The following is a 72089-nucleotide window of genomic DNA, read 5'->3' as shown; positions in this document are numbered from 1 at the left end:
ACTTTCGGTCGTATATTTCCTTCCCGCGTTTTGTCTACAGGATGCTGGAAGAGAATCCCTATCCCTGCGGTCTAGAAGGAACTCGAGTACTCCTATGTCCTATGTACCATTTGATTCCATGTTATGCGTTTTCTTCATGTGATCCTTTTTAGGTGCCTATGGTTTACTAGTTTTCAAATCTTGTATTTTTTGCTGAACAACTACAAGTAATCACTGTGTATTTTTTTCAGAAAAGGGAAAGACACAACTTCTGCAGACAGCTTGCTTTACTGCATAGTTTAGAACTTAATTAATCACCGTGTACATAGGTTGCTGCAAATTATGACAAATACCTCTTTGTACTACAAAACAAGCCAGCTCGTACATGTGACAATTAATTCATCAAGGCTTGAGTTCTACTACTCATGGCGGATAATGCTACATGCAAACTGCATCAACACCAGACTTCTTTGTACGCTAGCTCGTACATGCTCTCTCCCCTCCTAGCTTCCTCGTTACCAGCATCTTGTGTGGCCATGTAAAAGTGATTTCAGCTCACAACTGTTCGCAAGCTAAATGAATTTTTCTAGTGAAATAATCATCATACATCAGGCCAGCTAGTGCAACTATTCACAAAGGCTTAAGTTGTACGTCAGAACCAACTTTGCCAAAACACACGCAATCCATCGGTGTGTGTCCTCCTCCAAGAGCAGCAGCACAAAAAAGAAGAGTTCACTTTAAACTGAATCCACCATCAGCAGCACATAGCAAGCAAGTCACCGACATACTGCCTACCAGCACAGCCTACCAGCGTCTGGCAGCTTCAACATGCCTTCTCCCGCCACAGCTTACAGCATCTTGCAGGTTCAGTTCACTTCTTTCAAGTCCTCTTCCCACCAGGGGCATCACCGAGCTGATCTCGTGCAGCGGCGGTGGCAGTAGGATCAGCAAAGTCTGGTTCAGCAGGCACCTATCAAACATTCAGCCGCTTCTGCTTCTATCGGTATGTAGCTGATCATCTTCAAATATTTAGAAAACAGCAGGTCATACATAAGTGAAAGTCCTCCAGGAGCAGCACTAGCCAAATATGCACCCAAAAGCTCCCTATTGCGGTGCATAAGTGAACTGGATGTCATGTTGCCATGCCCCTCTCATCACCAACCACCTATAGGCTGCAGAAACATGAAACTTTAGCTATATCATATATAAAATGAACAATAACTTGTTTCACTTTCACAAGAACAACAACTTCATTTGGACCTGACATGACCCTGTTCATTCGTTCCCACATGTAAATATAAATAAATCAACTTCGGATTCTACCAGTTACGAATTTGCCGACATAAGGGATTAACAGAGGATTTTTGCACAACATACATTGTTTTCATCAGCAAGAGAAGTATTGTTACACATTCACAGGGAAAAAGAAACGAATTTTTGCAATAATACAAGCAATAGAATGGATATTATTGTCCAATTCCAGTGAGCAAACTGCGATGGAAAAGAACTCACCTAACAAAACAAAAGAAAAATAACTAACTCAAATTACATGTAGACTTGCCTCTAATGGCTCTAGTTCTAGCATCATTTTATTTTATTTGAAAAAATAGCACGGCACAGTAGGATAGCTGCACTTATGAACATACACGGTGACAGCTACAAGTCTAAGAGACTAGCATTATTCCAGCTCGATAGGAAAGCACAGCTAGATGCATTCCAGTTCCACCACCCAACACCTAAACGCGCATGTTTATTAACCACAAATTTAACATCTCCATTTTTTAAATACATAACAAGAGCATAACTATGACTAAAATATCACAGTTATGGGGAATTTCCACCATACCTTCGCAGTGCTCTCGCAAACTCGTTGTAGTATTTGAGCGGTCATGTGTACTTGGTTGACGCAATGCCCAACTCACCCTACCTCTCCAGTTCACACTCAACCATTTCAATTCTGGAACTGGCGGCACTGCTCCCTTCTCCCAACTCCAGCCGCTCTATGTTGCCGACAGGTAGAGATTCCCTGCCACCACAAGAACAATGATGATTAATACTTAGTTCCAAGCAGTTTCAAGGAAAACCAATTCAAGTCTATCATATGGCCAAAATAAAGGTATTGTAATCGACCAATTTCTCATAGCACACTCTTCTGGCAACTGCAAAAATATATATGGTCAAGATACTCTTAGTGAATGCAGATTTGTATTCTTAAAAGTACTAGATTCCCTCAACAAGCACACATACAGAATAAAGCAACTGCAGCTACGCAAATTTATAAAGGCACATTCTGGTTACTCAAATATATATCAACATTTTACTCCCTATATCATTATAGAATGAATACTTCTCATGACCATGGATTATGCAGTCATGTTGGATCTAGTCTAAAGAACGAATCTATAAGATCACGAGATATCCTGAACGCAAGAGGCAACACCCCAATTTACCAAAAGAGAAAGAAGGCTCAAACAACAGGGTACCAAAACCAAATACTCAGCCGCAAGTCGAAAAATGGCATGCAGTTCGAGGCACACATGTTATACAAACTATGAACTTGCACATTTCAGTTTAACTACTCAACTCCAATGTTTTCAGTCATCTTAACTTGTAACACATACAGTAGACAATACCAAACCAAAGGTGAAGCCGATCGACCTTCTCTATCGCTCGAGCCAGCTAATCGCTCGACCTTCTCTACTGCTGGACACGGCGCGGATTTGGAGACCCGGTGCCCTGCAGCGCGCGTTCTACAGCGGCGGTGCTGTATGACGCGAATCTGGAGGCTCGGCGTGCCGGTCAACGAGGTGCTTCTAGGCTCCACAACGACAGAGAACGGGGAGGAGCGGGTGACCTGGGTAGCGCGAGCTAGACCGCTCACGTCCAAGCCTGTTATCGCTAAGTACTGGCTTATGGTGTTTAGAACATGTGGGGGTTGGTAATGACTAATGAGGTTTGACAGAAACTGCATGTGTCAGATGGGGAAGGGGTGCGTACCTACCCCTATGGGTAGCGATCTTCTTCCGGACAGACTAATCTCAGCCAAAATCCCTCAGCTGCAACAACTTGATGCTCCAATCGACGAGGCGACTTGGCGGATGCGGAGCTGCTACTGCCGGCATTCATCCTAGCCATTCCCCTAACCTGATCCTGGACCAGCGGCACAAGCGCTGGACAGCCAAACAGCGGAAACCGCATCTACGACCACTGGGCAATAAGGAAAACCATCTACTACCTTCAGAATCGGTTCATGTAGCAACTCAAATGTAACATGAAAAACTCAATATAGATTGTGATAAACATTTTTGAATGAGTATATATGCAGCGGGAAGATTGCAACCACAGAGTTACAGCAGCAACAGAATCCGCAAAAGCTACCTTAATCATCATGGAAGTATCCATAAATTAATTCACATTCATTTGCAAGTTTATTTAGTTCATATAACTATGCTTGGTGATTGCACTTTTGCTTTTACCATCAAACGATGATTACTGATCAATTAACAATCATCACATGTCTCATAATGTAGCTTACTTCATCTGTTAGGGATTATAAGGCATACACGCTTTTTTAAAACTTGTTAGAGATTATAAGGCCTTTCTCATTTATTGTCATATGTCTGAATGCACGTTTTCTTTTTTCTCCTCTTCTCTAATGCATGTGAAAAAAATTGGTGCATGCGGCAATTAATAAGGGGGGTCTATGAACTTTCTTGGTCCTAGCAAATTGGCCATGAGAGTACAGTTCAACACAGATCCCCTAATAAGGTTTTAATTATATAATTGAACATGAAGACACGTTGACCTTACCCTAAGAAAAGATAATCATGTTTTTATGCATCCACCCCAATATGAGACCGAAATCATCAGCAAAATCTTAGAACCCCAAGCTTCTCCAGATTTTACCCAAAACAAGAGTTCAGCAAACATCAACTTCCTAGTAGACCGTAACACATGTATCTCCTAGATATATAAGAAACCTGAAAAAGAAAATGAAAAAAAAAACACTAGAGGAAATACATGTGAGGTGCCAGATACATAAAGAAAAAACATTGAGTTGGCAGAGACACTAACGGTCCATCTTTGTCTGTTTAGAAGGTTTGAGGAAATAAAAGGTGATTTATCATCTGTAATAACATGTCTGTTTCTATCCATGTTAATATCAAAGCAGATTATTAAATCATGATAACTTCTTAAGAAATATCAAACTTCATTTTGAAGCTTGATCTGTTGGGGGATAATATTGCAGGAAAGGAAATACAATGGTCATCATCATTCTCTTATCAAGCAGTCATCAACTCATCCTGATGAATAAAGCTATGCATCATTTGGTTCCAACCATATGACTTTCCCCAGTTTGTAGTTCATGGACAATCATGCCAGCTAGTTTAGAAAACACTAATACAACTTAATCAACGGTTCAAGCTAGGACACCAACTGGTGCTATTTAGCAGCCTATCAAGTTAAAACAATTCGAGAGAACTAAAAGAGCAATTCAAGAGAACATCATGCTTTAACAAGAGTTATCTCTCTATAGTACGTGGACGAAAAAACAAAGCAGGCCACACAAGAGAATAACTATACACATTCTGATGAACATATTTGAGAAAAAAAGGACCTTTGGGTGACGATGTCAACGATCTTCTGAATGGCAGCTTCGAGGCCGCCTCGATGGTCTTTGGGGGCAACCATCTTGACTTCCTGCTCGGCCAGGCCCATGGCCTCCCCACCGATGGTTTCTCACTAAACACAAATGTTGAAGGCAGCCAGTATCAACTAGAAATCATGATGTTAGAACATAACTAGCTCAATGGTTAGTCTATGCATTCGTCATATTACAAAATTATATGGATCATGACTCAGGAAGAAAGTGCTTCAAGAAACAAATTGTTGTTACCTCAGACAACATGATGGCAGCACTGTGATGTGTTTGCGCCAAGGAGGGGAGCAGTCACTGGCCTCCCAACTATTTCCCAATAGTGATCTTCCAGTCAAGGTCCCAACAGTGCAGGTCGCGTCAGATGTCCTCGATGATGAGCTACATGAAAATTCAAACCAAATAATCAGATAAGATTTCTTCAATATCTTCAGTGACCAGCCGCGCAAAATCAATCATTAACCAATCATTGACAGAGTAACATAAAATAGGTACTGGCTGGCATGTACTACCTTTGTTCATGCCTAATGGTTCATCATGGAAATCCTCGGTCCAGGGATCTCTTCCTTGGACCAAACGTAGACAGTGGCTGATGATGAGAACACTAGCTGCGGAGATCAAATGAGAAGAGTTTAGCATCCTGACCAGATAATGATACAAATTTGTTGTGTCAAAAATACATAACCTTGCAAACAGCAACCTTTATTGTAAAGACTAAAGAGAGATACGTGAGAAGAATACTATATGCTTTGGCAACAGGATGATACGCTAACAAGGAAGTAAAGACAACAGTCTGAAGTTGTGAAAATCAAAGACACATACTGCAGTTGGTCTCGATATGATCGAGCCAAAAGCTACAAACATATCCAGATTCACTAAGAAGCTTTTGCCCAGCTCTCACAGTAAATTTCTGTACAAATCGTTCAACCCTCACAGAAGTTGTTGCAGGTTTCTGACATGGTGGCAGTGCAAGACCAAAACAAAGAAAAACAATTAGCTTGCAATATTTGATGAACTGATTCAGCATAAAGACTTGGTAATTAAAGGACCAGTGAAAAATAAAGACTCACCAATCCACTCCTTTGGAGAATCTACCCTTTCTGTTGAATCAGAGCTGCCAAAAGAACGGCTTCACGTAGACATTTAATTGGCTCAGTGTTTGCAATATGTTCTTCAGCTGCGAGATCAACAGGGAGTTAACAAAAACTCAGAGACGCTATAAAATGCAGAATGAATAATCAATCTTAGGCTCATTACTTCACTAGCATTAACAGATATTTGGTATCCAAATATTAGTAACACATTGACCAAGGATCCATTAAGTAGAAGAAGATTAACACCGCTTGCGAGCAATACAACTTTACGAGAATATCTAACATCAAAGGGTTTATGTTCAAACTTAGCAGTTAACAATAATAGTAGAGAGCACATGTGCCTGCCCCAGCTAAACTAAATTGCACACTCACAAGTACAAACATGATTATTTGTTATATAAAACAAGACATGCTAACACAAATAAGTTTTAACACAGAAGAGATTTTTCCAGGCCTCCTCCTCTGGAGGCTCAACAAAGAAGAGATTTTTTCAATCAGATTGGGGGCAGAAGATTAAATCATAGTTGCTTGATAGCATATAATTAACCTTTCTCCACAACTATGGTTACAACACAATAAAGAAAAAGTGCATAATAAGTACATGCCTCACAACAAAACTTTCCTATATGAATCAACGCTTGGCTGAAAAATGATCCAAACATATGGCGAGCTTCATAATATAATTCTTGATAGTATACATCAACGAAACAATCTCGTGTCACTAGAAAGTGAACTTCAGAATTATCTCGTGTTAAAGACGTCAAAATCTTTACAAAGCAAGAAAATACTATTGTTCTTGTGTTACCGTTAGGTTAGGAAACATAAATTTTTACACATTGGACCAGACCTGGGAACTAGTATCATTTTCCTAGGGGATACCTTCTTTGAGCTCTTCTTGGATGATGACAGTAACCAAGCTGCCCCCCCCCCACCACCCCACCTCCCCCCCCAGACATCGCAGGACCCTGCGGCACACAACAAAGCCTCACTGGACAACTGTGGCTCCCTGCATAATTTTGGACAAAGTAAAATAAATATGTAGAACAATTTGTGAGGCAAAATATAACATAGACAAAATTCAGACGATGCATAATTAATCAAGCAACTTGTCACCTTCCCATGAGTATGCATGCCATTCATTCACTACTGGTTGATGTTAGGACTGAGCCATTTATGTATGCAACCAAAGTAACAATATACAGGTCAACTACGAGCTGATCCTAAGTAGTTCTTCTTGATTTACGAATAGAACCTCAAAAGCTTGTAGCAATAACAGCCAGATCCATGTGCACCCAAACAGCAAAATATAACAAGGCCGCTTTGACTTGCTACAACATACTAGTAATTAACATAGACATAAAGTGCAGAAAATGGATTGTTGCTAATGCTTCTGCTATATACCTTACCAGGCAAATCAAGAAATACAAGACTAACTCAAGGTTACAGCAAAACAAAGTTAAAAGCACCATTCTACAGACCAAACTATGGTAAACTATCCAGTCTCGAGTTGCAGCACACCCTCAATCAGCATTCAACATTCAGAATTATTAATTAAAAAGAAGTTTGTTTTTTTAGAAATGGGGCATCCCCAGCCTCCGCATCAATCGATGCATACAACTTTATTTTATTAAAAAAAGTTTGTTTGTTCTTTTCAAGAAAAGAATTCAGATTGAGGAGCCAGCGTCAGCTAGTCAACATATTCAGAACGCCATCCGACCGGACATCCTACTTGCCGGCAACCAAACACAACAATCAATATTGGATGAAGGCTGCGACCTGAGCACCTCGCTACCATCTTGCTGCTACACACGGACAAGGGAGGGCGTCTGCTGCTCCGCATCGATGCTACCCACTGGACCCTGCTCAAAATTGCCAGCCACCTGGCCACCTTGATGCATGCCATGCAGATTGTGCAGCAAACATGGACCTTCATATACGAACGAGAGCTTTGATTTAGTGAAATGGATTTCCATCTACCAATACATGCACACTCCTCTACTGCCTATGCAAAAGGAAACTTTTTTTGCAAGAATAGGATAGAGGAGGAAAAAGAGAGCTCACGGGAGCATGAGCCCGAGAATGTGGCCATCGGCAACATCAGCTCCAGGAGGAACAAGACCTTCACAATGACAGCGGTGGCGGCGGAGAAAGAGGTGCGGGACCAGCAGGTGTACTGCTCCGAGAACTTGCATATTACCTTCATCAATTTGACCGACCGTCCATTTCGTCCTGATGCACAGGAAAGAATTCAATAGAATCAATACAAATATTCAGTTTAATGATTTCTTGTGCATTTCATAGAAAATTCAGAGTTTGGTCTGCTAAATAGTAGCTGAACTTTGTATTCCGTACCCCAACAGAGTTAGGCGCAATATATACAAAGAAACTGAGAATACATGGATCAACAACCAACATAATTTTAGTTCGGTCATTCATTTATTATGTTAAAGAAAATATAGCCACAGAATGTTAGCAATATTAGCATAATAACGTTTGATGATTTATTTATAGCATAGTGAACCAACTAGTGTGTTCAAAAGTTTCAGCTATTATTCCTCATTTGGATATTAGGAGTTCCTGGATGTATGCACATGACGAGAACAACTAGAGCTGCAATTATGCTCCCATGAAACATGACAAAAAAAGGAAGGATCTGGGCGTACACCTGAATGTCAAGATGTAATCTTTTCAGCAGAAGAATCGATACAGGCAGTCCAACCAGTAGCAAAAATTTCATTGAGAGATAACTACTTAACAGGATCCTAAATATACATGAAGCATGGCTAGTAACCAATTCTTGCCCAAGTCTATGGGAGATTGGGAGGCATGGCTAGTAGACAGATAACAAGGCTGAGATTTCCAGCAATTAAGCTAGCATTAACCTATCTGCACTCCAAATATCTAAAACCAGTGGAGAAAACAAGTACCAGTTACATAAACGGATAATACAACAACTAAGAGGCAAACGAAGTCGTTATAAACACATATTTAAATGCCAGAAAGAACTAAAACAGCAAAGGCCACTTGATTGACCTGCAGTCCATGTCTTGATTCATACATTAGATTTTTTTAAATATTTTCAATCATGTTCCTCTTGAATCCAAAAAAGTAAGTGTCAGCAAGAAACGATTATGTCGAAATAGAGATGGATTTTTTCCCAAATCCTACAATTTCGATCAAATGAAATACCTTTCGCCATTCAACTAGGAAGTGCACTTATAACGCGGGGAAAAGTACCCCTAGAGATCCAACAAGTTGCACAATACTGATGGAAAGGGGTATGTGCGTCTTTAGTTTCAAAGATAGCATCTCTTTAAAGATAATTCAAGGTAACAATGGTGCGACAAGATTAGACCTCAGATGCTTCACTGATGTAAAAAGTAAATTATGAGATACATGAATGGTAAATTGTTCCAGAATAAGAAAACATATGCCAACAAAAAAATAGTAATCAGTTGAGCATATGCTCAAGTCTATTGGGAGGAACACCAACTGAACAGATGAAAAAACTAAAAGCTACAAATCAAAATGCACTGAACCAAAAAAAATGATGAACTGTGCAACATACAAGGAGTGAAAGAGGTGTAGAAAATGCCCTCGAAGCTGATTGGACAAGATAAAACACGAAGAGAAACATAGAATAGAAACACCGAGCACTGCTCTAAATTCGTCCATACATGTCAGTCTTGTAACTGACGAAGATTTCATTTAAAACTATGCATTCAGGCCACCCCGTACTTTCCCTTGAGACAAAGCAATATTTGTTTGATCAAATTAAAGAAAACCGATACAAACACAAATCCATATCTTACCATCTAAGATGTTTCGTGGAAAATATAAAGTATGGGCCTGCCTATGCACACATCACATTTTATTTACTAAAAAGGGATTTCCATCTATTGCATAGGTGCACACGCAAGCTACTGCCTACACAATCAACCGAACAGGAAAATCCATTTTTTAGCAAGAAGAATAGATTGGAGGGGAAGATGGAGCTCACTATTAATAGCTTGTTGGGGAGGTGGACGGCACCAGCTTGTCAGGGACGTCACCGACTGCAGGTGCTCTGGGACCGCGGCGGCAACGGCGCAGGGAGGTGGTCGGCGGAAGTCACCGTCTTTTTCTCAATGGTTTCTGCACTGCAGCCTATGCATAACAAGAAGTAAAGAATCAAAATAGTGATCACATTTATTTCATACACGTCTACTGCCTATGCATATGACAAATTTTGAATGAGTGAAGTGGATTTCCATCTTCCATAGAAGCTTTCTTTACTTCCTAGACTGAGCATGTCTGCGAGTTCCAAAATCATATACTATATTACTATACCAACTTTGAGTAGCCATGTTCCAGGAATAGAAGTAGCAGCCACGTACAGAAACTAGCTTCAGCTGGCTGGTGTAGTTAACCAATCGATTGAACTTGTTAGTACATATAAACAGAGTCAAACTACTGCCGACACAATACTTTTTGATTGACTGAAAGGGATTTCGATCTACTGCATACGTGCATGCTTAATTTAATGGCTACACAATCAACCGAACAAGAAAAAAAGAAATGATTTTTAGCAATAAAACTAGATGGAGGAGGGGAAAAGGTAGCTCACCCAGCAGTAGCTTGTTGGGATGACGCCGGCAGCGGCAGGTCAGAGCGGTGGTGATACGTCGCCGCCGGCAGTATCTCGGGGAGGTGGCCTGGGAAGTCGCCGGGAGGAGCTCCCAATGTACGCCGGGAGGAGCTCCCAATGAGCGCTAGCAGGCCCGGCTCCTACCGCCGGTCAGGTCGCCACGCTCGTTACCACCGCAGGTGGGGATGCGGAGGAGGGGAACCATGGCGGCGTCCCTCCCGGAGTGCGGGGAGGTCCGTTCTCCGGGGCGGCGGGGCTGCATTGGGAGTTGAGTAGGCAGAATTGAGTGCCTGAGCTAGGGTTCGTCGGGGAGGGTGCAGATCGAAGGTTTCACACCGTGTAGTCGGTGGAGAAGGAGGAGGGCCTCGCCGTAGCGGGCACGGTGGCTGCGTTAGGATGGGATTGGTGGCGCCGCGTTGGTAGGGGCGAGGACGGACGCGAGCGAGCTGGGAGATGGAGACGAATGGGCACTCAATTTTCAGGATCTAATTTGATGATGGAGACGAATGGGCATGTATTGGAAAATGGAAAGGAAATAAATGGTGAGTAATTATTATGGCGATTTAATTTGGACCAGTGCATGACCGACTACTTTTTCGGTGAACATAGCCCGATTTCCCGCATTGGCTAATTAATGGCCACAATGAGTGTGAGGAAATGAGTACTTCTATTTCTGTCGCCACAATGCCTTTCTCACACTAATCTTTGTCGTGGACTCGTGGTTGTTTCCTTGGTGGAATTTTCTCCGATCGGCCGATACTTGTCACAGTCAAAAGTTATGATATAGAAGTACTACCTCCGTTAGGCTGGTGCCAATGCATCGCCCCACTATCGCCTCGTCACGTCAGTTTTTACCCTCACTCTCACCCCACTCTCACCCCACGGTGCCGCGCGCGCGGGGCCCATAGTGTCGACTCTCACTTCTCTCTCCTTCCTACCGCCTCCCTACCGCCTCCCTACCGCCCCCGCTTGCACCGCTATCGCCCCTCTCTCGCCTCGCTCGTCGCCCCCAACGCGGGCGGTGGCCGGCGGCGCAGCGGCGGTACCGCCCGGCGCCAGCCCCAGCGCCTCCCGCTCTCGTCTCGCCTCGCTCCCGCCCGCCTCCCGCCCGGCAGCGGGCGGTACCGCCCGTGCTCACGCCTCCACTAGCACCAGCCTTATAGAGATTATAAGGCTGGCACGGATTTTTAGGTTGCCAATTTGACCAACATAACATGAATTTTACACCACAAAAATTATGTCACTAGAAAGTAGAACATCTAAACTTTCTAATAAGTATATGTTTTGTAACATATATCTTTTATTAGGTTAGTTAAATTTACAACCTAGAGATACATGAAGGCCTTATAATCCCTAACTGGAGGTAGCTAGTAACTCGTTGCATTAGAGCAATAATATATAACTCCTTGCAAAAAAAATTGGGAAATTAATTAAAATCGCCACATAGCAATCGGTCTTTTTATTTCATTTTTTCTCTCTATGTTACCAATTACTAGTACTAGTTCACCGCCGCCACGTCGCATGATACCCGACGCCGCCCCTACCTCACTAGCCCCCAGCCTCTCTATTGCGTTGCGGGTGTGGCTACGTCAGCACCGGTTGGAGAGGACCCACGAGGTGGCCAACACAAAGGACATCGATGTGGTGGATGAGCCGGTCAGCGCGGAGTCTGTTGAGGCCGAGGTCGAGCCAATCATTGCGGAGCTGGACGAGGTCTGGGACGTGCGTTGTCGACAGACCAACAAATGAGAGGTGCGAGCTCCTCGGCGACATGCAGAAGGGCGAGCTCCTCGATGTGCTCTACCGGTGACTGGGAAGGAAAGGAAGGAGAGGCGGCGACCGGCGATGGAGGACAGGCGCGCCGGTCGGCTCTCGGAGGAGAAAGGGATTGGGGAGAGCCGTCGGCCATTATATGTTGGAAAGAGAAAGAACCGAGAGAGAGGAGAGATGACCCTTTTCTCGGGTCACTTATTCGTGGGCCAGTATGGACACCCAGCGGACACTAACACTATACACGCCTATCCGCGGAGACCCAATCTTGACCTACATTTGATCCGACTTTGGGTCACATACGAACAATGACCGAATAGTTTATTAAAATGGGTGGTAGCGTTGGGGACAAACTTTTGTCCGCATAGACCCAAACAGACTAATGGATGGAGTTTCCCTAACTTAACGAACTAACAAGGCTAAGAACTTGTCCTATTTTGGGTTGGTCATGTTTCTCTGATCTGTGTTAACATGAACGGAGATTAAGGTCATGGAATCAATATTTTTTAAGGAAAGCTAATAGGTAGTCATCATGGGGCCACAAAAGAGAGTTTCTCTTGAAATCGCATGAGAAGGGGTCGAAAACCTTACTCTCTTGCATGATATCCTAATATGGACACATGAGGTTTTTGTTTTCAAAGTGGTTATTGATTATCAAAGAGGTCTATCTTGTAGGAAGATACAGAACTTATAGTGCAAATCTCCCCCATTCGAGGCCACCGATCCAACTCTTATAAGTATTTGAAAACTTTTAGTTCGGTCATGTTCATATGACCTATTCTAACGTAAAAAGAGAGTAAAGTGACATGAAATAACCAATTTGAACGAAATGCTACACATTGACAGGCTCACTTGAAGTGCACGCATAAATTCGCGTGATAAGGGTCGGAAATCCTTGCATTGCACGCACGCAAAAAAAAATAAACTCCAAGCGACACTTGTCACAAAGAGGTCGATCTACCGCATAGGACGTTCTTGTATTTATAGTGCAAATTTGGAAACTCTTGTAAGAATGTTGAAACTCTTTTGGTTTGGTCATGTCCATATGATCTATTCTAACACAAAAATAGAGCAAAGTCACATGAGATCACCAATTCTAACAAAAATCTTGGGTATAATGTTATAGGGTTCGTCGGGTGGGGGCAGCACATGTTTAGGCGAGCGTCGGAAACCCTTGCACTTTTGGTCCATCGTCGCGGCCCTACGAACCGAGACACCTTGACTCAAACCCTTAAATGAATATGACAACCTCGACACCGAGATTTCCATTCATGCGATCAATCGGGTGAGTCATCAATTCACAACTCCGTGATATGTACATCTAGTGAAGCTCGATTAGAAACTTGTTTGCTCCAGTTCACCGCGCTTATTGTGAATTGATGATTTCGATTCTCGTAACCTAGCTCCTCCTCTATATCTCAGTTTGATTGCGAATACAAGAGAGATACATTCTTTTTGATCGAAGAGAGACATGTACGCATGCACGTCCTGACATATGTATTAATATTTTTTTAATTAATCAAACAAGTCGTCGGCAAGCAAAACAAGAAGTTCCCGGGCAGGATTTTGGCTCATGCGCCAATCGAATTTAGTCTTGGGGAGACGAAAATCCCGATCGGCAGGCAGGGCCACTTCAGACCCGTCACCAGTACTAATCTAAATCGTGCATCAATCAAATGAAACAAATCTTTGCCCATGAAATTCGCGCGCTCCAGATGATCATCGCCTAGAATCAGAAACGCGTAGACGAATTAGCACTCAGGCAAACCATTCGAATCATTGAGGCAGGAACGGAAGCGACAAGGCGAGCGGTGGGGCACAGATGCAATGCGTACGACACGAACCATTCGAATCGAGGAGTACGAAAGTCGTGGCGGCACCAACAGTAATGGACCGGCGCGGCCGTAGTTAGTGGCGTTGGACTGGTTGCGACTACAGCTGGTATAGTAGTGCGTAGTGACAGTTCACCGTTGGCTGTTCCCCCACCCCCAGACCAGAATTTGAGCCCGTCATCCGGGAGACGAAATGTCGAGCCCAGCCCGAAATGTGGAGCTTCCCCCAGCGCCGCCTCCCTCCTCTCCTCTCGATCGCCGCCAGCCACTCAGACTCAACCTGTCCGCCGACCCAGCCTTGAGCCTTGCCTCCCAACTCCGGCCAACACCTCAGCCAGCCAGCCCCTCTCTCCCTCGCCCGCTGCGCACGACCCGATCCAGATCGAGCCGGAGCTCCGGGGCCCTCCTCGCCAGCGGCCAGGCTTCCACTGTCGCCCGGGCCGCGGCCTGGTGCCCATCCTTCCTCTTCGCCGCCGGCCTCTTCCACCCCATCCCCTCTGCCGCTCCTCCCCGACGAAGCAGCCTCGATGGGCGGCAGTGCCGCGGTGGAGCTCGCCGGCGCCTAGGTCTGCAGCCCCTACCTACACGAGATGCTGCTCGTAGCTGCTACCGGCGACCACGTTCTCGAGCTCCTGCTGCCGGCCACAACTCCGTGCTGCTGATGCCAACCATCTCCAGCTCAAGCTGCTGCTGGTGAGGCCCCTCTCCTCCTCCCTGTGTATTCTTGCAAAAGATCTGATTTTTTTATATCATGTCAAATATGCTAGCATTTGAGAAACCATGCATTCATTGTTGTGTGCCATGCTTCTCTTGCCGTGGTGATTAGGATTGGTTAAGACTTCGTGTTTGGCAATTTTTTGGTATCCAAACTGTTACCAGTACAGAAAAGCAATGACCACCTTTTAATCCCAAGTTGTGGATATCGAGTTGCTATGGTGTTATGTGAGTGTATTAATCATGCAATCTTTGGTGTTAGAGAGCTGTACTTGTCTGCACCCAATTACTTGACTGAAGTCGCTGATCTGAAATGTTCAATACTGTTGTAGTTTCTTGCTCAAACCTTAGATATGTGAAAAATGATTAAAATTTTGTTTTAGATAGGATAGGAGGATATCGGCCATTAGTGTTCTAGCTTTCGCATGGCAGGAGCTAGCTTTAGTTGCTAGTTAAATTTAGTATGTTTCAGAAAATTTAGAGTTCACTTATTCCATTTGCTATTGATTCTTTCTTGAGCAGCCGGAGAAGTGGATGGTTCGGACAGTTTGGTGGGAAACTTCTCAAGCGCCGGTCCAGGAGCACCTTCTTCTGTTCTGTGAACCGACTTCATCGTAAGGTCATGTTCCTGTTCTGATGCCCTTTTTGTGCACCTAGGATTCTGGTCTCGTGTACATTTGTAGCTGCATCTTTTATTAGGTACAAGAAGTCAATTTGATCTCATTTTATGTGGCAGGGCAGATGGTCTCGGAAATGGCTGCGGCTGAGCATGTGAAGTTGGAGCCAAGGAGATTGTAGGCGTAGCTGTAAGTTGTTGATATGCTGCTGCTGCTGTCGGCGTCCAGCACGCCCTGCTGCCCCTGCCTTCTTCGATTGGGATGTCTCCTACAGTACTGGGTCACCCTGAAGGTCTTGCTCTCTCTCTCTCTCTCTCTCTCTCTCTCTCTCTCTCTCTCTCTCTCTCTCCCTATTTTCCTTGGACTGCACTGTGTATGTTTGCGGCTATTGATTCTCCAAGATTTTATTTTGTTTACTACCTTGCTGTGCTGTAAAGGTGTTGGGCATCATTGATTATTTGTTATGCTTGATTTCGTATGCTGAAACCGATTGAAACATATGCCGTAGAATTGGTGTCTTGTGTTGGCCATCTATCTATCCTATAACTTGGTTGATCCCATGGCACTGCACACACATAATTTGGTAGCAGATTAACTTGCTTAGAAATTCTGGCGTTTATGTGTATTGGTCTCCTTTTAAGTGTTGATGGGAACCAGTGTTGATTTCCATGATCTGACGCTGTACTAGAATAACCCATTGTGTAATGTGTTGTGGTGTCGAATTGAAAAGAGATGGGTTTGTAGAGTTTTCCATTTGGATGCATGTGGCCGGTGATGTTTATCTCGAAAGATCGATCTGTAGCTGACATGCGGTTCTTTTGCCATCTGTTACATGTCGAATATAGCATTGGTTATCAGCGTTTGCTTTTGCTGACCATGCTTTGTTCTTGTTCGTTTGCAACGAGGAAGGATGAAGTCGATCTGTGGTGTTCATGCGCTGGTGCTAGTCTCTGTTGTTGGCTTGCGTTTTTTTGTTTGACGAATGAATGCGTTTGTTCTTCTGCAGTGGAGTGTGCCGCCTGGATGCACTGGGAGGGGCAGATCTGCAGCCTATATATGCCTTGTGGCATGATTCTTGTATCCAAAGTAGGAAAAGGCTTTAAAAGTTGCTCAATTTGCTGCTGTAATATACCTGTTTACAGGGGAATTACGCATTTCGAGAAAGAAGTTTGACTACAAATTTGATCAACAAGATATAAGATATATATCACCAAAATTCACGTAAAAAAAAAAGATATATATCACCAAAATTATACCATTGGTTTCGTATTCAAAAGAAGTTTCCAATAGTGTGTGCCTTCACCAATGAGAAAACATGGCCTTGTTGACCACAAAGTATCTAGAACTAAAGACCAAAAAACTTATGTTAACAACACAATTTAATTAGTAGCATGAAATGAGTTTTAGGAGCAATTAGATATAAAGGTACGCAACACGTGGATATGCCAGTTTGAGTCCACTAGCCACACCACCCGTCCCCGCCGTCTGCCTCGAGACCGTGAATCAGCGGCTCAACGCAACCGCACCGGGCGTCTCTGCGTGAGGAATCGGCCCGAGCCTCGCCTTCGTCTCCATCTTCCCCTGTTCCCCGCCTCCGCCTGATCGCCGCCGCCGTGGGCCAAGGCTTTACCACCGCGTCTCCACCAGCCTATCCACCTGATCGTCTCCAAAGTGAGTTTCTGTTAGTTCTGGACACTTTCCCGCATCTCCACTGGCTCTATGGAGAGCTGCCGCCGTTCGGGAGCTCAGAATCGCCGTCTCCATTGACCCTAGGCACCCCGTGGCACCACCAATCTCTTCCCCACGTCTTTGTGCTCTAGGGATCCGCGCCCTAGAGATCTCCCAGCCATGGTTCTTCGCTGTTCTTGAATCCCGACGCTTGCCGGCGTGCCTCGCCACACCATCACGCTGGTGAGTCGCCGATGTTTTGCATTGCTCGGCAGATTTGCATTACCATCTTTTCAGAGCAATTTACATGAACGATCCACCATTCCGAGTTTAACATATGTGTCTGATTGTGACAGCGAAAACAGTGGCATGGACCTAGCTAGGAAGCTTCATCTGGAGTTACCATTGCTTAACACTTCTGAAATTCTATAGATTCAGTTTGACGCCATACACTGATTTGATGGGACTCCATATTTCAGTTGCAAATTGACATTACAAAAATGTGTGATCCACTGGCTCCTCTTGCGACAGAAACAACAATTGTGATCCGCAGGGATTGAACGCTTTTGGAGCTAAACATTAGGCAGGCAGTCATGGGCATATGTCATTGTAATTTTGTTGAATTTTATCTAGGGGCATTCTAACGCTAGATAGATTGAGAAACTAACTTAATGTGGAGAATTCTAGTGTATATAGTTTGCTCATTTCTTATGTTGTGTGAAATGTTCTGCTCGGTGCCCCAGCTATGAGGTGTGGTTGATGCATATTTGGCTTCCACTGCTGGATGTGCTCTCCGGGTGGAACCCACAATGCAAACATTTTCAGATCAACAGCGTCAGGATCGAACTTCCGAAGATAAGCACAAGCTTGCACTGAGAGATGCATCTTGGATGTAATCTGTACACTTGTTTATGCTTATTACAACTGATATATGGGTGCTAGTTTTTGTTGAAAGAATGTGGGTGCAAATGGTTAAAACTTGGACGAGTAGTTGACCTGCCAGATTGTTTTCTTAACATATACTTCTGGCATATATTTTCGGTTCTCTTATTTGGAAGGTGTCTCCAATGCATTGGCCTCTTTCATCAGAACTCTGGAACTCAACCACATACATGTCACACTTAGAATTAAAGAGTACCTTTATACAAGATTTAGAGAGTACAACTATTACTCCTAGTTGCTACCTCGTATGCACCCTGTGGCCTTTAGACTGACCTGCACAGTTGGAGCCATCCCTCCGGCAACCTGAAAAAGAGAAGGAATCTTTGCATGTTAAATCTCAGGAAAAACAGCATTTCCTCTTGCCAATTTGTTTGTTGTTCATCATCACCTTGGTTAGTTGTCTAGCTAGCCATGACCCATGACCATCCAAAGAGTCTGTTGATTTTCAAGGTCCATGACAAAGACATGCATGAACAAAATATATTTGGTTGCAAAGATTCAGTTAACTATTTATGTTGATGCAAGTGCACTATGTATTTTGTACTAAAAATTTACACATGGATAGAACGAATCCTTTGAGTACCTCAAAAGAAATCATTGACTACATTCTAGTATTTTTTCTAAGAAAAAGTGAAGCTTTGGATTTGAACATCTCCAAGTTTTCAAAAACGTGCTCCATTGGACTACGAGTAAGGCATTTAGCCAATTTAGTCTATGGTGCAAAATTCAAAATTTTCAAGCACAATTTACTCCAAAACACGCATTAGCATTTACGGTAAAAAAGTGCCAACAGTTTCCAATGTTAACCAACAAGCTCTGGACTCAGCAAAATTTAAAAATAGAACACTAGCCACAACATCTCCACTGTTCGTACAAGGGTTCAGTCGAACCCTGCCACTTCCCCTGGCATTGGAGCAAGCTCATTCCGCCCGAACCTCTCCTCGTCGAAGAAGGTCGCGTGCACCACCCGCCCGCCGAAGAAGCGCCAGGAGAAAACCAAAGACGTGAGAAGAAGTCACCTACGAGATGATAGGAAGGAGACCCCTCCTCTGCTCAATCGCCTTGATCCAGCCGGCCAGTGATAGACGGTGCCCGTCTTGCCTCCTCCAAAGCTCCATGGCCAAGTCCTCTCCTCTCCTCGCCTCCTCCAGAGTGCCATGGCTGAGCATGGCAGAGCCTCCTCTCCTCTCCTCGGCGAGCATGGCAGAGCCTTCCCTCCTCTCCTCTCCTCCTCCACAGTGCCATGGCCCGAGCATGGCAAAGCCTCCTCTCCTCTCCTCGGCGAGCATGGCAGAGCCTTCCCTCCTCTCCTCTCCTCCTCCACAGTGCCATGGCCCGAGCATGGCAAAGCCTCCTCTCCTCTCCTGTCCTCTCCGAGCAAGAGTCAAAGTCTAAGTCACTCGTCACGCGCTAGCCGACACGCGGCAAAGTGATCATGGCCTCATACTTATAGAGGCACTCACTGTTGGAGGGGATAGAGGAGGCGGGAATAATTTGATTCTCCAAACATTTTCTGCTTGTTGGGAGATGGCGATGGACGATTTGGATGCAAATCAACACTTACTGGCAACCCCCTGTATGGCCCGGCGGTGCTTTATCTCGGTGTTAAATGACTCCTCGCTCTAGGCGTCACGTAACATTTAAACAATGCAGCTGGCGTTGATATTTATAGAAGCGGGATTGGAGGGAAGAAGACGATACTTGCTGGGATCAAGAGAGGACGCACGGTCCAGATTCACCACCCTCCCACGGATTGGTGACGTGGAAGTGGTTTCCAGTAAATTAGCCAGGTTATAATTACGTCTCTTAATTGGGGGCGCTCCTCAATTTGCTTGGAGCAATGATGAACAGGCGGCTCAATCCAATGAAATTTTATGCGCGTAATGGTGGACGTCAGGCGGCTCAATCCACTGGCAACTTTCGGTCATATATTTCCTTCCCGCGTTTTGTCTACAGGATGCTGGAAGAGAATCACTATCCCTGCGGTCCAGAAGGAACTCGAGTACTCCTATGTACCATTTGATGCAGTTTGTAGTAAAGGTACCTATGGTTTACTACTAGTTTTCAAGTCTTGTATTTTTTGCTTAAAAACCTACAATTAATCACGGTGTATTTTTTTCAAGAAAGGGAAAGACACAACTTCTGCAGACATCTTGCTTTACTGCATAATTAATCACTGTGTACATAGGTTGCTGCAAATTACGACAAATACCTCTTTGTACAAAACAAGCCATCTCGTACATGTGACAATTAATTCATCAAGGCTTGAGTTCTACTACTCCTGGCGGATAACGCTACATGCAAACTGCATCAACAACAGACCTCTTCGTACGCTAGCTCGCACATGCTCTCTCCTCTTCTAGCTTCCTCGTTACCAGCATCTTGTGTGGCCATGTAAAAGTGATTTCAGCTCACAACTGTTCGCAAGCTAAATGAATTTTTCTAGTGAAATAATCATCATACATCAGGCCAGCTAGTGCAACTATTCACAAAGGCTTAAGTTGTAGTGAAATAATCCTAGCTTCCTCGTTACCAGCATCTTGTGTGGCCATGTAAAAGTGAATTCAACTCACAACTGTTCGCAAGCTAAATGAATTTTTGTAGTGAAATAATCATCATACATCAGGCCAGCTAGTGCAACTATTCACAAAGGCTTACGTTGTAGTACGTCAGAACCAAATTTGCCGAAACATACTCCAAGAGCAGCAACAGCCAAAAGAAGAGTTAACTTTAAACTGAATCCACCATCAGCAGCACATAGCAAGCAAGTCACTGACATACAGCCTACCAGCACAGTCTACCAGCGTCTGGCAGCTTTAACATGCCTGCTCCCGCCACAGCCTAACAGCAGCTTGCAGGTTCACTTCTTTCAACTCCTCTTCCCACTAGGGGCATCACCGAGATGATCCCGTGCAGCAGCGGTGGCAGTAGCAGCAGCAAGGTCTGGTTCAGCAGGCACCTATCAAACATTCAGCTGCTTCTGCTTCTATCGGTATGTAGCTGATCATCTTCAAATATTCAGAAAACAGCAGGTCATACATAAGTGAGAGTCCTCCAGGAGCAGCACTAGCCAAATATGCACCCAAAAGCTCCCTATTGCGGTGCATAAGTGAACTGGATGTCATGTTGCCATGCCCCTCTCATCACCAACCACCTACAGGCCGCAGTAACATGAAACTTTAGCTATATCATATATAAAATGAACAATAACTTGTTTCACTTTCACAAGAACAACAACTTCATTTGGACCTGACATGACCCTGTTCATTCGTTCCCACATGTAAATATAAATAAATCAACTTAGGATTCTACCAGTTACGGATTTGCCGACATAAGGGATTAACAGAGGATTATTGCACAACATACATTGTTTTCATCAGCAAGAGAAGTACAGGGAAAAGGAAACGAATTTTTGCAAGAATACAAGCAATAGAATGGATATTATTGTCTAATTCCAGTGAGCAAATTGCGATGGAAAAGAACTCGCCTAACAAAACAAAAGAAAAATAACTAACCCAAATTACATGTAGACTTGCCTCTAATGGCTCTAGTTCTAGCATCATTTTATTTATTTGAAAAAATTAGCACGACACAGTAGGATAGCTGCACTTATGAACATACACGGTGACAGCTACTAGTCTAAGAGACTAGCATTATTCCAGCTCGATAGGAAAGCATAGCTATATGCATTCCAGTTCCACCACCCAACACCTAAACGCGCATGTTTATTAACCACAAATTTAACATCCCCATTTTTGAAATACATAACAAGAGCATAACTATGACTAAAATACCACAAGTATGGGGGAAATTCCACCGTACCTTTGCAGTACTCTCGCAAACTCGTTGTAGTATTTGAGCGGTCATGTGTACTTGGTTGACGCTCAACCATTTCAATTCTGGAACTGACGGCACTGCTCCCTTCTCCCAACTCCATCCGCTCTATGTTGTCGACAGGTAGAGATTCCCTGGCACCACAAGAACAATGATGACTAATACTTAGTTCCAAGCAGTTTCAAGGAAAACCAATTAAAGTTTGTCATATGGCCAAAATAAAGGTATTGTGATCGACCAATTTCTCATAGCACATTCTTCGGGCTACTGCAAAAATATATATGGTCAAGATACTCTTAGTGAATGCAGATTTGTATTCTTAAAGTACTAGATTCCCTCAACAAGCACACATCCAGAATAAAGCAACTGCAGCTACACAAATTATAAAGGCACATTCTGGTTACTCAAATATATATCAGCATTTTACTCCCTACATCATTATAGAATAAATACTTCTCATGGCCATGGATTACGCAGTCATGTTGGATCTAGTCTAAAGAACGGATCTATGAGATCACGAGATATCCTCAACGCAAGAGGCGACACCCCAATTTACCAAAAGAGAAAGAAAGCTCAAACATCAGGGTACCAAAACCAAACACTCAGCCGCAAGTCGAAAAATGGCATGCAGTTCGAGGCACACATGTTATACAAACTATGAACTTGCACATTTCAGTTAACTACTCAACTCCAATGTTTTCAGTCATCTTAACTTGTAACACACGCAGTAGACAATACCAAACCAAAGGTGAAGCCGATCGACCTTCTCTACTGCACGACCCGGCGCGGATTTGGAGACCCAGTGGCACACAGCGCGCGTTCTACAGCGGCGGTGCTGTATGACGCGAATCTGGAGGTTTCAACGAGGTGCTTCTAGGCTCCACAATGACAGAAAACGGGGAGGAGCGGGTGACCTGGGCAGCGCGAGCTAGACCGCTCACGTCCAGGCCTGTTATCGCTAAGTACTGGCTTATGGTGTTTAGAACGTGTGGGGGTTGGTAATGACTAATGAGGTTTGACCAAAACTGCATGTTCCGGACAGAATAACCTCAGCTGCAACAATTTGATGCTCCAATCGACGAGGCGACTTGGCGGAGGCGGATCTGCTGCAACCGGCATTCATCCTAGCCCTTCCCCTAACCTGATCCTGGACCGGCGGCACAAGCGCTGGACAGCCAAACAGCGGAAACCGCATCTACAACCACTGGGCAATAAGGAAAACCATCTACTACCTTCAGAATCGGTTCATGTAGCAACTCAAATGTAACATGAAAAACTCAATATAGATTGTGATAAACATTTTTGAATGAGTTTATTATATGCAGCGGGAAGACAACCACAGAGTTACAGCAGCAACAGAATCCCCAAAAGCTACCTAAATCATCATGGAAGTATCCATAAATTAACTCACATTCATTTGCAAGTTTTTTGTTCATATAACTATGCTTGGTGATTGCACTGTTGCTTTTATCATCAAACGATGATTACTGATCAATTAACAATCATCACATGTCTCATAACGTAGCTTACTTCCTCTGTTAGGGATTATAAGGCATACACGTTTTTTTTAAATTGTTAGAGCTTATAAGGCCTTTCTCATTTATTGTCATATGTCTCAATGCACGTAGGGTCCATCTTTGTCTCTTTAATTAGAAGGGTTGAGGAAATAAAAGGTGATTTATCGTCTGTAATAACATGTCTGTTTCTATCCATGTTAATATCAAAGCAGATTATTAAATCATGGTAACTTCTTAAGAAATATCAAACTTCATTTCGAAGCTTGATCTGTTGGGGGGATAATATTTCAGGAAAGGAAATACAATGGTCATCATCATTCTCTTATCAAGCAGTCATCAACTTATCCTGATGAATAAAGCTATGCATCATTTGGTTCCAACCATATGACTTTCCCTAGTTTGTAGTTCATGGACAATCATGCCAGCTAGTTTAGAAAACACTAATACAACTTAATCAACGGTTCAAGCTAGGACACCAACTGGTGCTATTTAGCAGCCTATCAAGTTAAAACAATTCGAGAGAACTGGAAGAGCAATTCAGGAGAACATCATGTTTTAACAAGAGTTATCGCTCTATAGTACGTGGACGAAAAAACAAAGCAGACCACACAAGAGAATAACTATACACATTCTGATGAACATATTTGAGAAAAAATGACCTTTGGGTGACGATGTCAACGATCTTCTGAATGGCAGCTTCGAGGCCACCTATATGGTCGGGGGCAACAATCTTGACTTCCTGCTCGGCCAGGCCCATGGCCTCCCCGCCGATGGTTTCTCACTAAACACAAATGTTGAAGGCAGCCAGTATCAACTAGAAATCATGATGTTAGAATATAACTAGCTCAATGGCTAGTCTAATGAAATTCATGCATTCGTCATATTAAAAATATATATGGATCATGACTCAGGAAGAAAGTGCTTCAAGAAACAAATTGTTGTTACCTCAGACAACATGATGGCAGCACTGTGATGGGTTTGCGCCAAGGAGGGGAGCAGTCACAGGCCTCCCAACAGTGATCTTCCAATCAGGGTCCCAACAGTGCAGGTCGCATCAGATGTCCTCGATGAGGAGCTGCATGAAAATTCAAACCGAATAATCAGATAAGATTTCTTCAATATCTTCAGTGACCAGCCGCGCAAAATCAATCATAAACCAATCATTGACAGGGTAACAGAAAATAGGTACTGGCTGGCATGTACTACCTTTGTTCATCCCTAATGGTTCATCATGGAAATCCTCTGTCCAGGGATCTTCCTTGGGCCAAACGTAGACAGTGGCTGATGATGAGAACACTAGCTGCGGAGATCAAATGAGAAGAGTTTAGCATCCTGACCAGATAATGATACAAATTTGTTGTGTCAAAAATACATAACCTTGCAAACAGCAACCTTTATTGTAAAGAGAGATACGTGAGAAGAATACTATATGCTTTGGCAACAGGATGATACCCTAACAAAGGAAGTAAAGACAACAGTCTAAAGTTGTGAAAACCAAAGACACATAACATAGCAGTTGGTCTCGATATGATCGAGCCAAAGCTACAAACATATCCAGATTCACTAAGAAGCTTTTGCCCAGCTCTCACAGTAAATTGCTGTACAAATCGTTCGACCCTGACGGAAGTTGTTGCAGGTTTCTGAGATGGTGGCAGTGCAAGACCAAAACAAAGAAAAACAATTAGCTTGCAATATTTGATGAACTGATTCAGCATAAAGACTTGGTAATTAAAGGACCAGTGAAAAATAAGGACTCACCAATCCACTCCTTTGGAGAATCTCCACTTTCTGTTGAATCAGAGCTGCCAAAAGAACGGCTTCATTCAGCTGCGAGAACAACGTGGAGTTAACAAAAACTCAGAGACGCTATAAAATGCAGAATGAATAATCAATCTTAGGCTCATTACTTCACTAGCATTTACAAATATTTGGTATCCAAATATTAGTAACACATTGACCAAGGATCTATTAAGTAGAAGAAGACTAACACCGCTTGCGAGCAATACAACTTTATGAGAATATCTAACATCAATGGGTTTATGTTCAAACTTAGCAGTTAACAATAATAGTAGAGAGCACATGTGCCTGCCCCAGCTAAACTAAATTGCACACTCACAACTCACAAGTACAAACAGGATTATTTGTTATATAAAACAAGACATGCTAACACAAATAAGTTTTAACAAAGAAGAGATTTTTTCCAGGCCTCCTCCTCTGGAGGCTCAACAAAGAAGATATTTTTTCAATCAGATTGGGGGCAGAAGATTAAATCATAGTTGCTTGATAGCATATAATTAACCTTTATCCACACCTATGGTTACAACACAATAAAGAAAAAGTGCACAATAAGTACATGCCTCATAAAAAAACTTTCCTATATGAATCAACGCTTGGCTGAAAAATGATCCAAACAGATGGAGAGCTTCATAATATAATTCTTGATAGTATACATCAACGAAACAATCTCGTGCCTACTTAATGGAACATCACTAGAAAGTGAACTTCAGAATTATCCTGTGTTAAAGACGTCAAAATCTTTACAAAGCAAGAAAATACTATTGCTCTTGTGTTACCCGTTAGGTTAGGAAACATAATTGTTTACACATTGGATCAGACCTGGGAACTAGCATGATTTTCCAAGGGGATACCTTCTTTGAGCTCTTCCTCCCTGCATAATTCTGGACAAAGTAAAATAAATATGTAGAACAATATGTGAGGCAAAATATAACATAGACAAAATTCAGACGATACATAATTAATCAAGCAACTTGTCACCTTCCCGTCAGTATGCATGCCATTCTTCATGCACTACAGTTTGATGTTAGGACTGAGCCATTCATGTATGCAACCAAAGTAACAATATACAGGTCGACTACGAGCTGATCCTAAGTAGTTCTTCTTGACTTACGAATATAACCTCAAAAGCTTGTAGCAATAACAGCTAGATCCATGTGCACGCATGCAGCAGAATATAACAAGGCCGCTTTGACTTGCTACAACATACTAGTAATTAACATAGACATGGCGTGCAGAAAATGGATTGTTGTTAATGCTTCCGCTATATACCTTACCAGGCAAATCAAGAAATACAAGACTAACTCCAGGTTACAGCAAAACAAAGTTAAAAGCACCATTCTACAGACCAAACTATGGTAAACTATCCAGTCTCAAGTTGCAGCACACGCTCAATCAGCATTCAACATTCAGAATTATTAATTAAAAAGAAGTTTTTTTTTAGAAATGGGGCATCCCCTGCATCAATCGATGCATACGGCTTTATTTTATTAAAAATAGTTCTTTTCAACAAAAGAATTCAGAATGAGGAGCCAGCATCAGCTGGTCAACATATTCAGAACGCCATCCGACCAGACATCCTACTTGCCGGCAACCAAACACAACAATCAATCTTGGATGAAGGCTGCAACCTGGGCACCGCGCTACCATCCTGCTGCTACACACGGACAAGGGAGGGCGTCTGCTGCTCCTCATCGATGCTACCCACTGGACCCTGCTCAAATTGCCCGCCACCTGGCCGCCTTGATGCATGCCATGCAGATTGCGCAGCAAACATGGACCTTCATATACGAACGAGAGCTTTGATTTAGTGAAATGGATTTCCATCTACCAATACATGCACACTCCTCTACTGCCTATGCAAAAGGAAACTTATTTTTTTTTTTGCAAGAATAGGATAGAGGAGGAGAAAGAGAGCTCACGGGAGCAGATTGCTGGGGAAGTGGCCATCGCCATCAGCATGAGCCCGAGAATGTGGCCATCGGCAACATCAGCTCCAGGAGGAACGAGACATTGACAACGAAAGCGGTGGCGTGCCTCCATCAATTTGACCGACCCGTCCATTTCGTCCTGATGCACATGAAAGAATTCAATAGAACCAATACAAATATTCAGTTTAATGATTTCTTGTGCATTTCATAGAAAATTCAGAGTTTGGTCTGCTAAATAGTAGCTGAACTTTGTATCCCGTACTCCAGCAGAGTTAGGCGCAATATATACAAAGAAACTGAGAATACATGGATCAACAACCAACATAATTTTAGTTCGGTCATTCATTTATTATGTTAAAGAAAATATAGGCACATAATGTTAGCAATATTAGCATAATAACGTTTGATGATTTATTTATAGCAGAGTGAACCAACTAGTGTGTTCAAAAGTTTCAGCTATTATTCCTCATTTGGATATTAGTTGTTCCTGGATGTATGCACATGACGAGAACAACTAGAGCTGCAATTATGCTCCCATGAAACATGACAAAAAAAAAGCAAGGATCTGGGCGTACACCTGAATGTCAAGATGTAATCTTTTCAGCAGAAGAATCGATACAGGCAGTCCAACCAGTAGCAAAAATTCCATTGAGAGATAACTACTTAACAGGATCCTAAATATTTTCTCTAATATCAAAGGCGAAGCAGCAGATCCTAAATCTACATGAAGCATGGCTAGTAACCAAATCTTGCCAGCGTCTATGGGAGGCATGGCTAGTAGACAGATAACAAGGCTGAGATTTCCACCAATTAAGCTAGCATTAACCTATCTGCACTCCAAATATTTAAAACCAGTGGAGAAAACAAGTACCAGTTACATAAACAGATAATACAACAACTAAGAGGCAAACGAAGTCTTGATTGACCTGCAGTCCATGTCTTGATTCATACATTAGATTTTTTAAAATATTTTCAATCATGTTCCTCTTGAATCCAAAAAAGTAAGTGTCAGCAAGAAACGATTATGTCGAAATAGAGATGGATTTTTTCCAAATCCTACAATTTCGATCAAATGAAATACCTTTCGCCATTCAACTAGGAAGTGCACTTATAACGCGGGGAAAAGTACCCCTAGAGATCCAACAAGTTGCACAATACTGATGAAAAGGGGTATGTACGTCTTTAGTTTCAAAGATAGCATCTTTTTCTTTAAAGATAATTCAAGGTAACAATGGTGCGACAAGATTAGACCTCAAATGCTTCACTGATGTAAAAAGTAAATTATGAGACACATGATTGGCAAATTGTTCCAGAATAAGAAAACATATTCCAACAAAACAAATTAGTAATCAGTTGAGCATATGCTCAAGTCTATTGGGAGGAACACCAATTGAACAGATGAAAAAACTAAAAGCTACAAATCAAAATGCACTGAACAAGAAAAATGATGAACTGTGCAACATACAAGGAGTGAAAGAGGTGTAGAAAATGCCCTCGAAGCTGATTGGACAAGATACAACACGAAGAGAAACATAGAATAGAAAAACCGAGCACTGCTCTAAAACCAACCGATTGAACTTGCTAGTACATATAAACAGAGTCAAACTACTGCTGCCTACACAATACTTTTTGATTGACTGAAGGGGATTTCGATCTACTGCATACGTGCATGCTTAATTTAATGGCTACACAATCAAGCGAACAAGAAAAAAAGAAATGATTTTTAGCAATAAAATTAGATGGAGGAGGGGAAAAGGTAGCTCACCCAGCAGTAGCTTGTTGGGATGACGCCGGCAGCGGCAGGTCAGAGCGGTGATACGTCGCCGCCGGCAGTATCTCGGGGAGGTCGCCGGGAGGAGCTCCCAATGGACGCCGGCAGTAAAAACTAGGAGAGGCGCTAGCAGGCCCCGTCCTACCGCCGGCCAAGGCCATCGCCTAGCTACACCGTCAGGTCGCCACGCTCGTTTCCACCGCAGGTGGGGATGCGGAGGAGAGGAACCATGGCGGCGTCCCTCCCGGCGTGCGGGCGGGGAGGTCCGTTCTCCGGGGCGGCGGGGCTGCATTGGGAGTTGAGTAGGCGGAATTGAGTGCCTGGGCTAGGGTTTGTCGAGGAGGGTGCAGATCGAAGGTTTCACACCGTGTAGTCGGTGGAGAAGGAGGAGGGCCTCGCCGTAGCTGGCCGGAATCGAGCGGGCACGGTGGCGGCGTTAGGTGGCGCTGGAAGGGGTGAGGACGCGAGCGAGCTGGGAGATGGATACGAATGGGCACTCAATTTTCACCATCTAATTTGATGGTGGAGACGAATGGGCATGTATTGGAAAATGGAAAGGAAATAAAAGGTGAGTAATTATTATGGCGATTAATTTGGACTAGTGCATGACCAACTACTTTTTCAGTGAACAAAGCCCGATTTTCCGCATTGGCTAATTTAATCGCCACAATGAGTGTGAGGAAATGAGATACGAAATTGTGTATACTAGTACTAGTTCACCGCCGCCACGTCGCATGATACCCGACGCCGCCCCTACCTCGCTAGCCCCGGCCTCTCTATTGCGTTGCGGGTGTGGCAACGTCAGCACCGGTTGGAGAGGACCCACGAGGTGGTCGACGCAAAGGACATCGATGTGGTGGATGAGCCGGTCAGCGCGGAGTCCGTTGAGGCCGAGGTCGAGCCAATTATTGCGGAGTTGGACGAGGTCTGGGACGTGCGTTGTCGGCATATCCGTGGAGAAAGGGATAGAGGAATGCCGGCGGCCATTATATGTTGGAAAGAGAAAGAACCGAGAGAGAGGAGAGATGACCCTTTTCTTGGGTCACTTATTCGTGGGCCAGTATGGACACCCAGCGGACATGGAAGGACATGCAAGGACACTAACACTATACACGCCTATCCGTGGAGACCCAATCTCGACCTACATTTCATCCGACTTTGGGTCACATACGGACAATGATCGAACAGTTTATTAGAAGGGGTGGTAGTGTTGGGACTAACTTTTATCCGCATAGACCCAAACAGACTAATGGATGGAGTTTCCCTAACTTAACGAGTCTGATATAACTAACAAGGCTAAGAACTTGTCCTATTTTGGGTTGGTCATGTTTCTCTGATCTATTTTAACATGAACGGAGATTAATGTCATGGAATAAATATTTTTGAAGGAATAGGTAATTATCATGGGGCCACAAAAGAGAGTTTCTCTTGAAATCGCATGAGAAGGGGTCGAAAACCTTACCCTCTTGCATGGTATCCTAATATGGACACATGAGGTTTTTGTTTTCAAAGTGGTTATTGATTATCAAAGAGGTCTATCTTGTAGGAAGATATAGAACTTATAGTGCAAATCTCCCCATTCGAGGCCACCGATCCAACTCTTATAAGTATTTGAAAACTTTTAGTTTGGCCATGTTCATATGACCTATTCTAACGTAAAAAGAGAGTAAAGTCACATGAAATAACCAATTTGAACGAAATGCTACACATTGACAGCTCACTTGAAGTGCACGCATAAATTCGCGTGGTAAGGGTCGGAAATCCTTGCATTGCACGTACGCAAAAAAAAAAACTCCAAGCGACACTTTTCACAAAGAGGTCGATCTACCGCATAGGACGTTCCTAGATTTATAGTGCAAATTTGGAAACTCTTGTAAGAATGTTGAAACTCTTTTGGTTTGGTCATGTCCATATGACCTATTCTAACACAAAAATAGAGCAAAGTCACATGAGATCACCAATTCTAACAAAAATCTTGGGTATAATGTTATAGGGTTCGTCGGGTGGGGGCAATACATGTTTAGGCGAGCGTCGGAAACCCTTGCACTTTTGGTCCATGGTCGCGGCCCTATTCCGACGAACCGAGACACCTTGACTCAAACCCTTAGACGAACATGACAACCTCGACACCGAGATTTCCATTCATGCGATCAATCAGGTGAGTCATCAATTCACAACTCCGTGATATGTGCATCTAGTGAAGCTCGATTAGAAACTTGTTTGCTCCAGTTCACCCGCGCTTGTTGAGAATTGATGAGTTCGATTCTCGTAACCTAGCTCCTCCTGTATATCTCAGTTTGATTGCGAATACAAGAGAGGTACATTCTTTTTGATCGAAGAGAGACATGTACGCATGCACGTACGTGACATATGTATTAATATTTTTTAATTAATCAACCAAGTCGTCGGCAGATTGTTTGTGTGCGCAAGCAAAGCAAGAAGTTCCCGGGCAGGATTTTGGCTCATGCGCCAAACGAATTTAGTCTTGGACCGAAAGCGGGGAGAGACCAGAATTTGAGCCCATCATCCGGGAGACGAAATGTCGAGCTTCCCCCAGCGGCCAGCGCCGCCTCCCTCCCCTCCTCTCCTCTCGATCGCCGCCAGCCACTCAGACTCAGCCTTGCCTCCCAACTCCGGCCAACACCTCAGCCAGCCAGCCCCTCTCTCCCTCGCCCGCTGCGCACGACCCGATCCAGATCGAGCCGGAGCTCCGGGGCCCTACTCGCCGGCGGCCAGGCTTCCACTGTCGCCCGGGCCGCGGCCTGGTGCCCATCCTTCCTCTTCGCCGCCGGCCTCTTCCACCCCATCCCCTCTGCCGCTCCTCCCCGACGAAGCAGCCTCGATGGGCGGCAGTGCCGCGGTGGAGCTCGCCGGCGCCTAGGTCTGCAGCCCCTACCTACACGAGCTGCTGCTCGTTGCTGCTACCGGCGACCACGTTCTCGAGCTCCTGCTGCCGGCCACAACTCCGTGCTGCTGATGCCAACCATCTCCAGCTCAAGCTGCTGCTGGTGAGGCCCCTCTCCTCCTCCCTGTGTATTCTTGCAAAAGATCTGATTTTTTTAGATCATGTCAAATATGCTAGCATTTGAGAAACCATGCATTCATTGTTGTGTGCCATGCTTCTCTTGCCGTGGTGATTGGGATTGGTTAAGACTTCGTGTATGGCAATTTTTTGGTATCCAAACTGTTACCAGTACAGAAAAGCAATGACCACCTTTTAATCCCATGTTGTGGTTTGTAAAGGATATCGAGTTGCTATAGTGTTATGTGAGTATATTAATCATGCAATCTTTGGTGTTAGAGAGCTGTCCTTGTCTGCACCCAATTACTTGACTAAAGTCGCTGAACTGAAATGTTCAATACTGTTGTAGTTTCTTGCTGAAACCTTAGATATGTGAAAAATGATTAAAATTTTGTTTTAGATAGGATAGGAGGATATCGGCCAATAGTGTTCTAGCTTTAGCATGGCAGGAGCTAGCTTTAGTTGCTAGTTAAATTTAGTTTGTTTCAGAAAATTTAGAGTTCACTTATTCAATTTGCTATTGATTCTTTCTTGAGCATCCGGAGAAGTGGATGGTTCGAACAGTTTGGTGGGAAACTTCTTAGAGCGCCGGTCCAGGAGCACCTTCTTCTGTTCTGTGAACCGCCTTCATCGTCAAGGTCATGTTCCTGTTCTGATGCCCTTTTTGTGCACCTAGGATTCTGGTCTCGTGTACATTTGTAGCTGCATCTTTTATTAGGTGCAAGAAGTCAATTTGATCTCATTTTATGTGGCAGGGCAGATGGTCTCGGAAATCTCCCAGCCTGAGCATGTGAAGTTGGAGCCAAGGAGATTGTAGGCGTAGCTGTAAGTCGCTGATCTGCTGCTGCTGCCGGCGTCCAGCACGCCCTGCTGCCCCTGCCTTCTTCGATTGGGATGTCTCCTACAGTATTGGGTCTCTCCCTATTTTCCTTGGACTGCACTGTGTATGTTTGCAGCTATTGATTCTGCAAGATTTTATTTTGTTTAGTACCTTCCTGTGCTGTAAAGGTGTTGGGCATCATTGATTATTTGTTATGCTTGATTTCGTATGCTGAAACCGATTGAAACATATGCCGTAGAATTGGTGTCTTGTGTTGGCCATCTATCTATCCTATAACTTGGTTGATCCCATGGCACTACACACACATAATTTGGTAGCAGATTAACTTGCTTAGAAATTCTGGCGTTTATGTGTATTGGTCTCCTTTTAAGTGTTGATGGGAACCAGTGTTGATTTCCATGATCTGACGCTGTACTAGAATAACCCATTGTGTAATGTGTTGTGGTGTCGAATTGAAAAGAGATGGGTTTGTAGAGTTTTCCATTTGGATGCATGTGGCCGGTGATGTTTATCTCGAAAGATGGATCTGTAGCTGACTGGCGGTTCTTTTGCCATCTGTTTCATGTCGAATATAGCATTGGTTATCAGCGTTTGCTTTTGCTGACCATGCTTTGTTCTTGTTCGTTTGCAACGAGGAAGGATGAAGTCGATCTGTGGTGTTCATGCGCTGGTGCTAGTCTTTGTTGTTGGCTTGCGTTTTTTTGTTTGACGAATGAATGCGTTTGCAGTGGAGTGTGCCGCCTGGATGCACTGGGAGGGGCAGATCTGCAGCCTATATATGCCTGGGTTTCTTGCAACGTCCAGTTGTAGTCTTGTGGCATGATTCTTGTATCCAAGTAGGAAAAGGCTTTAAAAGTTGCTCAATTTGCTGCTGTAATATACCGGTTTACAGGGCAATTACGCATTTCGAGAAAGAAGTTTGACTACAAATTTGATCAACAAGATATAAGATATATATCACCAAAATTATACCATTGGTTTCATATTCAAAAGAAGTTTCCAATAGTAATAATTTTGTGAGACATGTCTTAAATTTTGTTGACCAAATTAGTAGTCAATGTTTTTCTGCTGGTACAATAATTTTTGTGAGATTGGGTTGTCGATGGGTATCAGAGATCGAGAGGAGAATGGTGGTTGAGAGAAACGAAACGTGCGTGAAGCGATTTTACTACTGCTAGTTCCCGTGCAATCAAATTAACTGGGGCGTGATGAATGAATTGGCTGCGCGGGTGGGCGTTTGGTTTGTCGAGAGAAATGAATAGCCGTGGTGGAGAGCATATATGATTGCTGTTAGCATATATGATTATTGTTTATATCCATCTGTGACGGCGAGACAAATGAGTAAGTGCGATCGAAGTTGAAAAGCAACGTGACTACTTTTGGTGCTTGAAATCTCGTGATGAAACTCAAAAGAAAAGCACAGAAGGAATGAAGGCGTTTGGTTTGTCGAGACAAACAGATACATACACCTCGTACTTGTGTGGTTTGTTTGGTTTTTTCACGGCGACAGAGAGGACGCAGTAGCTGATATAGGCGCGTCGATCGTGTTCCTTTCTTGTTCCATTGTAAAAAGAAAAAGAAACAGATGTCAGACGTAGATAGGTACCGAATGATCGATCCAAATTAATCGATCGATCGATCGATTTAACGGAGAAGGCAAGGAACCGGGTTGATGCGCGATGAGTGTGTCGTGGTGGTGCTCTACTGTGCGCGTGCGTGTGCAGTGCGAGTCCGGTCAACCTGACGGCAGCAGCAGCCGGGCTACCACAGATGAAGATGTACGGGGAGAGGAAAAAACTCAGCCAAGCACCAGGGCTCGTCGAGGGCAAGCCCAGATGCGCGCTCCGCGGCGGTGATGTGCGCTCTACGACGGCCTCCCCGATTTGTGCTTGTCGTCGGCAGCCTGGGCGAAGCCTTGTCGCGCCTCCTGGTGGTCGGCGGTCAGTCGGATTCCTCTGCGCACTCGACTGTACGTACGTAGCCTGGTGGGCGAAGCTCTCCCCTGCACGGTCGACTCAGCCTGGCCGCCGCGGACGAGCGAGGATACGTGGGCGCCATAGAGCTTCCTTGCTTCGAGCGCACCACCTCAATCGACATAAAAGGGCATCACATCCGGCTTCAGCACCCGCTGCCGGCCGGCAAGTTCACCGCGCTCGAGAGTCTGTCTGTCACCGGGCAAATCAACGACCTTGGACCGTTGCTCATTCGTTGCCCGCGTCTGCGCGAGCTTAGCCTCACCGGTGTAACAAAAGGCTCGGATGGGTGCGGATGAATTGCCTACTAGTACTGGTTTTTACGTTTCAATGCGCGCGTGTAGTTTTTGAGGCCACTATATCCTAGGAATGAACGAATAAATTAAGTAATTAACGAGAGAAGAAAGTTGATGCATCATCATGTGGTTGGTTGGTTGGCACTTAATTCCGACGATTGACCGATGCATAACATGACGTGACGGTTGCAAAGTCATGGATGGATTACATGCATGCGCGCTCTCGAGAAATGATTAATTAAAGCCAGAACGGGGAAATTAATGGTAACTCGGTGTTTTGATTCCTTCATTATATTATTATTACAATAAATAACTCAGCGCTCTCGAGAAAATGACGCAGCGTCATGTGTGTTACGTGCTATTAGACTTGGAGTTGGACCAACCGGGCTAGATTAATTCGGGTGCAACCTTCACACATTTCTTGTCCACGTCCTCCTCACATTCGCCGAATTGCCTCATGTACAATCCCTTGAGGAATAGGCTACGGGCGACACGAGGACTCCAAGAACGCCGCCACCTCCTCCTTTGATTGGGCCCCAAGAATTGTGGCAGCTCAACTGCCCAAGGCGGCGCCGATGGCACCTCGCCGTCGCGTCTCCATGCAGCGCCCGTCGATCGACCCCCCTACTCTCCCGTTTTCTGGCGAAGTTGGACATTTGGCAACCGTACTAAGGTAGATGTGGTGAAGTAGCGCGGTGGCATGTGCATGTGTTGCAGTTATACCTGAGCATTTCTCGGGTCGGGCCGGGCCGACCAAGTCCCGACGCGGAAAATCTCGGCCTAGGCCCGGCCCGACCGTCGGGCCGGAAATCTTGGCCCAAGCCCGGCCCATCATAAGGAAAGCCCGTCGGGCCTCGGGCCGGGTCGCTTCCTTAAATCGCACAAAATGATGGCCCATGCCCGGCCCATGCTGACAATCGGGCCAAAAAATCTGGCCCAGGCCCGGCCCACAGGCATGGTCGGGTCGGGCTTGGCCCGGGAATTTCGGGCCGGGCCGTGCTGTCCATGGCCAGGTATAGCTGCAGTGAGCTACAACGGCTGCCGCATGGACGTGTATATATTTATTTGAGGAATATGTTTAGAAAAATCGAATAAACATAAATTTATTTTAATTGTCCGTGATTTAAATAAGAAAACCTAAATTTTGGGCATTAATTGAAATGTTTCCAAATTTATATATTTCGGTGCTACGACTCGGCGCTCAGCCCTACGTCTAAACACATCCGAGCCCCGCCGCTATTGTCACAAAATTTATAGGAGATGCAAATTTAAATAGTGGCACGGTCCAGTCGAGGGCGGGGCCGTTGTTGGCCGACCCCATCGTAGCTCTTGAATCCTCCGTACTTAGGGCATCTCCAACCGGGCGACCCATCCCGCGCCCGCGCGTCCGGATGGGTCCAGCCGGACAAAAACCCGGCCCAGCCCGCGGACCCATCCCTAAAACGGATGCCCGCGGCGTCCGGAACGACGCAAACCCGGCCCAAATCTTGGCCGGGTTTGCGTGGCCGCGGACGCGAAAGGCTGGTCGCTCGCGTCCGCCCGCTGTCCGCCCCTGGCCCGCGTGTCATAGGCATAAGTAATATATTTCATTAAATAGAGAACTCATTACATTTTTTTTTAGCTACTACTTCTATCCTATACGTACGGGGCCGGCGGCCTCGCCGGCGACTCCTCGCCGGCTCGCCGTCGGGGCCGTGGATTTCACTCGACGCGGGCGGCTCGTACGCGTGAGGATTCCACTCCGGCTTTCTACGGGCTGGGTGGCGCGTCGGCGGCGGCGAGGGCGTCGGCGGCGGCGCGGGCGGCTTCGCGGGCCTCGGCAGCTTGGACGGAGGGCATCATCCTCCTCCTTTCCGCCCGCGCAGCTCGGGCGCGCTCGCGCTCCGCCTCCTGCGGCGGAACCATCCGCTTCCCGCATAGCTCAAGCTCCTGCAGGTCGGCGCGTTCCACAGCGGTGCGCGCCTCCAAGCGGACGCGGCCGGCGGCCTGGGCCTCGTGGTTGTCCTGCCGCCGGCGCATGCGCTCTTGCCGGCCGCGCTCCGCCGACGCGAGCATCCTCCCGGGCGCGCCGCTCGGGCGGCGGCATCCGGATGAGGTCACGGGCTGCTCGCATAGCGAGCAGCTCGTTCTTCTGGCCGAGGAGGTCGCCTAAGCGGCGGCGGCCGGCCCGCCAGATGCCCTCGTGCTCCTTCGTCACGCGCGTGAGGTCGGCGAGACGCTCCTCGATGGCGGCGTTGATGTTCGCCATCGCGAGGTCCTCCGCGGCGACGGGCTCCTCCGCGGCGTCCGCCCCCTCCTCCACGGCCGCGTACCGGCCGTCCGCGGTCTCGTGCCATCCCTCCGCGGCCGCTTCCCCCATCTCCGCGTCACCGGCCTTCTTTGCCGCCGCCTCGGCAGCGACGCGGAGCGCCTCGTCGTCGGCGACCCACCGCGAGTCCGCGCGCTCCTCCTCGTCCGTCCGCGGGAACCTGGCCCGGGCGGCGAGGGAGAGCTTGGCCCATGTGGACTGAAGGGTGCGCGGCATGGCGCCGGACAAGGTGGAGGGGAAGAGAACGGTGATGCGGTCTGGGTGAGACCGCCGCCGTCTTTTATAGCCGGCGGTCTGGCGGGAAACTTGGGCGCGAGCGCGCGCCAATGGCGTTTTCGCGCGCGCGGGAACCTTGGTGCGCGCGGGATCTTTCCCGCGCGTTCCACCTCCCGCCATGGCTGTCCCGTCGAGGCCTGCCATGGCGCAGCGCCGCGCAGCGAAGACGAACCACGTGGCGTCTCTTTGGGTCGCCGCGTTGGGCGCCGCGTGCGACCCAAACGGACACGCGGACGCGGGGCGCTGTCCGCGTGTCCGGGCGGCCACGCAAACGGCCCAAAACGGACGGCCCAGCGCGTCCGTTTGGGTCGCCCGGTTGGAGATGCCCTTAGGTACGTAGATTTTGGCTAGTACGTACGTAATTAGGTGTATGGATTTTGGCTAGTATTAGTACGTACTAATTGGCACTTCTCCTGGTTCTCGCTCGCCTGAGCTGCATCAGCACCGCGGCGCAGACCAGCCTCCTCTCGCGTCGCTGGGGCAGCCTATGGATCGGCCTCTGGACCTTTCCCGCCGATCTGACCTTCCGCGGACTAGCTCCCGCAATGATCCAAACATTGTTCCGCCGCTTTGCTGTTTCACCACAGGTGTCCAACCTCGACATCGGCCTTACACGGAGCGGCGATGGCACCAGTGGCACCGCCGCCAACTTGTTGCTGTGCGCCGCCGTGCGGCTCTCGCCGGAGCACCTGATCTTCACCCTCCAGAGGCCTTGTTCGGGATACGTGGGCGCCATCGAGCTTCCTTGCTTCGAGCGCACCACCTCAATCGACATAAAAGCGCAGCGCATCTGGCTTCAGCAGCCGCTGCCGGCCGGCAAGTTCACCGCGCTCGAGAGTCTGTCTGTCACCGGGCAAATCAACGACCTTGGACGACAAGTATGCGCTCCTCATACCGGACGAGCACGGCGAGTTTCCCGCGCTGGAGAAGTTGTCCCTCTCCTGCAAGGTGTTCAATCATGACCCATTGATCAGCAGCTCCAAAAGCCTGCGCGAGCTGAGCGTCACCCAGCTAGAAACGTGTCCCCTTCGCATCATGCTGCCGCCGTCCGGGGAATTCCCGGTGCTCGAGAAGCTGACCCTCTCCGGCAACATCGCCGACCTTGGCATATTGCTCAACGGATGCCCGCGCCTGCACGTGCTCAGTGTCACCCTCCGTGGGATGAGGATCCACTCACTCAAAGCGGCGCTCTCCACACTCCAATGTGGTAAAAAGTGCCACTTGTGATCCTCCCTACAGCTGTCGGGAGACCCAGGTATCGTTCACTGAACGCCTCGACATTAATACCGAGCGTTTGCTTTAAACTATGCCTCAAAGCAGCCGGTGTATTTGGAGTAAAATAAATGGAACTCTTATTCCGGTTTACCCGCTGCCCTGAGCAAGAATCATAAATCTCAAGAATTTCATTGAGTCTAACCGCACTTTGATCACTTGCCTTAATGAAAATCAGACTGTCGTCAGCAAACAAGAGGTGGTTAACCCATGGTGCCTTGTAACTTACTCTGATGCCTGTATCCACATAATTGCCCCCATAAAACTTCAGAACGTTCCTGAAAGCATCAAGGAGTGTGGGGGATTGCATGTCAGTATATTCTTCGTACTAGTATACTCCAACTACTATGGCGAGGGAGGGGGCAGCTGCCCCCCACCGCCTGTTAACTTTGTGCCTATGAACCCTTGAAGGTTATCCATTTTCCTATTAAGTATGTTTTCAACTGCAAAAATCCACGGCCCCTTGAGAGCGGACCCATGGTGTGTGCCTTCACCAATGAGAAAACATGGCCTTGTTGACCACAAAGTATCTAGAACTGAAGACCAAAAAACTTATGTTAACAACACAATTTAATTAGTAGCATGAAATGATTTTTAGGAGCAATTAGATATAAAAGTATGCAACACGTGAATTATGATCGTCCATCTCACTTGGCAAGCAGAGAAACAGGGTGAGCCCGCGAATCAGGACGCTGGATGATATGCCGTTGCCGTCCTCTGCCCCATTGAGCATTGCAGCCTGGGCGTGGAAGGTGAAATGAGGGTTTCGCTTATGCACATGATCTCAAATCTCTACAAAGGGTATACACATGTTTTCTTTTTTTTTAAAGTCATGGATAGACATATTTTTGCATGGTTTGAAGACTTTTATTTGGACCGATCTTAGTTCGCCGATCCTAGAACAAAAAGCGCGGAGGGAGATGTTTAGCTATAGTTGTTTGGTTATCCTCTTCAGACCAATTTTAGTTGTCGTCACTCTAAGCAGATCGATATCGAAAAATTAGGGTGATGGAAGCCGGCTTAACAATTCAAATGAACTTGGATTAGCCATTTCTCGTTTCTTTTCCAAGTCACAAATATAGTCATAGACTCGTAGGTGTAAATAAAAAACCAAGTCAGATAGTATCGCCGTACTACCTTCCTGGACCGACAACAAATATGCTTAGGGTGTGCGCAGAGTTGGTGCTAGAAAAAATTCACTGGACCCGATTACAGATTTACAGTAGTGATTCTAGTTTCGGCTCAACCCCACGCAGGCATACGCACCCATTGCAGGTTTCATTTTGGGGTATCCCTTGTCGAAACGCTGGTAGAGAGACTGAGAGAGTGCAACTATTACTCCTAGTTGCTACCTCGTATGAACCCTGTGGCCTTTAGACTGACCTGCACAGTTGGAGCCATCCCTCCGGCAACCTGAAAAAGAGAAGGAATCGTTGCATGTTAAATCTCAGGAAAAACAGCATTTCCTCTTGCCAATTTGTTTGTTGTTCATCATCGCCTTGGTTAGTTGTCTAGCTAGCCATGACCCATGACCATCCAAAGAGTCGGTTAATTTTCAAGGTCCATGATAAAGACATGCATGAACCATGGAGAGGCTCTCCCCGCAGGAGCTTGTGGTCACTGCCAACTTGGAGGGACGCGATACCAGTGAGCACTTCACAGAAATTAAAGCCAACCTGCCCTGCTTCGCCCATGCCACGTCGATCGAGATGAGCCTGCGGCAAAACGTATGCTTCAAATCACTCAAGCCCGGTGATTTCTCGATGCTCGAGAGGCTATCCATATCAAGGTTGTGCAGTAGCGTCGACATTGGCACATTGGTTACCCGCTGCCCCCACCTACGTGTGCTAAAGGTGACTGTATCTACAGGGAAAGTGATGATCCACTCGGCCTCGCTGCAGAAACTTGATGTGGAATGGAAATCCGGTATGAAATGCCACGACATTGATATTATAACTCCTGTGCTTACACAACTTCATGTCGAGGTCCATGCTGAATGGGACATTGGTGTGTCAATCTCGGCGCCAATGGTGGACAATGTCTCGTGGCAGTGTTAGTATGCGGGGTTGGCTCTTGTGTTTGGTTCTTGGTACCTACATAGCTTCGGAGTACAGACCATGAAGGATGGCATGTGCTTGGACCTGAATGCCAATGTATGTATATGCATGTCCCTGCTCAATCTACCATTTGATTTGCAGACTAAATTTTAGGACGTTCGATGCATGATATCATGTTTAAACGTATTGCAGAGTCAACTGGATGCCATGGGCCATGGCCGAGCATGGCAAAGCCTCCTCTCCTCTCCGAGCAAGAGTCAAAGTCTAAGTCACTCGTCACGCGCTAGCCGACACGCGGCAAGGTGATCATGGTCTTATACTTATAGAGGCACTCACTGTTGGAGGGAATAGAGGAGGCGGGAATAATTTGATTCTCCAAACATTTCTGCTTGTTGGGAGATGGCGATGGAGGATTTAGATGCAAATCAACACTTACTGGCAAGTGGCAACCCCCTGTATGGCCCGAGGGTGCTTTATCTCGGTGTTAAATGACTCCTCGCTCTAGGCGTCACGTCCTGATTTTACTCCCTCGTAATTGTACCTAACATTTAAAGAATGCAGCTGACATTGATATTTATAGAAGCGGGATTGGAGGGAAGAAGAAGACGATACTTGCTGGGATCAAGAGAGGACGCACGGTCCAGATTCACCACCCTCCCACGGATTGGTGACGTGGAAGTGGTTTCCAGTAAATTAGCCAGGTTATAATTACGTCTCTTAATTGGGGGCGCTCCTCAATTTGCTTGGAGCAATGATGAACAGGCGGCTCAATCAAATGAAATTTTATGCGCGTAATAGTGGATGTCAGGCGGCTCAATCCACTAGCAACTTTCGGTCATATATTTCCTTCCCGCGTTTTGTCTACAGGATGCTGGAAGAGAATCGCTATCCCTGCGGTCCAGAAGGAACTCGAGTACTCCTATGTACCATTTGATGCAGTTTGTAGTAAAGGTACCTATGGTTTACTAGTTTTCAAGTCTTGTATTTTTTGCTTAAAAAAATACAATTAATCACGGTGTATTTTTTTCAAGAAAGGGGAAAGACACAACTTCTGCGGACATCTTGCTTTACTGCATAGTTTAGAACTTAATTAATCACCGTGTACATAGGTTGCTACAAATTACGACAAATACCTCTTTGTACAAAACAAGCCATCTCGTACATGTGACAATTAATTCATCAAGGCTTGAGTTCTACTACTCCTGGTAACGCTACATGCAAACTGCATCAACACCAGACCTCTTCATACGCTAGCTCGCACATGCTCTCTCCCCTCCTAGCTTCCTCATTACCAGCATCTTGTGTGGCCATGTAAAAGTGAATTCAGCTCACAACTGTTCGCAAGCTAAATGAATTTTTGTAGTGAAATAATCATCATACATCAGGCCAGCTAGTGCAACTATTCACAAAGGATTAACTTGTACGTCAGAACCAACTTTGCCGAAACACACGCAATCCATCGGTGTGTGTCCTCCAAGAGCAGCAGCAGCCAAAAGAAGAGTTCACTTTAAACTGAATCCACCATCAGCAGCACATAGCAAGCAAGTCACCGACATACTGCCTACCAGGAGTACCAGCACAGCCTACCAGCGTCTGGCAGCTTCAACATGCCTGCTCCTACCACAGCCTAACAGCAGCTTGCAGGTTCACTTCACTTCTTTCAACTCCTCTTCCCACCAGGGGCAGCACCGAGATGATCCCGTGCAGCGGCGGTGGCAGTAGCAGCAGCAAGGTCTGGTTCAGCAGGCACCTATCAAACATTCAGCTGCTTCTGCTTCTATCGGTATGTAGCTGATCATCTTCAAATATTCAGAAAACAGCAGGTCATACATAAGTGAGAGTCCTCCAGGAGCAGCACTAGCCAAATATGCACCCAAAAGCTCCCTATTGCGGTGCATAAGTGAACTGGATGTCATGTTGCCATGCCCCTCTCACCAACCACCTACAGGCCGCAGCAACATGAAACTTTAGCTATATCATATATAAAATGAACAATAACTTGTTTCACTTTCACAAGAACAACAACTTCATTTGGACCTGACATGACCCTGTTCATTCGTTCCCACATGTAAATATAAATAAATCAACTTAGGATTCTACCAGTTACGGATTTGCCGACATAAGGGATTAACAGTGGATTTTTGCACAACATACATTGTTTTCATCAGCAAGAGAAGTACAGGGAAAAGGAAACGAATTTTTGCAAGAATACAAGCAATAGAATGGATATTATTGTCTAATTCCAGTGAGCAAACTGTGATGGAAAAGAACTCGCCTAACAAAACAAAAGAAAAATAACTAACCAAAATTACATGTAGACTTGCCTCTAATGGCTCTAGTTCTAGCATCATTTTATTTATTTGAAAAAATTAGCACAGCACAGTAGGATAGCTGCACTTATGAACATACACAGTGACAGCTACTAGTCTAAGAGACTAGCATTATTCCAGCTCGATAGGAAAGCATAGCTAGATGCATTCCAGTTCCACCACCCAACACCCAAACGCGCATGTTTATTAACCACAAATTTAACATCCCCATTTTTGAAATACATAACAAGAGCATAACTATGACTAAAATATCACAAGTATGGCGGAAATTCCACCATACCTTTGCAGTACTCTCGCAAACTCGTTGTAGTATTTGAGCGGTCATGTGTACTTGGTTGACGCAATGCCCAACTCACCCCACCTCTCCAGTTCACACTCAACCATTTCAATTCTGGAACTGACGGCACTGCTCCCTTCTCCCAACTCCATCCGCTCTATGTTGCCGACAGGTAGAGATTCCCTGCCACCACAAGAACAATGATGACTAATACTTAGTTCCAAGCAGTTTCAAGGAAAACCAATTAAAGTCTGTCATATGGCCAAAATAAAGGTATTGTGATCGACCAATTTCTCATAGCACATTCTTCGGGCAACTGCAAAAATATATATGGTCAAGATACTCTTAGTGAATGCAGATTTGTATTCTTAATACGGAAATTCAATTCGGCTCCCGGGTGCGTATGCTCCCTCTACCAACAAAACATATTTTGAAGTGTGGAAAATTTTTGACAAAAAATTCTACATGTACATCTCCATAATATATGTGTATGCGTCAAGTTTCACGAAAAAATAATATTTTTTGTGGCCTATGTAAAAAAGAGAAAACTTATCTAGTGAAAAGCATTATTTTCAGCACTGAATTTTGTCTTTTTTACACACGTCACATGATAAGTTTATTTTTTATGAAACGACTTTGTGAGCGCGTAGCACGTGAAGATGTAAGTCACTCGTCACGCGCTAGCCGACACGCGGCAAGGTGATCATGGCCTTATACTTATAGAGGCACTCACTGTTGGAGGGAATAGAGGAGGCGGGGATAATTTGATTCTCCAAACATTTATGCTTGTTGGGAGATGGCGATGGACATTTAGATGCAAATCAACACTTACTGGCAAGCCCCCTGTATGGCCAGGCGGTGCTTTATCTCGGTGATAAATGACTCCTCGCTCTAGGCGTCACGTCCTGATTTTACTCCCTCATAATTGTACGTAACATTTAAACAATGCAGCTGGCATTGCTATTTGATAGAAGCGGGATTGGAGGAAAGAAGAAGACGATACTTGCTGGGATCAAGAGAGGACGCACGGTCCAGATTCACCACCCTCCAACGGATTGGTGACGTGGAACTGGTTTCCAGTAAATTAGCCAGGTTATAATTACGTGATGGCAAACGTCTCTTAATTGGGGGCCCTCCTCAATTTGCTTGGAGCAATGATGGATAGGCGGCTCAATCCAATGAAATTTTATGCACGTAATTTTATGCACGTAATGGTGGACGTCGGGCGGCTCAATCCACTGGCAACTTTCGGTCATATATTTCCTTTCCGCTTTTTGTCTACAGGATGCTGGAAGAGAATCCCTATCCCTGCGGTTCGGAAGGAACTCGAGTACTCCTATGTACCATTTGATTCCATGTTATGCCTTTTCTTCCTGTGGTCCGTTTTAAGTGCCTATGGTTTACTAGTTTTCATGTCTTGTATTTTTTGCTCAAAAAACTACAATTAATCACTGTGTATTTTTTAAAGAATGGGGAAAGACACAACTTCTGCAGACAGCTTGCTTTACTGCATACTTTAGAACTTAATTACTTTAGAACTTAATTAATCACCGTGTACATAGGTTGCTGCAAATTACGACAAATATCTCTTTGTACAAAACAAGCCAGCTCGTACATGTGACAATTAATTCATCAAGGCTTGAGTTCTACTACTGACGAATAACGCTACATGCAAACTGCATCAACACCAGACCTCTTCATACGCTAGCTCATACATGCTCTCTCCCCTCCTAGCTTCCTCGTGACCAGCATCTTGTATGGCCATGTAAAAGTGAATTCAGCTCACAACTGTTCGCAAGCTAAATGAATTTTTGTAGTGAAATAATCATCATACATCAGGCCAGCTAGTGCAACTATTCACAAAGGCTTAAGTTCTACGTCAGAACCAACTTTGCCGAAACACACGCAATCCATCGGTGTGTGTCCTCCAAGAGCAGCAGCAGCCAAAATAAGAGTTCACTTTAAACTGAATCCACCATCAGCAGCACATAGCAAGCAAGTCACCGACATACTGCCTACCAGGAGTACCAGCACAGCCTACCAGTGTCTGGCAGCTTCAACATGCCTGCTCCCACCACAGCTTAACAGCAGCTTGCAGGTTCACTTCACTTCTTTCAAGTCCTCTTGCCACCAGGGGCATCACCGAGTTGATCCTGTGAGCGGCGGTGGCAGTAGCAGCAGCAAAGTCTGGTTCAACAGGCACCTATCAAACATTCAGACGCTTCTGCTTCTATCGGTGTGTAGCTGATCATCTTCAAATATTTAGAAAACAGCAGGTCATACATAAGTGAGAGTCCTCCAGGAGCAGCACTAGCCAAATATGCACCCAAATTAAAGCTCCCTATTGCGGTGCATAAGTGAACTGGATGTCATGTTGCCATGCCCCTCTCATCACCAACCACCTGCAGGCTGCAGCAACATGAAACTTTAGCTATATCATATATAAAATGAACAATAACTTGTTTCACTTTCACAAGAACAACAACTTCATTTGGACCTGACATGACCCTGTTCATTCGTTCCCACATGTAAGTATAAATAAATCAACTTAGGATTCTACCAGTTACAAATTTGCCGACATAAGGGATTAACAGAGGATTTTTGCACAACATACATTGTTTTCATGAGCAAGAGAAGTATTGTTACACATTCACAAGGAAAAGGAAACGAATTTTTGCAAGAATACAAGCAATAGAATGGACATTATTGTCCAATTCCGGTGAGCAAACTGCGATGGAAAAGAACTCACCTAACAAAACAAAAGAGAAATAACTAACCCAAATTACATGTAGACTTGCCTCCCAAATTACATGTAGACTTGCCTCTAATGGCTCTAGTTCTAGCATCATTTTATTTTATTTGAAAAAAATAGCACGACACAGTAGGATAGCTGCACTTATGAACATACACGGTGACAGCTACAAGTCTAAGAGACTAGCATTATTCCAGCTCGACAGGAAAGCATAGCTAGATGCATTCCAGTTCCACCACCCAACACCTAAACGTGCATGTTTATTAATCACAAATTTAACATCTCCATTTTTGAAATACATAACAAGAGCATAACTATGACTAAAATATCACAAGTATGTGGGAAATTCCACCGTACCTTCGCAGTGTTCTCGCAAACTCGTTGTAGTATTTGAGTGGTCATGTGTACTTGGTTGACGCAACGCCCAACTCACCCTACCTCTCCAGTTCACACTCAACCATTTCAATTCTGGAACTGGCGGCACTGCTTCCTTCTCCCAACTCCAGCCGCTCTATGTTGCCGACAGGTAGAGATTCCCTGCCACCACAAGAACAATGATGATTAATACTTAGTTCGAAGCAGTTTCAAGGAAAACCAATTAAAGTCTGTCATATGGCTAAAATAAAGGTATTGTAATCAACCAATTTCTCATAGCACATTCTTCTGGCAACCGCAAAAATATATATGGTCAAGATACTCTTAGTGAATGCAGATTTATATTCTTAATAGTACTAGATTCCCTCAACAAGCACACATCCAGAATAAAGCAACTGCAGCTACGCAAATTTATAAAGGCACATTCGGGTTACTCAAATATATATCAGCATTTTACACCCTACATCATTATAGAATGAATACTTCTCATGGCCATGGATTATGCAGTCATGTTGGATCTAGTCTAAAGAACGAATCTATAAGATCACGAGATATCCTCAACGCAAGAGGCGACACCCCAATTTACCAAAAGAGAAAGAAGGCTCAAACATCAGGGTACCAAAACCAAACACTCAGCCGCAAGTCGATAAATGGCATGCAGTTCGAGGCACACATGTTATACAAACTATGAACTTGCACATTTCAGTTAACTACTAAACTCCAATGTTTTCAGTCATCTTAACTTGTAACACACAGTAGACAATACCAAACAAAAGGTGAAGCCGATCGACCTTCTCTATTGCTCGAGCCAGTCGCTCGACCTTCTCTACTGCTCGACCCGGCGCGGATTTGGAGACCCGGTGGCCCGCAGCGCGTGTTCTACAGCGGCGGTGCTGTATGACACGAATCTGGAGGCTCGGTGTGCCGGTCAACGAGGTGCTTCTAGGCTCCACAAACAGAGAACGGGGAGGAGCGGGTGACCTGGGCAGCGCGAGCTAGACCGTTCACGTCCAGGCCTGTTATCGCTAAGTACTGGCTTATGGTGTTTAGAACATGTGGGGGTTGGTAATGACTAATGAGGTTTGACCAAAACTGCATGTGTCAGATGGGGAAGGGGTGCGTACCTACCCCTATGGGTAGCGAGCTTCTTCCGGACAGAATAATCTCAGCCTAAATCCCTCAGCTGCAACACATTGATGCTCCAATCGATGATGCTCCAATCAAGTTAAAACAATTCGAGAGAACTGAAAGAGCAATTCAGGAGAACATCATGCTTTAACAAGAGTTATCGCTCTATAGTACGTGGACAAAAAAACAAAGCAGGCCACACAAGAGAATAACTATACACATTCTGATGAACATATTTGAGAAAAAAGGACCTTTGGGCGACGATGTCAACGATCTTCTGAATGGCAGCTTCGAGGCCGCCTCGATGGTGTTTGGGGGCAACCACCTTGACTTCCTGCTCGGCCAAGCCCATGGCCTCCCTGCCGATGTTTTCTCACTAAACACAAATGTTGAAGGCAGCCAGTATCAACTAGAAATCATGATGTTAGAATATAACTAGCTCAATGGCTAGTCTAATGAAATTCATGCATTCGTCATATAAAAAAATTATATGGATCATGACTCAGGAAGAAAGTGCTTCAAGAAACAAATTGTTGTTACCTCAGACAACATGATGGCAGCACTGTGATGTGTTTGCACCAAGGAGGGGAGCAGTCATGGCCTCCCAACTATTTCCCAACAGTGATCTTCCAATCAGGGTCCCAACAGTGTAGGTCGTGTCAGATGTCCTCCATGAGGAGCTGCATGAAAATTCAAACCGAATAATCAGATAAGATTTCTTCAATATCTTCAGTGACCAGCCGCGCAAAATCAATCATTAACCAATCATTGACAGGGTAACAGAAAATAGGTACTGACTTGCATGTACTACCTTTGTTCATCCCTAATGATTCATCATGGAAATCCTCTGTGTCCAGGGATCTTCCTTGGGCCAAACGTAGACAGTGCCTGATGATGAGAACACTAGCTGCGGAGATCAAATGAGAAGAGTTTAGCATCCTAATGATACAAATTTGTTGTGTCAAAAATACATAACCCTGCAAACAACAACCTTTATTGTAAAGACTAAAGAGAGATACGTGAGAAGAATACTATATGCTTTGGCAACAGGATGATACGCTAACAAAGGAAGTAAAGACAACAGTCTGAAGTTGTGAAAAACAAAGACACATATTGTAACATAGTAGTTGGTCTCGATATGATCGAGCCAAAAGCTACAAACATATCCAGATTCACTAAGAAGCTTTTGCCCAGATCTAACAGTAAATTGCTGTACAAATCGTTCGACCCTCACGGAAGTTGTTGCAGGTTTCTGAGATGGTGGCAGTGCAAGACCAAAACAAAGAAAAACAATTAGCTTGCAATATTTGATCAACTGATTCAGCATAAAGACTTGGTAATTAAAGGACCAGTGAAAAATAATGACTCACCAATCCGCTCCTTTGGAGAATCTCCACTTTTTGTTGAATCAAAGCTGCCAAAAGAATAGCTTCACGTAGACATTTAATTGGCTCAGTGTTTGCAACATGTTCTTCAGCTGCGAGATCAACAGGGAGTTAACAAAAACTCAGAGACGCTATCAAATGCAGAATGAATAATCAATCTTAGGCTCATTACTTCACTAGCATTTACAGATATTTGGTATCCAAATATTAGTAACACATTGACCAAGGATCTATTAAGTAGAAGAAGATTAACACCAAAGGGTTTATGTTCAAACTTAGCAGTTAACAATAATAGTAGAGAGCACATGTGCCTGCCCCAGCTAAACTAAATTGCACACTCACAAGTATAAACAGGATTATTTGTTATATAAAACAAGACATGCTAACAAAAATAAGTTTTAACACAGAAGAGATTTTCCAGGCCTCCTCCTCTGGAGGCTCAACAAAGAAGAGATTTTTTCAATCAGATTGGGGGCAGAAGATTAAATCATAGTTGCTTGATAGCATATAATTAACCTTTCTTCACAACTATGGTTACAACACAATAAAGAAAAAGTGCACAATAAGTACATGCCTCGTAACAAAACTTTCCTACATGAATCAACGCTTGGCTTAAGAATGATCCAAACAGATGGCGAGCTTCATAATATAATTCTTGATAGTATACATCAACGAAACAATCTCGTGCCTAGTTAATGGAAAATCAGTAGAAAGTGAACTTCAGAATTATCTTGTGTTAAAGACGTCAAAATCTTTACAAAGCAAGAAAATATTGTTGTTGTTGTTCTTGTGTTACCGTTAGATAAATTTTTACACATTGGATCAGACCTGGGAACTAGCATGATTTTCCAAGGGGGTACCTTCTTTGAGCTCTTCTCGGATGATGACAGTAACCAAGCTGCTCCCCCCCCCCCGGGACATCGCATGACCCCTGCGGCTGACAACAAAGCCTCGCTAGACAACTGTGGCTCCCTGCATAATTTTGGACAAAGTAAAATAAATATGTAGAACAATATGTGAGGCAAAATATAACATAGACAAAATTCAGACGATGCACAATTAATCAAGCAACTTGTCACCTTCCCATCAGTATGCATGCCATTCATGCACTACAGTTTGATGTTAGGACTGAGCCATTTATGTATGCAACCAAAGTAACAATATACAGGTCGACTACGAGCTGATCCTAAGTAGTTCTTCTTGATTTACGAATAGAACCTCAAAAGCTTGTAGCAATAACAGCTAGATCCATGTGCACGCATACAGCAGAATATAACAAGGCCGCTTTGACTTGCTACAACATACTAGTAATTAACATAGACATGACATGTAGAAAATGGATTGTTGTTAATGCTTCTGCTATATACCTTACTAGGAAAATCAAGAAATACAAGACTAACTCCAGGTTACAGCAAAACAAAGTTAAAAGCACCATTCTACAGACCAAACTATGGTAAACTATCCAGTCTCGAGTTGCAGCACACCCTCAATCAGCATTCAACATTCAGAATTATTAATTAAAAAGAAGTTTTTTTTAGAAATGGGGCATCCCCAGCCTCTGCATCAATCGATGCATACGGCTTTATTTTATTAAAAAGAAGTTTGTTTGTTCTTTTCAAGAAAAGAATTCAGATCGAGGAGCCAGCGTCAGCTGGTCAACATATTCAGAACGCCATCTGACCGGACATCCTACTTGCCGGCAACCAAACAAAACAATCAATCTTGGATGAAGGCTGCGACCTGAGCACCTCGCTACCATCCTGCTGCTACACATGGACAAGGGAGGGCGTCTGCTGCTCCGCATCGATGCTACCCACTGGACCGTGCTCACAATTGCCAGCCACCTAGCCGCCTTGATGCTTGCCATGCAAATTGTGCAGCAAACATGGACCTTCATATACGAACGAGAGCTTTGATTTAGTGAAATGGATTTCCATCTACCAATACATGCACACTCCTGTACTGCCTATGCAAAAGGAAACTTTTTTTTGCAAGAATAGGATAGAGGAGGAGAAAGAGAGTTCACGGGAGCAGATTGCTGGGGAAGTGGCCGTCGCCATCAGCATGAGCCCGAGAATGTGGCCATCGGTAACATCAGCTCCGAGAGGAACGCGACCTTGACAATGACAGCGGTGGCGGCGGAGAAAGAGGTGCGGGACCAGCGGGTGTACTGCTCCGAGAACTTGCATATTACCTTCATCAATTTGACCGACCGTCCATTTCGTCCTTATGCACAGGAAAGAATTCAATAGAATCAATACAAATATTCAGTTTAATGATTTATTGTGCATTTCATAGAAAAATCAGAGTTTGGTCTGCTAAATAGTAGCTGAACTTTGTATTCCGTACCCCAACAGAGTTAGGCGCAATATATACAAAGAAACTGAGAATACATGGATCAACAACCAACATAATTTTAGTTCGGTCATTCATTTATTATGTTAAAGAAAATATAACCACAGAATGTTAGCAATATTAGCATAATAACGTTTGATGATTTATTTATAGCAGAGTGAACCAACTAGTGTGTTCAAAAGTTTCAGCTATTATTCCTCATTTCGATATTAGGAGTTCCTGGATGTATGCACATGACGAGAACAACTAGAGATGCAATTATGCTCCCATGAAACATGACAAAAAAGCAAGGATCTGGGCGTACACCTGAATGTCAAGATGTAATCTTTTCAGCAGAAGAATCGATACAGGCAGTCCAACCAGTAGCAAAAATTCCATTGAGAGATAACTACTTAACAGGATCCTAAATATTTTCTCTAATATCAAAGGCGAAGCAGCAGATCCTAAATCTACATGAAGCATGGCTAGTAACCAAATCTTGCCCGAGTCTATGGGAGGCATGGCCAGTAGACAGATAACCAGGCTGAGATTTTCACCAATTAAGCTAGCATTAACCTATCTGCACTCAAAATATCTAAAACCAGTGGAGAAAACAAGTACCAGTTACATAAACGGATAATACAACAACTAAGAGGTAAACAAAGTCGTTAGAAACACATATTTAAATGCCAGCAAGAACTAAAACAGCAAAGGCCACTTGACTGACCTGCAGTCCATGTCTTGATTCATACATTAGATTTTTTAAATATTTTCAATCATGTTCCTCTTGAAGCCAAAAAAGTTAGTGTCAGCAAGAAACGATTATGTCGAAATAGAGATGGATTTTTTTCCAAATCCTACAATTTCGATCAAATGAAATACCTTTCGCCATTCAACTAGGAAGTGCACTTATAACGCGGGAAAAAGTACCCCTAGAGATCCAACAAGTTGCACAATACTGATGAAAAGGGGTAGGTACGTCTTGTGTTTCAAAGATAGCATCTCTTTCTTTAAAGATAATTCAAGGTAACAATGGTGCGACAAGATTAGACCTCAAATGCTCCACTGATGTAAAAAGTAAATTATGAGATACATGAGTGGCAAATTGTTCCAGAATAAGAAAACATATTCCAACAAAAAAAATTAGTAATCAGTTGAGCATATGCTCAAGTCTATTTGGAGGAACACCAACTGAACAGATGAAAAACTAAAAGCTACAAATCAAAATGCACTGAACCAGAAAAATGATGAAATGTGCAACATACAAGGAGTGAAATAGGTGTAGAAAATGCCCTCGAAGCTGATTGGACAAGATACAACACGAAGAGAAACGTAGAATAGAAAAACCGAGCACTGCTCTAAATTTGTCCATACATGTCAGTCTTGTAACTGACGAAGATTTCATTTAAAACTATGCATTCAGGCCACCCCGTACTTTCCCTTGAGACAAAGCAATGTCTGTTTGATCAAATTAAAGAAAACCGATACAAACACAAATCCATATCTTACCATCTAAGATGTTTCGTGGAAAATATAAAGTATGGGCCTGCCTATGCACACATCACATTTTATTTACTGAAAAGGGATTTCCATCTATTGCATAGGTGCACACGCAAGCTACTGCCTACACAATCAACCGAACAGGAAAATCGATTTTTTAGCAAGAAGAATAGATTGGAGGGGAAGATGGAGCTCACTAGTAATAGCTTGTTGGGGAGGTGGACGGCACCAGCTTGTCAGGGATGTCACCGACTGCAGGTGCTCTGGGACCGCGGCGGCAACGGCTCAGGGAGGTGGTCGGCGGAAGTCACCGTCTTTTCTCAATGGTTTGTGCACTGCAGCCTATGCATAACAACAAGTAAAGAATCAAAATAGTGATCACATTTATTTCATACACGTCTACTGCCTATGCACATGACAATTTTTGAATGAGTGAAGTGGATTTCCATCTTCCATAGAAGCTTTCTTTACTTCCTAGACTGAGCATGTCTGCGAGTTCCAAAATCATATACTATATTACTATACCAACTTTGAGTAGCGATGTTCCAGGAATAGAAGTAGCAGCCACGTACAGAAACTAGCTTCAGCTGGCTGGTGTAGTTAACCAATCGATTGAACTTGTTAGTACATATAAACAGAGTTAAACTACTGCCGACACAATACTTTTTGATTGACTGAAAGGGATTTCGATCTATTGCATACGTGCATGCTTAATTTAATGGCTACACAATCAACCGAACAAGAAAAAAAGAAATGATTTTTAGCAATAAAACTAGATGCGGGAGGGGAAAAGGTAGCTCACCCAGCAGTAGCTTGTTGGGATGACGCCGGCAGCGGCAGGTCAGAGCGGTGGTGATACGTCGCCGCCGGCAGTATCTCGGGGAGGTGGTCTGGGAAGTCGCCGGGAGGAGCTCCCAATGTACGCCGGGAGGAGCTCCCAATGAGCGCTAGCAGGCCCCGCTCCTACCGCCGGTCAGGTCGCGACGCTCGTTACCACCGCAGGTGGGGATGCGGAGGAGGGGAACCATGGCGGCGTCCCTCCCGGCTTGCGGGCGGGGAGGTCCGTTCTCCGGGGCGGCGGGGCTGCATTGGGAGTTGAGTAGGCAGAATTGAGTGCCTGAGCTAGGGTTCGTCGGGGAGGGTGCAGATCGAAGGTTTCACACCGTGTAGTCGGTGGAGAAGGAGGAGGGCCTCGCCGTAGCTGGCCGGAATCGAGCGGGCACGGTGGCGGCGTTAGGTGGCGTTGGAAGGGGCGAGGACGCGAGCGAGCTGGGAGATGGAGACGAATGGGCACTCAATTTTCAGGATCTAATTTGATGATGGAGACGAATGGGCATGTATTGGAAAATGGAAAGGAAATAAATGGTGAGTAATTATTATGGCGATTAATTTGGACCAGTGCATGACCGACTACTTTTTCGGTGAACATAGCGCGATTTTCCGCATTGGCTAATTTAATCGCCATAATGAGTGTGAGGAAATGAGATACGGAATTGTGTATACTAGTACTAGTTCACCGCCGCCACCTCGCATGATACCCGACGCCGCCCCTACCTCGCTAGCCCCGGCCTCTCTATTGCGTTGCGGGTGTGGCAACATCAGCACCGGTTAGAGAGGACCCACGAGGTGGCCGACGCAAAGGACATCGATGTGGTGGATGAGCCGGTCAGCGCGGAGTCCGTTGAGGCCGAGGTCGAGCCAATCATTGCGGAGTTGGACGAGGTCTGGGACGTGCGTTGTCGGCATACCAGCAACTAAGAGGTGTGAGCTCCTCGCCGACCTGCAGACAGGCGAGCTCCTCGATGCGCTCTATCGGTGACCGAGAAGGAAAGGAAGGAGAGGCGGCGACCGGCGATGGAGGACAGGCACGCCGGTCGGCTCTCGGAGGAGAAAGGGATAGAGGAGAGTCGGCGGCCATTATATGTTGGAAAGAGAAAGAACCGAGAGAGAGGAGAGATGACCCTTTTATTGGGTCGCTTATTCCTGGGCCAGTATGGACACCCAGCGGACATGGAAGGACATGCAAGGACACTAACACTATACACGCCTATCCGTGGAGACCCAATCTCGACCTACATTTCATCCGACTTTGGGTCACATACGGACAATGATCGAACAGTTTATTAGAAGGGGTGGTAGTGTTGGGACTAACTTTTATCCGCATAGACCCAAGCAGACTAATGGATGGAGTTTCCCTAACTTAACGAGTCTGATATAACTAACAAGGCTAAAAACTTGTCCTATTTTGGGTTTGTCATGTTTCTCTGATCTATTTTAACATGAACAGAGATTAAGGTCATGGAATCAATATTTTTGAACGAAAGCTAATAGGTAGTCATCATGGGCCCACAAAAGAGAGTTTCTCTTGAAATCGCATGAGAAGGGGTCGAAATCCTTACCCTCTTGCATGGTAACATAATATGGACACATGAGGTTTTTGTTTTCAGAGTGGTTATTGATTATCAAAGAGGTCTATCTTGTAGGAAGATATAGAACTTATAGTGCAAATCTCCTCCATTCGAGGCCACCGATCCAACTCTTATAAGTATTTGAAAACTTTTAGTTCGGTCATGTTCATATGACCTATTCTAACGTAAAAAGAGAGTAAAGTGACATGAAATAACCAATTTGAACGAAATGCTACACATTGACAGGCTCACTTGAAGTGCACGCATAACTTCGCGTGATAAGGGTCGGAAATCCTTGCATTGCACGTACGCAAAAAAATAAACTCCAAGCGACACTTTTCACAAAGAGGTCGATCTACCGCATAGGACGTTCCTATATTTATAGTGCAAATTTGGAAACTCTTGTAAGAATGTTGAAACTCTTTTGGTTTGATCATGTCCATATGATCTATTCTAACACAAAAATAGAGCAAAGTCACATGAGATCACCAATTTTAACAAAAATCTTGGGTATAATGTTATAGGGTTCGTCGGGTGGGGGCAGCACATGTTTAGGCGAGCGTCGGAAACCCTTGCACTTTTGGTCCATCGTCGCGGCCCTGTTCCGACGAACCGAGACACCTTGACTCAAACCCTTAGACGAACATGACAACCTCGACACCGAGATTTCCATTCATGCGATCAATCAGGTGAGTCATCAATTCACAACTCCGTGATATGTGCATCTAGTGAAGCTCGATTAGAAAAGTTCACCGCGCTTGTTGAGAATTGATGAGTTCGATTCTCGTAACCTAGCTCCTACTCTATATCTCAGTTTGATTGCGAATACAAGAGAGATAGATTCTTTTTGATCGAAGAGAGACATGTACGCATACGTGACATCTGTATTAATATTTTTTAATTAATCAAGCAACTCGTCGGCAGATTGTTTGTGTGCGCCAGCAAAGCAAGAAGTTCCCGGGCAGGATTTTGGCTCATGCGCCAAACGAATTTAGTCTTGGACCGAAAGCGGGGAGAGACCAGAATTTGAGCCCATCATCCGGGAGACGAAATGTGGAGCTTCCCCCAGCGCCGCCTCCCTCCTCTCCTCTCGATCGCCGCCAGCCACTCAGACTCAACCTGTCCGCCGACCCAGCCTTGAGCCTTGCCTCCCAACTCCGGCCAACACCTCAGCCAGCCAGCCCCTCTCTCCCTCGCCCGCTGCGCACGACCCGATCCAGATCGAGCCGGAGCTCCGGGGCCCTCCTCGCCAGCGGCCAGGCTTCCACTGTCGCCCGGGCCGCGGCCTGGTGCCCATCCTTCCTCTTCGCCGCCGGCCTCTTCCACACCAGCCCCTCTGCCGCTCCTCCCCGACGAAGCAGCCTCGATGGGCGGCAGTGCCGCGGTGGAGCTCGCCGGCGCCTAGGTCTGCAGCCCCTACCTACACGAGATGCTGCTCGTAGCTGCTACCGGCGACCACGTTCTCGAGCTCCTGCTGCCGGCCACAACTCCGTGCTGCTGATGCCAACCATCTCCAGCTCAAGCTGCTGCTGGTGAGGCCCCTCTCCTCCTCCCTGTGTATTCTTGCAAAAGATCTGATTTTTTTATATCATGTCAAATATGCTAGCATTTGAGAAACCATGCATTCATTGTTGTGTGCCATGCTTCTCTTGCCGTGGTGATTAGGATTGGTTAAGACTTCGTGTTTGGCAATTTTTTGGTATCCAAACTGTTACCAGTACAGAAAAGCAATGACCACCTTTTAATCCCAAGTTGTGGATATCGAGTTGCTATGGTGTTATGTGAGTGTATTAATCATGCAATCTTTGGTGTTAGAGAGCTGTACTTGTCTGCACCCAATTACTTGACTGAAGTCGCTGATCTGAAATGTTCAATACTGTTGTAGTTTCTTGCTCAAACCTTAGATATGTGAAAAATGATTAAAATTTTGTTTTAGATAGGATAGGAGGATATCGGCCATTAGTGTTCTAGCTTTCGCATGGCAGGAGCTAGCTTTAGTTGCTAGTTAAATTTAGTATGTTTCAGAAAATTTAGAGTTCACTTATTCCATTTGCTATTGATTCTTTCTTGAGCAGCCGGAGAAGTGGATGGTTCGGACAGTTTGGTGGGAAACTTCTCAAGCGCCGGTCCAGGAGCACCTTCTTCTGTTCTGTGAACCGACTTCATCGTAAGGTCATGTTCCTGTTCTGATGCCCTTTTTGTGCACCTAGGATTCTGGTCTCGTGTACATTTGTAGCTGCATCTTTTATTAGGTACAAGAAGTCAATTTGATCTCATTTTATGTGGCAGGGCAGATGGTCTCGGAAATGGCTGCGGCTGAGCATGTGAAGTTGGAGCCAAGGAGATTGTAGGCGTAGCTGTAAGTTGTTGATATGCTGCTGCTGCTGTCGGCGTCCAGCACGCCCTGCTGCCCCTGCCTTCTTCGATTGGGATGTCTCCTACAGTACTGGGTCACCCTGAAGGTCTCGCTCTCTCTCTCTCTCTTCCTTGGACTGCACTGTGTATGTGTGCGGCTATTGATTCTCCAAGATTTTATTTTGTTTACTACCTTGTTGTGCTGTAAAGGTGTTGGGCATCATTGATTATTTGTTATGCTTGATTTCGTATGCTGAAACCGATTGAAACATATGCCGTAGAATTGGTGTCTTGTGTTGGCCATCTATCTATCCTATAACTTGGTTGATCCCATGGCACTACACACACATAATTTGGTAGCAGATTAACTTGCTTAGAAATTCTGGCGTTTATGTGTATTGGTCTCCTTTTAAGTGTTGATGGGAACCAGTGTTGATTTCCGTGATCTGACGCTGTACTAGAATATCCCATTCTGTAATGTGTTGTGGTGTCGAATTGAAAAGAGATGGGTTTGTAGAGTTTTCCATTTGCATGCATGTGACCGGTGATGTTTATCTCGGAAGATGGATCTGTAGCTGACATGCGGTTCCTTTGCCATCTGTTTCATGTTGAATATAGCATTGGTTATCAGCGTTTGCTTTGTTCTTGTTCGATTGCAACGAGGAAGGATGAAGTCGATCTGTGGTGCTCTTGCGCTGGTGCTAGTCTTTGTTGATGACTTGCGTTATTTTGTTTCACGAATGAATGCGTTTGTTCTTCTGCAGTGGAGTGTGCCGCCTGGATGCACTGGGAGGGGCAGATCTGCAGCCTATATATGCCTGGGTTTCTTGCAACGTCCAGTTGTAGTCTTCTGGCATGATTCTTGTATCCAAAGTAGGAAAAGGCTTTAAAAGTTGCTCAATTTGCTGCTGTAATATACCGGTTTACAGGGCAATTACGCATTTCAAGAAAGAAGTTTGACTACAAATTTGATCAACAAGATATAACATATATATAACCAAAACTATACCATTGGTTTCATATTCAAAAGAAGTTTCCAATAGTAATAATTTTGTGAGACATGTCTTAAATTTTGTTGACCAAATTAGTAGTCAATGTTTTTCTGCTGGTACAATAATTTTTGTGAGATTGGGTTGTCGATGGGTATCAGAGATCAAGATGAGAATGGTGGTTGAGAGAAACGAAACGTGCGTGAAGCGATTTTACTACTGCTAGTTCCCGTGCAATCAAATTAACTGGGGCGTGATGAATGAATTGGCTGCGCGGGTGGGCGTTTGGTTTGTCGAGAGAAATGAGTAGCCGTGGTGGAGAGCATATATGATTACTGTTTATATCCATCCATGACGGCGAGACAAATGAGTAAGTGCGATCGAAGTTGAAAAGCAACGTGACTACTTTTGGTGCTTGAAATCTCGTGATGAAACTCAAAAGAAAAGCAAGGAAGGAATGAAGGCGTTTGGTTTGTCGAGACAAACATAGGCGCCTCGATCGTGTTCCTTTCTTGTTCCATTGCAAAAAGAAACAGCTGTCAGACGTATAGCTAGGTACCGAATGATCGTTCCAAATTAACCGATCGATCGATCGATCGATTTAACGGAGAAGGCAAGGAACCGGGTTGATGCGCGATGAGTGTGTCGTGTTGGTGCTCTACTCTGCGCGTGCGTGTGCAGTGCTGAGAGTCCGGTCAACCTGACGGCAGCAGCAGCCGGGCTACGACAGATGAAGATGTACGGGGAGAGGAAAAAACTCAGCCAAGCACCAGGGCTCGTCGAGGGCAAGCCTATATCTGCTTGCCGGTCGACGGCCTCCCCAGATTTGTGCTTGTCGTCGGCAGCCTGGGCGAAGCTAGCCTTGTCGCGCCTCCTGGTGGTCGGCGGTCAGTCGGATTCCTCCCCGCACTCGACTGTACCGGCCAGACGTACGTAGCCCCCGCTGCGACCCACTTATCCTCGCTGGGAGTCAACCGTGCACCGCACCTCCTCCCGTGGGACCACGTGTGCGACGCGGAAAACTCTCGCGCGCGGGCATGCGTCTGAGTTCTCCGCTCTACCTCACGTAACTTGCTAGCTCGTGGCCTTGTTTTTTTGTTTTTGTTTTGATGAATATCACGGGCTTGGTGTTCTGAGTTTGATCGATCATGGGCTGGGCTGGGCTGCGTGACGCTTATAGACGGCTGAGTCACTGCTGGGTTTTTTTCCTAGCCGAAGTTGCAGCGCCTCACGTCTGCCATCGATGGAGATGCGATCGGGGCGTCGCCTCAGGCGCTCGTCGCCGCCGCCGCCGCATGGAACTCGCTCCCGGCGCATGGACCGCATCAGCGCTCTTCCCGACGAGATGCTCCTCCTGGTTCTCGCACGCCTGCGCTGCATCCGCACCGCCGCGCAGACCAGCATCCTCTCGCGTCGCTGGCGCGGTCTATGGATCGGCCTCTGGACCAGCCCTACCGATCTGACCTTCCGCGGACTCGCGCCCGAAACGATCGAAACATTGTTCGGCCGCTTTGCTGCTTCACCACAGGTTTCCACTCTTGACATCAGCCTTCCGCAAGGCCGCCATGCCAACTCGTTGCTGCGCGCCACCGTGCGGCTCTCGCCGGAGCACCTGATCTTCACCTTCCAGGAGCCTTACTGGGAATACGTGGGCAACATCGAGCTACCTTGCTTTCAGCGCACCACCTCAATCAACATAAAAGGGCATCACATCCGGCTTCAGCAGCCGCTGCCGGCCGGCAAGTTCACGGCGCTCGAGAGTTTGTCTGTCACCGGGCAAATCAACGATCTTGGACCGCTGCTCATTCGTTGCCCGCGCCTGCGCGAGCTCAGCCTCACCTACCCAGACAAGCATGCCCTCCTCATACCCGACGAGCACGGCGAGTTTCCGGCGCTCGAGAAGTTGTCCCTCTCCGGCAAGATGGTCAATCCTGGCTCATTGCTCAACAGGTGCCAACGCCTGCGTGAGCTCAGCGTCACGCACCTAGACACGTGTCCCCTTTGCATCATGCTGCCACCGTCCGGGGAGTTCCCCATGCTCGAGAAGCTGACCCTCTCTGGCAACATCGCCGACCTTGGCATATTGCTCAACGGATGCCCGCGCCTGCACGTGCTCAGTGTCACCCTCCGTGGGATGAGGATCCACTCACTCAAAGCGGCGCTCGCCACACTCCAAAAGGCGGTATCGCTCGGCCTCGTGTTGTCCACCCTCGGCGTCGAAATTCCATGGAGAGACGACATCAGCGCGGCTCGCTTCGCCTCTCTTCTCCGTACCATGGAGAGGCTCTCCCCGCAGGAGCTTGTGGTCACTGCCAACTTCGAGGGATGCGATACCAGTGAGCACTTCACAGAAATTAAAGCCAACCTGCCCTGCTTGGCCCACGCCACGTCGATCGAGATGAGCCTGCGGCAAAACATATGCTTCAAATCACTGAAGCCCGGTGATTTCTCGATGCTCGAGAGGCTATCCATATCAAGGTTGTGCAGCAGCGTCGACATTGGCACATTGGTTACCCGCTGCCCGCACCTACGTGTGCTAAAGGTGACCGTATCTACAGAGAAAGTGATGATCCACTCAGCCTCGCTGCAGAAACTTGATGTGGAATGGAAATCCGGTATGAAATGCCACTACATTGATATTGTAACTCATGCGCTTAAACAACTTCATGTCGAGGTCCATGCTGAATGGGACATTGGTGTGTCAATCTCGGCGCCAATGGTGGACAATGTCTCGTGGCAGTGTTCGTATGCAGGGTCGGCTCTTCTGTTTTGTTCTTGGTACCTACATAGCTTCAGCGTACAGACCATGAAGAATGTCATGTGCTTGCACGTGAATGCCAATGTATGTATATACATGTCCCTGCTCAATCTACCATTTGATTTGCAGACTAAATTTTACGACGTTCGATGCATGATATCATGTTTAAACGTATTGCAGAGTCAACTGGATGCAAAGCTAAACTTTGCACATGAGTTGGAGAAACTTCCGGTCACCAACTTCTCTACGTTGGAGATAAATTTTGATGCCGCTTGGCATGTTTACGGAGCACTTGTGTTGCAACTCCTTCGAATGCGTCAAATTCATGTCGCTGCAAAAAAACTTAAGGTCGAGCTGCCATGGTGGCCTAAGGTAATTATTCACCATGCTTATAGATCTTATATAAATACACATTACATGTCCAATACAACATATTTACGTTGTTTTGATATATAAGGTCTCAACCAAGAAATATAAATAATGCATTGTCATGCTCATCATTTGGTTTAGGCGAAACAAGCTTGCCCACGGAATTGTCATTGCGATGAGCCCAAAAATTGGAGAAGGCAAAGTATCTTTTGTACAAGTCTTGAAGAAGTGGAAATCCGAGGCTTCAATGGTGAGGATCATGAGCATGACTTCTTAAGACTAATATTAAAATGTTCGCCAATGCTTAAAAGGGTAATGGTGCAAACATCACAACTGTTTAAAGGTAGTGCCACGGAATTGTCCAACATATACGTGGCACATCCTTTTGTGAAATTCCATAAATAAACTGCTTCGGCGCGCATCTACTTAGCATTCTCCTCCTTGATGCAACAAATTATTCTGTATGCAACTATATATATATTTTTATACTTACTGATATTGCAACTATGTTTAGCTGGTTCCACTTGCATCTGGTTTGTATGTTCCTTGATGCATGAAAATTGTTTTGTGCGAGGGTGGTGTAACTACATATATCCTTACCCGGTTTCCTTTTTGTGGGGGAGATGCAACAAAAAGAACTGTTATCCTTAGCTGGTAATGTCAAAACCTAAACTAGTGCAAACATTAGAACGTGGTAGCGATGAATATTATGCAGGGACTTATATAGTCTCTCACAGTCTGCAAACATTAAATTTTAGATGGTCGGTATTAAAGCACAAAACACTTCCTGCTGTCAAGATATGGTAAGCATACTAGTGCATGGACTGCATAGTAGTACTGATTAGCAAAAGATCTGTTGCTATGCAAGACACTATAATATCTGGAGAAATATATCCCAAAGTATCCCGTCACAGATTTTGTTAAGGTTACCTTATTTGCATTTTCTGTACATGCAGCCACTCGTCATTCACTGTAGCATGTTAAGGTAGTGTACCTATCACTGAATCAGGTAGTGTAAAGCCTACAGCCTGCACGTTCCACTCCAGTAAAGCCTACAGCCTGTAACATATTGCACACAGAAGAAGAAAAAAAAACCTGAACAGCAACACTTTGGAATCACTGAGGAAAAAAGCATGATCAGGTAGTTGAACCTCGTGCAGCTCCAGCATGCAAAGGAGTCTGTTTGGACGAGAAAAAACTAAATTTGAGAATTGCTTGGCTCGAAAATTTGATTGGCATGAACACCTCACAATTCTCACGAAATTGTTTCGCAATATTTGTAGCACCATGTCATGCCGAAAAGTGGCTTTGGCAGCCGAGCTCCATGAACCCTTTAAAAGAAAAAAAATAAAATAAAAACACCTGGATGTACCTCAAAAAAATCATTGACTACATTATTGTATTTGTTCAAGAAAAAAATGAAGCTTTGGATTTGAATATTTCTAAGTTTTCAAAAAGCGAACTCCATGGAGCCTTGGAGCTCGGGTGCCAAATTGATGCACTCCATGTCATGCCGACAATTTTCATCACCCAGCCATTTAGCCAAGTTAGCCTATCGTGCGAAATTCACAATTTACTCGAAAACATGCATTTGCATTTACGATAACAAAGTGCCAACAGTTTACAAGGTTAACCAACATGCTCTGGACTCAGCAAAATTAAATGTTAAAATACTAGCCACAACATCTCCACTATTCGTCCAAGGGTTCAGTCAAACCCTGCCACTTCCCCTGGCATCGGAGCAAGCTCATTCCGCCCGAACCTCTCCTCGTCGAAGAAGGTCGCATGCACGACCCGCCCGCCAAAGAAGCGCTTGTCCAGGTCAACCAGCGCCTTGGTCGACTCCTCCGTCCGCTCAAACAGCACGAAGATCCGCACCGCCTCGTCCGCTGGGAAGTTGGCCTGGGTGATCTCAAATATCAGCACACGCAGAACGATCCCATACTTGGAGCACTCCGAGGCCACCTCGTCTTCCAGCTCGTCGTCCACCTCGCTCGGACCAATCTGCGCATGTTTCATGGTAATGGTTAGGTTAAGAACATCCTGCACTCGACCAAAACACTCGCCTTGCTAGAAATAAACCATATACTTGAATTATCCAGCAAAGAATGTATGGTAGTATCCCCCTATTTCAGCATTACAAGGCCCCGGCTTAAGCAGTGCTAGGCATTGCAAGCATCCAACAGTTAAAATAGACGCACAGTTCAATAGCACGGAAGGTTTGTTAGAGCAATCCCCAATTCCAGAGGATAACTCTTCATCATGTACCTTCGGCCAACACCAGGTCAAAACACAAAACAGGGTACAACTGTTGTAGTAGCACCTTCAACCATGTTAATGACGTTTTACGCACATCATGTACTATTCAAATTTACTAACCACTTTATAAAAATATGTATTTCAAACTAACATACGATTCAAGTTTACTTATCATGTTGCCAAACTCGTATATAAGCTCTTTTAAAATAAGCTCTTTTAAAAATGAAACCATTAAGTTGTTGGTTTGATGCTGCTGATGGAAGAGATTTTGATCGAGTTAATGAGGCGTATATCATGCTGTAGCCAAAAAAGGAGGATGCTCTTGATGTGGGGGATTTCAGACCCATTATTTTGATACGTACATAGCTTTGCAAAATTTATATCCAAAGCAATGGCAGCAAGACTTGCAAAACCTCTCCTGAGTTTAGTAGATATAAATCAAAGTGCTTTTGTCAAGGGACGGTCAATCAAAGATAATTTTTTATGTTCTTTTACGATCAAGACAAAAAAAATGGTTAAGCCATTGGTTCAGAACCTGCACAAACGGCGCACGCCAACCCTTATGTTGAAATTTGATACCGTGAAGGCCTTTGATACACAGAGGTTTTGTCCCAGATGGTTAGCACGTGTGGCGTTAATTCATTCTAGCTCATCCACGAGTGTTTTGGTGAACGGGATGCCAGGTGGTCAGTTCTGTTCGAGAGGACGAGACAGGGAGATTCTTGTTCTCCAATGCTCTTCATTTTGGTGTTTGATGTCCTGAACGTTGTGTTCAAACTGGCTGAAGAGGTGGGCATCTTTACCTCATTTGAAAGCTGTGGAATCCGCCATCCCTTATCTCTCTTAGCGGATGGTGTCGTGCTCATGATGAGGCCAACAGCAGTGGCAGTGCCAGGAGTTTAATTCCGTGTTGTCATTTTAAATCTGCAATGCCGAATACGACTAATTTTACAGTATTGTTTCATAATTTATACCTATATACAAAGGATTTTTGAAAATCCTGTGTGGTCAATTGACCACACTGGCCATCAGTGGAGGAAGCAACCGCTGTTGTGGAGCTGTTGGGGATTTTTGGCAGGCTTCCGGTCTGCATTGCAACATGGAAAAGATTTCTTTATCATCGATAAGATGCCAAGAGCCCAAGACGTAACTAACGACCTTCCTGTATAATATACCTACATTATAGTAGTACCAAATTGCAAAGCAAGAGTAAGTAGCTAGGTTCCAGAACCATTTCATCAAACTTCACAAATTCCAGTTATGTTTCACAAGCTAACTTGCACTGCATCAGAGAAGAAGTATATCAGCTCTGCGGCCTCTGCCCGGCTTCCTAGCAGGAGCGTGCTTTCCGTTCCTTTTTTTTTGCGGTAATTGGAGATCTTTATTCAAACATAAGCGCTTGCTGGACAGTCTGCCAGAAGACAGCTGAACAAAAAGCTAGGAGTCTCGTCCATCCAACTCTCGGTCACATTCAAAGTGCTCGCACGCTTTGCACAAAGATTCGCCGGGTAGTTGGATGTCCTTAATACATGCTGAATAAGAAAATAACTAAACGAAGAAGCTAACTCTCCAATCTCAACTAACAGAGGAGCCACAATCGAACGAGAACTGTGGCGAGTATTCCAGAGGTTGACCACCTCTAAGCAGTCCATCTCCATAACCACGTGTGTGAGGCCCCGAATCTTGGCGAAGATAACTCCATCACGCACCGCCATGCACTCAGCAATGAGAGGGTTCATGATACCAAGAAGAGGTTTACTCCACGCACCAATAAGATGATCAGGGGAGCGTGCAACACCTCCAGCACCTCCATTGGCACCAGCAAATTTGATGGCGCCATCGGTATTGATTTTGACGAAACCCGACTCAGGCGGCCGCCACCCATGTCCAGACAGCACAGTAAGCTGCTTAGGAATGTCCAAGAGGGTTAGAGCCTCCCTCGTTGCCTTCACCGCATGCACCAGGTCAGAAAGTTCCTTGTCATGCTTCGACCGGTTGCGAGAGTGCCATATCGACCACATCACCGTAATAATTTTGGTTCGGTCTTGGTCAGTAAACCTTTGGTCACAAAGGATATCATTTGCCCATGTGATAGGATGTAACCTTGGCAGATCGACATCAAGCCATCTCCGAGCTTCGTCCCAGAACGTTCTGGCATGAGAACATGTGATCATAGCATGCATCAAGTCTTCATCTCCTGCTAGACAAATGTTGCACCTACTGATCTCTGCAATATGCCTCCGCTTAAGCGTGCATTCATCGGGCAGAATACCACGTAGCACCCGCCACCAGAAGACCCTCACTTTCGGCACCACTTTGAGCTTCCATAAGGCAGTCCACATATCTTTTTCTGTCGTTGAGGATTCAGTAGCTGTCCCTTCCTCTAGAGCTAGACGCTCTTTCTGAGTCACGAGAGCACGGTACGCAAATTTGACAGTGTAAACACCCGAGGATTCAAAGTTCCAAGCATAGTAATCTTCGCCACCACCTGATCTGAGAGGGATATTTAGAATAGCCTCAGCATCTGGCAATGCAAACACAGCACGGACTAGTTCCCTCCGCCAAGTCCAGTTTTCAGTATCAATCAAGTCACTTACATTCACTAGCTCACTCGGCTTCACCAAGTCTGTATCATCAGGTTTAAACAGTGGCTTCATAGAATGTGAATCAGGAATCCATCTATCATCCCATATGGATATAGAAACTCCACTTCCAACTCGCTTGATCAAGCCTGCCTGCAGAGCCTCCCGTCCCACAACAATTGCTCGCCACGTCGCCGAAGCCGATCGAGGTACAGTAGCATGCATGAAATCACAGTCGGGGAAGTATCGACCTTTCAAAACCCTTGCACATAGAGAACTTGCATCTGTCATGAACCGCCATCCACGCTTTCCCAAAAGTGCTAGGTTGAAGAGATGAAGGTCGCGGAATCCCATTCCGCCCTTTACCTTAGGAGTAGCAAGATTTTTCCAAGAAATCCAGTGCATCGATCTCCTATCCAGAGAGCTGCTCCACCAATATTTAGCCATTGCCGAAGTTAGACTTTTACACACTTTCTTGGTTAGCAGAAAAACCATCATACAGAAGGTTGGAATTGACTGGATCACTGATTTTAGAAGCACCTCCCTTGCAGCACACGCAAGATATTTTTCAGACCAACCCTGCATTTTGCCTCTCGACCTTTCACCAATGTGGTAAAAAGTGCCACTTGTGATCCTCCCTACAGCTGTCGGGAGACCCAGGTATCGTTCACTGAACGCCTCGACATTAATACCGAGCATTTGCTTTAAACTATGCCTCAAAGCAGCTGGTGTATTTGGAGTAAAATAAATGGAACTCTTATTCCGGTTTACCCGCTGCCCCGAGCAAGAATCATAAATCTCAAGAATTTCATTGAGTCTAACCGCACTTTAATCACTTGCCTTAATGAAAATCAGACTGTCGTCAGCAAACAAGAGGTGGTTAACCCATGGTGCCTTGTAACTTACTCTGATGCCTCTATCCACATAATTGCCCCCATAAAACTTCAGAACGTTCCTGAAAGCATCAAGGAGTGTGGGGGATTGCATGTCAGTCGTACTAGTATACTCCAACTACTATGGCGAGGGAGGGGGCAGCTGCCCCCCACCGCCTGTTAACTTTGTGCCTATGAACCCTTGAAGGTTATCCATTTTCCTATTAAGTATGTTTTCAACTGCAAAAATCCACGGCCCCTTGAGAGCGGACCCATGGTGTGTGCCTTCACCAATGAGAAAACATGGCCTTGTTGACCACAAAGTATCTAGAACTAAAGACAAAAAAACTTATGATCGTCCATCTCACTTGGCAAGCAGAGAAACAGGGTGAGCCCGCGAATCAGGACGCTGGATGATGGCGTTGCCGTCCCCTGCCCCATTGAGCATTGCAGCCTGGGCGTGGAAGGTGAAATGAGGGTTTCGCTTATGCACATGATCTCAAATCTCTACAAAGGGGTATACACACGGTTTCTTTTTTTTAAGTCATGGATAGACATATTTTGCATGGTTTGAAGACTTTTATTTGGACCGATCTTAGTTCGTCGATCCTAGAACAAAAAGCGCCGACGGAGATGTTTAGCTATAGTTGTTTGGTTATCCTCTTCAGACCAATTTTAGTTGTCGTCACTCTAAGCACATCGATATCGAAAAATTAGGGTGATAGAAGCCGGCTTAACATATTCAAATGAACTTGGATTAGCCATTTCTCGTTTCTTTTCCAAGTCACAAATATAGTGCATAGACTCGTAGGTGTAAATAAAAAACCAAGTCAGATAGTATCGCCGTACTACCTTCCTGGACCGACAACAAATATGCTTAGGGTGTGCGCAGAGTTGGTGCTAGAAAAAATTCACTGGACCCGATTACAGATTTACAGTAGTGATTCTAGTTTCGGCTCAACCCTACGCAGGCATACGCACCCATTGCAGGTTTCATTTTGGGGTATCCCTTGTCGAAACGCTGGTAGAGAGACTGAGAGAGTACAACTATTACAGTTGGAGCCATCCCTCCGGCAACCTGAAAAAGAGAAGGAATCTTTGCATGTTAAATCTCAGGAAAAACAGCATTTCCTCATGCCAATTTGTTTGTTGTTCATCATCACCTTGGTTAGTTGTCTAGCTAGACATGACCCATGACCATCCAAAGAGTCTGCTAATTTTCAAGGTCCATGACAAAGACATGCATGAACAAAATATATTTGGTTGCAAAGATTCAGTTAACTACTCCCTCCGTTCTCTTTTAATTGACTCAGATTTAGTACAACTTTGTACTAAATTTGAGTCAATTAAAAAAGAACGGAGGGAGTATTTATGTTAGATGCAAGTGAACTATGTATTTTGTACTAAAAATTTACACATGGATAGAACAAATCCTTCGACTACCTCAAAAGAAATCATTGACTACATTCTAGTATTTTTTCTAAGAAAAAGTGAAGCTTTGGATTTGAATATCTCCAAGTTTTCAAAAACGTGCTCCATTGGACTATGAGTAAGGCATTTAGCCAATTTAGTCTATGGTGCAAAATTCAAAATTTTCAAGCACAATTTACTCCAAAACACGCATTAGCATTTACGGTAAAAAAGTACAGTTTCCAAGGTTAACCAACAAGCTCTGGATCCAGCAAAATTTAAAAATAGAACACTAGACACAACATCTCCACTGTTCGTACAAGGGTTCAATCAAACCCTGCCACTTCCCCTGGCATCGGAGCAAGCTCATTCCGCCCGAACCTCTCCTCGTCGAAGAAGGTCGCATGCACCACCCGCCCGCCGAAGAAGCGCTTGTCCAGGTCAACCAGCGCCTTGGTCGACTCCTCCGTCCGCTCGAACAGCACGAAGATCCGCACTGCCTCGTCCACTGGGAAGTTGGCCTGGGTGATCTCAAATATCAGCACACGCAGAACGGTCCCATATTTGGAGCACTCCGAGGCCACCTCATCTTCCAGCTCGTCGTCCACCTCGCCCGGACCAATCTGCACATGTTTCATTATAATGGTTAGGTTAAGAACAATCCTGCACTCAACCAAAACACCCGCCTTGCTAGAAATAAATCATATACTCCCTCCGATTCATATTAATTGACTTCAATTTGAATGTATCTAGAACTAAAATGTGTCTAGATACATCCATATTAGAGTCAATTAATATGAACCGGAGGGAGTACTTGAATTATCCAGCAAAGAATGTATGGTAGTATCCCCCTATTTCAGCATTACAAGGCCCCGGCTTAAGCAGTGCTAGGCATTGCAAGCATCCAACAGTTAAAATAGACGCACAGTTCAACAGCACGGAAGGTTTGTTAGAGCAATCCCTGATTCCAGAGGATAACTCTTCATCATGTACCTTCGGCCAACACTAGGTCAAAACAAAAAACAGGGTACAACTGTTGTAGTAGCACCTTCAACCATGATAATCACGTTTTACGCACATCATGTACTACTGTATTCAAATTTACTGATAAAAAATACTGCAGAACCACTTTCTAAAAATACGTATTTCAAACTAATGTACGATTCAAGTTTACTTATCATGTTGCCAAGCTCGTATATAAACCAATCTCTCTAATTCAGCATAACATGGCCCCTGCTTAGGCATTCAACAAGATAGTAGGTTAGTGAGAGTGACCTCTCATCCAACAGAACACAGCTCTTCACCATGTACGATCAAAATACCCATTAGTTCGATCAATTTTGTTTATCACTGACTTGGGCCACGCCATTGTTCTACCAACTTCAACAATGTTAATCAGGTCCTACACAGCACATCGAGTACTTTTCAAGTTCACTGATAAATACCACAGAGCTGTTTCCCAAAAACTCGCCTTCCACACTAACATGCTATTCATGTTTCCTGATACAATAACAGACCTGTTTTCCAAGAAATACTCCTTCCAAAATAACATACTATTCAAATTTAATGGTATACTACGACAGAGCCGTTTTAAAAAAACTCGCCTTCCACAATACATACTATTCAAGTTGACAAATTACATTGCACAGGTAATATGAAACATTACACCTCCTCCATTGATACAGAAACAAGCATATGCTGAACCGTCTTCACATAGACTTGAACCTTATTTTCTGCTTGTTTACATGTAAGAAATAGATTGACCTAAGAAGCAAAGGGCTTATATATTGAACTGAATAATCCAACAGAAGCCCATAAAAATACGGAAATTCAGCATTTTAACCTTTCAAGCTGTTTATTTAACCAATGTATAACCTGTGTATGCTATGCGTGGTCGAATCTGGGCTCTGGGAGTTAATGAACTCAGCAAACTACTTAACTAGATAGTTGGTATTTTGCACTACCTTGTTCACCCCGAGTTGGCGAGTTCTCAAGTAGGAAAAACAACCAACAATAAAGAAATACAGTATCATACATAGCTTATCAATTTGTATACATTGCTATTCACCCTTGCAGATTCAAGACTTAGGCAATAGCATGCCATATCCTCTGAAAACAGATCAAAGAATAGGGCGTGCACTTCAACCAGAGCAGAAACGGAATTATCCCAAATTCAGTATGCCACATACTACCTCTATGTGAACATCCAACTTTAAATTAGTACGTATCACATATCAGTCAGCACCCACAAGCCAATCATGTCTCTAGGTAACTATATTTTGCCTAGCATTTGGTATCAGCACCGTCAATTACTCTTGTGTATGTACAAGAAACCAATAAAGAACAAGTCAACAGCAGCAGCGGACGTATAGTTTGCTAAGGTGATACCTAAATTACCCAGTGAACTAAATAAATTAAGAAATCTCTAGGTTATAATGTTGCCTAGCAGTTGGTATCAGCACCGTCAATTACTCTTGTGTATGTACAAGAAACCAATAAAGAACAAGTCAACAGCAGCAGCGGACGTATAGTTTGCTAAGGTGATACCTAAATTACTCAATGAACTAAATAAATTAAGAAATCTCTAGGTTATAATAATGTTGCCTAGCATTTGGTATCAGCACCATCAATTACTCTTGAGACAACATTATAAACTATACCTAAATTACCCAATGAACTAAATAAGTAAAGAAATCTGCACTCAGTCCCTAAGCCAATCCTTGTAAAGGCATGCATAATAACCACCAAGTTCTTTCATGGAGGAAAACTGAAAACATTGGCGGAACGCGGTACTCTTGTAACAGAGAAGCGGTGGAGAAACATTTACCATGTTACGCAGCAGCACTACTCTGGTGGGCGGGCCTTCAATGTTGACAGATTTGGGCTTCTTTTCTTGCCTGGAGCTGCTCTCATCGACAATAACCCCAGCCCTGCGGTCGGTCTTCCTGGCGACGAGAGGCGCGGTGATGCCCTGCTCCTGCTTGCCGAGCCCCTGGCCCTCCTTCCACCCCATCTTGGCCATCATCCTCTGGGCAGCGGTCAGCTGGCCGCCGGCGCCCAGGCCGAGGCCAGTGGTAGAGGAGCCGGGGATGTTGAATCCGCCGCTGCCGCCATCGGCCTGCGGCGGCGGAGACGAGGCCCTCTGCGCGGAAGCGCCGCCGCTCATGGCGGCCCTCCTCATCCAGGCCTCCTCGCCCGATATGTTGAGGGCGGC

General features: G+C 45.1%; 1 protein-coding gene and 2 long non-coding RNA genes across 3 annotated transcripts in view; 2 read left to right on the top strand and 1 right to left on the bottom strand.

Annotated features, from left to right (window-relative positions):
- Window positions 1-14514: 14514 nt before the first annotated feature.
- On the top strand, window positions 14515-33439 carry LOC124660657. The gene is made up of 3 exons (XR_006989918.1): window positions 14515-14652; window positions 15196-15582; window positions 33339-33439. It is a non-coding gene; the product is annotated as an uncharacterized LOC124660657 (long non-coding RNA).
- Window positions 33440-56675: 23236 nt separating this feature from the next.
- Window positions 56676-58549, top strand: LOC124660656. Its single transcript, XR_006989917.1, has 3 exons — window positions 56676-56813; window positions 57357-57743; window positions 58401-58549. It is a non-coding gene; the product is annotated as an uncharacterized LOC124660656 (long non-coding RNA).
- Window positions 58550-68984: 10435 nt separating this feature from the next.
- The window catches only part of LOC124660655 (DNA-damage-repair/toleration protein DRT111, chloroplastic), a 3668-nt gene continuing 563 nt past the window's right edge, over window positions 68985-72089 (bottom strand). The window contains exons 1-2 of the mRNA XM_047198485.1: window positions 71703-72089; window positions 68985-69498 (exon numbers count right to left, since the gene is read on the bottom strand). The exon at window positions 71703-72089 is cut by the window's right edge and continues 563 nt beyond it. Of these exons, the coding sequence (XP_047054441.1) occupies window positions 69202-69498; window positions 71703-72089 (684 nt within the window). The 3' untranslated portion in view covers window positions 68985-69201. The remainder of the gene's footprint in view (window positions 69499-71702) is intronic.

This window comes from Lolium rigidum, chromosome 6 (assembly GCF_022539505.1).
Source record: "Lolium rigidum isolate FL_2022 chromosome 6, APGP_CSIRO_Lrig_0.1, whole genome shotgun sequence".
Taxonomy (NCBI): Eukaryota; Viridiplantae; Streptophyta; class Magnoliopsida; order Poales; family Poaceae; genus Lolium; species Lolium rigidum.
The sequence above is the reverse complement of the archived record's forward strand: the minus strand, read 5'-3'. Positions and strand labels throughout refer to the sequence as shown.